Consider the following 70,358-nt stretch of genomic DNA (forward strand, 5'->3'; position numbering starts at 1 on the left):
TGGTTGTGTTTCTTTATTTAAAAGACAATCACCATGATAACCTAATTTTTTAAGGATGTATGAGTAGGTCCTTGACCTGTTGACACCCACATGTTATTTTCACAGCTGGGACTTGGGGTTTTACTCAAGATGCTAAAAGCAAACCTGCCCATGAGTCTGTCATGGCAAGAGCAGCTCTCGTGCTGCCAAACTCTCCCCTCAGTCACCACAGTCTGTTTTAACAGCACGAGGACAACACTGGTGTTGTGGCAGCATGGAGGAAACCCAGAGGGCTTGGAAAGATTATTTTTTTTTTCCAGAGCAGGCAATTAAAGAGTAGAAATCTCACTTCCAGTTTGAGCTGCACAAACGTGCACAGGCAGGTGCAGTTCATCAGCCAGGACTGGCTGAAGGCAGAGGAGAACAGACAGAAAATTCCTTTGCAGGAGGGGGAAAGTGGCTGGAAGTGCCTGGAAAGGGTTGGAAGGCACAGGGCTGCTTGGGAGCACCTCATTTTGAGTTCCAAGTGCTCAGAAACTGAAAAGTGAGGTTGATTGTCTTGTGGCACCCTCTACCAGTGAGGAAAAGGGTCAGAAACTCAGAATTGAGGTTGATTGTCTTGTGGCACCTTCCCCCAGGGAGGAAAAGGGTTTGGAAACCTAAAACTGGGGAAGGGAAGGGAAGGGAAGGGAAGGGAAGGGAAGGGAAGGGAAGGGAAGGGAAGGGAAGGGAAGGGAAGGGAAGGGAAGGGAAGGGAAGGGAAGGGAAGGGGGAAGGGAAGGGAAGGGAAGGGAAGGGAAGGGTGGATTTTTGGGGTAAAACGCTGGGCTCAGCTGAGCGCACTGAGCATCTCCTGGCTGAGCACGGCTTAAGGCCGCCACCTGCCGACAGGCTGCCGGGCATCCCGGGACTTCCATGGGTATCCCTGAGCATCCCGGAACTTCCGTGAGCATCCCAGAGTATCCCTGAGCTTCCCGGAATTTCCCTGAGCATCCCGGAACTTCCCTGAGCATCCCGGAATTTCCCTGAGCATCCCTCAGCATCCCTGAATTTCCATCTCTGCCGGCTGATGCTGAGAATGTGGTCAGATTTGAAGCTCGAATTGATTTTTACAAGTGGGTAAAATAAAGGGGAAAATCAAAGGAAGTGTAATTCCAAGCCTTGGCCACGGAGGACGGGTCAGGTCCTGCTCGGGGGTGTCACTGCTCTCCAGGGAGCTGTGCTGGAGCACAGGGCTGCTCAGGGAATTGTGGAATAAAGCTTTGGCTCTCGGCAGTGCTGAGCAATCCAGCAGGGTCACGGAGCTCACACGAGTTCAGAAAGGGAAAGGGACAGCCCAGGGGCTGGCACAGCTCCTGCCTGATAGCCCAGTGGCTGCAATAAAATGATATCAAATTCTTATCCCTCACTAAGGTCAATGTTTCCTCCCTTTAAAGCTTTTATCCCTTCACTGGACTGCATCAGGGATATCCATCCTTGCATCTCCACTCGGCAGGAATTTAGCAAATCATATTTGTCCAGGGAGAAGAATTGGCTGCAGCTGCCCTAATCCTGCAGTGGCCTGAGGAGGCTCTCCTGTGTTCCAGGGCAGCTGCAGGAATTCACAGCTGGAACTGCAGGGAGAGCTCTCCCAGGTGACCCCAGTGAGCAGGAAGCACCAGGACAAGGTGCCCGAGGCCATTGATGCCTTTTCTTGGGAGAAGTCCAAAGAAAACAGAAGAAAATTTGGATTTTTCCCACAGCCCGAAGCCACCAGGGTGAGGAAACAAAGGTGTCCCAGCAGCACCTGACAGAAGGGCAGGAGTGTGGCAGCAGGAACTGGCCAGGACAGACCTGGCTGGGGGCACTCTGCTATTCCCAGCTCTGCACATCCCACCAGAGCAGGCTCAGCCTTGTGCCTGGCCCCTCCTCAGCACAGGGGAACATCCTGGACCTGACCCACGTGGGCCAAACACGCCCCAAAAGCCATCACAAACACCCCTGCTGCAGGTCCATGCTCATGGGACCTCCTCGCTCAAGGCAAGAATTACATACAGGGTTTACAAGAAGACTTTTTTCACTTCTTTTTCTCTTTAGTAGCTGCAGCTCCTCACATTTTCCACATTTCAGGCTTGGGAAGGGGAAGCACTGACAGGAAAGCAGAGCCAGGGGGTCCAAGCAGAGCCTGCTGGGGAGGGTGGTGGCCCAGGCTGTGCAGAAGCTGCACGAAGGAAGTGAATATTTGACATAGCATTGTTATCATCACTGCATGTTTGATAGAGACCTAAAGTGCTCCTACAGGAGAGTAATTGTGGTTCAAATGCCTGTTCCACCCACTGAGGCACCACGTCTACAATAACTCTCTGTCTCAGCCCTGACACAGGAACCTTTTATCTGTTCTAGAAGCTCCCACGTGGAGAAATAGCTGGTGTAGAGTCTGGAATCCTCCCTCTTTAAAAACAGAAGAACAGTGGCTGCAGGAACCTGGGGGATTTTTGTGATGGGGGAAGAGGAGACAATCAGATCAGCAGCTCCCTTCCTACATCAACACTGTGACTCACAGTCTGCACAAACTCCAGGCTGAAATATCATTTAAAAACGCTGCTCAGGCATCTCTGGGAAGGAGAACGAGGGAACGTTTCCCACGGAGCTCCAGCTGGAGCGCGTGAGCTCCCAGCCCAGCGTGGATCTGCAGGGATTCCTCTGGGCTTGGGGCAGCTGCTGCAGGGCCAGAGCACAGGAGGGGCTGCAGCCTCAGCCAGGGCCTGCAGAGAGGCACGGGAGGCACGGTGATAATCAGGGATGGTGCTGCTTCCCAGGGCTCCTGCACTGCAGCAATCATGCTCTGCTTTTCACTGCCCACTCAGACCAACAGTGCTGAAACATGGGACAGACCCAGCATTAACAGGAACTCTGAGAGACAGCAGGGAAACCCAACTGGCTGAAACATCACCGGGGACACCCAGCAGAGCCACCAGCTGTGCAGGAGCCAGACCCAATCAAGCCTGGAACTCCAGCAGAACTTCAGCAGAACCAGTTTTCCCTGGAGCTCCAAGCCAGGCTTTTCAGGTTTGCAGGAGGTCAGGTGTGTTTTCCTTTTGCAGCTCACAGCAGCACCTGCTCCTCCAGGGAGGAGGATGTTTGTGGTGATGGGCATGACCTCTGCACCAGCTTCCAGCTCCTGTCTGTCCCAAGATCATGGATTTTGTAATGGATATCAGGAATTTCAGGGTGCCAGCACCTTGTTTTGGGGTCTGTCAGGTGTGGAAGCCCCAGCTGTGTGACAGCATCAGTCACTGCACTGCCTCAGGTTTTTGGGAACCTCCTCTAAGAAGGATGAACTGACAGTGTGGCCCTCAGAGGGTCTCAGGAATGCAGGCTCCAGGAGAACAAACCTGTGGGTCTCAGAGGCCCAGGGGCTGGGCTGGATCTGGATTCAGAAGGCTCCCCCAGCCCTCCCTGCCCGGGATCCAGGATCCATCAATCCATGCAAATGTTGGGCTCTGTCATCTGAAAGAATCCACGATTCACTCCCTCCATCCTCTTCTGAGAGAAACATCAGAGCTGAGTCAAAACCTCATTTACATTTTGCTCCAAACTGCCAGAATCCCACTGGAGCTATGCCTAATTTTGCTTTTTGCTCAGCTTTCTCCCGCAGGTTCCTTCTGCCCGTGCTGCCAGGGGGGGTTTTGCTGCTGATCCCCGGGGCTCTGCTGGATAAACCTTGGCAGCAGCAGCCAGGTGGGAACCCTCACCTCCAAGCCACCCCTCAGCCATCTCCAGAGCACGTGGGGCAGGAGCAGATGCAAACACAGACCAGGAGTCAGCTGCTCCTCCTGTCAATATTTGAATGCTCTTGGCTCTCCTCTGGACAGTAATAAAAGAAGCTGGTTAATCATTGATAATTGCTGGCAGCTCGGTGCCATTGATGAACAGGAAGTTTTATGCAGCTGTCAGATGCACCAGCTGAGCATTTCCTGCAGGGAAGGAAGATTTATTTGGTGGCAGCTTCATCGGAGATTTTTAGAAAGGGAAAAAATAGCATTTTGAGGGGTGAAAAATCGTGAAAGCAGCACAGTTTCCTGTGCTCTGCAGAAGATTTTCTGTGGCTGCCACCCAGCTAAATAATTCCCAATTTGGCAAAACAAAACTCACCGTGTGCCCCTCTGGTCTGTCCTTGAAGAAAACACGGGATGGCTTTGAAATTACTGGGAAAGAATATTAAAGAGCTGAAAGACACCTCAAAGAACGGATGGTTCAGTGTCCACACAACTGGGAAAAATTAATCAGGATAAAGGTCACTGTGATGGCTCAGTCCAAGGAAAAGCCTTTTTTTGATGAAAAGCAGCACTGTGATTCTCATATTCACAGGTGAAGGACATGAAAATCCAAATTACTTCCTTCATGATGAGTATTAAAGTTTTAAGGCTGAATTCGAAGACATTTTAGGAGCAAACAGATCCATGGAAGGCAAAATATGGTGCAAATTTGTAATGAATGTAATGACCTTGCCTTACAGAAATGAAGCATTTCCAGAATTAAACATTTACATCTTGCATTTCAAAACCACTTCACAATAACATTTTAACCAGGGGAGAAAGACCAGCAAACAGTCGTGCCAGTAAAAGAACTTTGGGTTTTCCCTGCCTTTGGGGGAAAGCCCGCGTTGGGAAGGGGTCTGTGACAATGTCACCATCCCCACAGCAGGCCAGGGAGGGGCTGCCCCAGGGACGGGGATCCACAAGTGCCTTGGAGCAGGTTTGGGTGGCCACAGAGCTGAGGGCAGAAAACACCTGGGGAGGGCTGGGGAGGGGCACGGCGCCGCTCCACCCCGGCTGTGTTTGCACCCAGTGTTTGTGGCTCTGGGGCACAGAAGGGACAGGGGCAAGGACAGGGGCACAGCGGGCAGGGCTGGGTGAGCAGCACATCACCTGGACCAGCTCCGGCTCCCAGAGGCTGTCCCAGGTAACTCCTTCAGATCCTTCATCTTCCTGTCCTTCCTTCCCTGATGTGCAGCTCTGCTCTGATGGTTTGGCTTTTCCTGGGTTTTGCTCTCACAAAAGCATGTTTTGCACTTGCTTTCCGCTGCTCTGCTCCAGCAGTCCTGCCCGAGGATCTTGGGAGCCCCTGCAAGTCTCCTTTTCTGTATTTGGGTTTAGAAGCACCTGCTCTGCCTTTCCCCAGCAGTGCCCTGGCTTTTCCTGCAGAGTGGGGGCACAGCTTTGTGGCAGAGCCCTTCCCCACCACACTGGGACTGCTTGCCAATGGTGGCATTTTGGAGCTGTCCCCTCCCCGAGAGCCCAGGGCGTGAATGTTTGAGCTATTTTGCTTTCCCCACTTGGCTCCAGCGTGGAGTGGCTGAAAGAATTGCACAGAGCTGTCCCAAGAGCCTTAAGGGCTGCGAGGCAGCATGTCCTGCGTGCCCAGCCCCTGCCAGGCGGGATCCCAGGTGCTGCTGGGTGTTCCTTGTTTGCTGTGGGTGACTCAGCCCAGCCCTCCCTCCTGCTGTCCCCGTGTGCCCACTGCTGCTGCCCAGCTCTGCCAGGGCTCGGAGCCACCTCTGACACCTCAGCAGTGTCCCAGGTGCCTCTCCCTGCAGGACAAGGCAGAGCTGCTCTCAAGGTAAGCAGGATTTCTGAACGCTGTGCTCTCAGCAGCCCTTTCTTCGCTCCACATCAATCAGAGCTGAAAATTCTGCTTTTCCGCCTGGACGTGGCCATGTCCTCTCCTCGAGGAGATGGAGCCTTTCCTGGGTCCCAAGGGCAGGGAAATTGATTGTTTTCTGTGCTGTTTAAATGCAACATATGGCAAGTTTTAGTGGGGAGTTAAATGTGGACTTTTGGCATTAATGGACACGGGTGATTGCAATATTCCAGGCTGCTCAGTACATCAGGGAGGGAGGCTTGGCTGCCTTTAGCAGCACCCAGCAGATCACAGATTTTGCAGTAATTTTCTCTCATATTTTCAAAGCTTTTACCATTCTGCCAGGACCAAACCAATGATTTTTGAGACAGAGAGAGTGAAAAAGGATTTTCCCAAGCCTTGAACTTGGCACACTGTGGTGCAAATAACATTAAAACCAATTAAAAATACATTTATTTTCCTTTTGAATTCTTTGCTGCATTACAATGGAAGCGGTGAGGCATAATTTGGGAAAGGGATTGTTCCAGAGCTGTAGAAGCTGGTAGTTCATGTTCCTTTTGGAACCAGTCAGGCTGGATTCCAGCTGGCCTGAGGGAAACCCCCACAAGGACAATATCCTTGGAACTTGGTGAAAACCTGTACCTGGAAAGGAAGCCTGAGGACAGGAGCTACTGCAGCTCCTCCTGACTTTTAAGGGCTTTCCTCTCATTTTGAAGAATGTTCTTGTATCAGAATCATCTCTTTTCCCCTCTCAGCCCTCCCAATCCATCTTCTCCCATAAAAGTTGTCCCATTTTCTCTCACAAAGTGAGGACGTTCTTCCCACAGAGCCGTGGCACAGCCCCTGGGAGGGTGGAGACACCCCAAACCCCCTGGCTGAGTTCCTGTGTCACCTGGCCCAGGTGGCCCTGCCTGGGCAGGGGTGGGGCTGGGTGATCTCCAGGGGCCCTTCCAACCAAACCCTGCTGCAATTCCATCATTATCTACCCCACAAACGCATCGTGGGAATCCTTAATTTGCCTTCACATCGAGTAACTCCAGCTTTAAGCCACATACCAAATGAGAGAAAAATGGATCTGAGCACTCTGGGAAAAGAAATCCATTCCAGGGGAATGCCAGGGCTGGAGCTGCTGCCCAGCTCGGGGGACAGGCAGCTGCAGGACTGACGGGAGCTGGGCTGGCACAGGGCACAGCTGTGGCACCAGCGTGATCCATTTGCTGTGTTTGGATCACCGCTGCTGCTGCTCGCGGTTGTCTGTAGGTGGCAGTGACCTGTCATTTTTTAAAATGAGGCAGAAGCACACACAGGGATGTTCGCTAAATCGTAGAGGGCTTTGGGGTGGAAGGGACCTTAAAGCCCATCCTGTCCCACCCCTGCCAGGGCAGGGACACCTCCCTCTGTCCCAGGCTGCTCCAGGCTGGCCCCGGGCACTGCCAGGGATCCAGGGGCAGCCCCAGCTCCACACTCTCCACGTGCACAGCAGAGAACAGAGTTTGGTGGTTTGGGATCACATTTGGGATTGTGTAGCAAGCTTTCCCATTTTTAGCAAAAATCCCCTCCTGTTCATCTCCGTCCTTCCTTGAGACAGCTCCTGTGAGTGAGAATGTTTTGAAATTCCACATGGCTGCTGTGTGTGTTTTATTTCAGCAAGAATTATAAACTGGATTTTAGGAAATGGCTGAGCTCCCCTGGAGCAAAACCTGCCAGAGATCAGAGCCTGTGGCCCCTGCTCTGCATCAGCTCCAGACAACTCACCTGGTGTGAGGAAATCTGCATCAGCAGGAAGCTGCAGGGTTGAGAATCAGCTACAAATCATTGATTTATTTTTTTTTTAAGAGGAATTTGCTTCTCTCTCTCACACACAGACTTTACAGCACGTGTGAGAAAGAAAGCAAACCTGCAAGTATTCCATCCTGTGCCTGGGCTGTGTCCTGGCACAAACCAGGCCTCGGGAGTGCAGGACAAAACAAATCCTGCAGATTCGAGCAGACACTGGATTTACCGTCAAGCCTGTGTTCAAACCTTGTTTTCTTCTCCTGCCGTGGGACAGCCCTGGAAGCTGCCAGGAAACAGTCACAGAGCAAGGGCAGGAGCTCTCTGTGCATCCACGGGGAGGCTCTGGCTGTTTCCCAGCCCAAATCGGGATTTCTGATTTATCCTGGGGATATCAGCTGAGGCACAAAACCCCTGTGAAACCCTCAGCAGTCAGAGCAGAGGTGGGGCTGAGAGCTGATCCTGCTCTCCCATTCCAATCGCAGGTAATGCCATCTACTAAAACTACTGCTTTCCTTCTTTTCCATGACAGATAAGGTGGTTCCATTAAAATTCAATCTGATTTATTTAAAGGAGGTGTTCTCCTCCGTTCTTGGCAGCTTCACTGATGCCCTCAGGCAGGAAGTGGAGCAATAATAACTTTGTTAGCCCTGGTGGCTGTGCAGGGCATCCCAAAGGTGAGCACAGCCCCAGCCTCCTCTCCTTGGGCACCTCCCTCTCTCCAGGTGTGGCTCAGGAGATTTTCTCCTCGTTGTTTATTTGGGTACTTTAACAGCAAACACACTTTTATATCCTGAGTCAACAGGAACTCCCCTCTCGACTCGGGTCTGCTTTGCTCTTCCACCCTTTTTCAGGGAGTGTTTGGCCCCAAAGAATTTACAGAGCAAGATCAGGGGGTACCTGTATTTTAAATTAAGGGCAAAATGTATATAAATGTATTTTAAATTAAGGGCAAAAGAAAAGGAGGGACAAGAAAAGAAAAGCCCTCAGATGTATTTGAAATTAAGAGGACAAGAAAACAAACCAAGCCCCCAGAAGATTTACGTGAATTAGTACACGGGCTGCAGTTCAGAGTTTCCATGTGTGATGCCTTTCCGTGCTGCCTCTTTTCCTTCTCCCCGCTCTTTCTTAAACAAAAACCAAACAGAAATACACAAGCTGCTGTAATTTCTGCTCAGGTTTGAGCCTTGTTTGGCTGCTGACTCCTGCTGCTCTCTCCTGAGCCCCGAGGAACGCTGCAGGTGGGGCTGCAGCCAGTTTGCCTCCACAAACAAGAAAAGTTTGTTGGCTTGTGCCATTGTGGGGAGCAGCTGCGAGCCCTGAGCACGATGGGCTCGGGGCAGACCGGCTGGGGCAGGTCCCTTGGGTGGGATTTTGGGGATTTTAGCACCTGCCCCCACTGGCTGTCTCTTAACTAGAATCGGCAGTGAATCCACATTGATGACAAAGAAGGGGTTATTTGGGTTTTTTCTCTCTTCCACCTCACAGGAGCTATGGGGAATAACCCGAGTGTGCCAGAGGAAGCTGAGGATGACAACACCTGCACAGTCAAGAGTTACCAGGTGAGCAACCCCACTCCCACCTCCCCGGGCTGCTGCCAGTGCAATTTTCACCCCTTTGATGCCCTAAAAACTCTGGTTTTTGTTATTTCAGCCTCTCTCCGACTCTCCCGACAGTATTTCAAATGGATCTGTGGTGTTTGCTCAGAACCCTCCCCTGGCGGTGAATGGTGAAGGTATGGGCTGGGAAGGGGGGTTGGGACTGAAGGAACAGTAAATATTCATGTGTGGCGTTGAATTGGGGGCTGAACCCAAGTTCCAGCTCTGACTTGGAAATGTGGCTCTGCAGAAGCTGCAAATTGTAAATACAACAAAAGGAAAAATAAGGAATTCTTTCCAAAGTTCTCTGCTTAATACTTCCGGGAATTTGGCTCTGCCCTGGCCGCAAAAAGTGGATTTACAGGGGAGGGCTTTGTGTGGAGCATCACAGGCAGGGTGCCCTGGTGCTGGTCCCTGCCAGGTTTGTCCCAAACTCTGCCCAGGCTCTGGGGGAATTCCTGGTGCAGTTCGTGCCTCCACCAAGCCCTGGGGGAATTGTTGCTGCAAGGAACCCAAATGTAGGCTCTTGGAAAGGTCAAAATGCAGCAGTGTAGGGGGGTTGTGGACTCTTGGATTAGCTTCTCTATTTTTTACTAAGTCAAGGAAAAAGTGTTGGTCTAATTTGCCAAATTGCAGGGAAGAAAAGTGTTCTTACAGAAGAGGGACTTCGTGTGGCCACAAAATTTCCTTTTTAACACACCCTGATGAAGGGAAGGTAAAGGGAGACAAATCTTCTGGAGTGTGACTGCCTTTTGTTAAAGAGTTGAAAGGCAAATGCTGGAGCAGGAGTAGTCTGAAATGCAGTCTGTAAATTGTGTATTGATTTTCATCTCAGAGCAGCTTTTAATCTCAGTCACAACGAGCAGCTTTGATCTGCTCAAAGACCTGGCCTAGAATTTGGGGGGTTTTGCTTATCTTTGCAATTCTGCCTCTGGATTGAGGAATAAATCTGGGGAAAAACCGACAGTTGTGTGTCTTTAAAAACAAAAATAACACATATTTTTACCCAAATACTGGAATTTCAAGGTTTTCTCCCTCGGTTTGCTGTGCCTGTTCAGCACAGCCCAGCCCAGCACTGGGATCTGCTCTGCCTCTGGCTGAGCAGAATTTCCTTGGAGCAGCTGGAGCTCTCCTGACACAACACACACAGAGCAGAGCCCGGGCAGTGACATTTGCCAGGGCTTCCATTCCTTCCATGATAATTTGAGATAAAAGGAGCTCCGTGGGTTCCTGAGCTGCTACTTGTTCAGCTGGTTTTCTCAGTGCTGAGCTTATATCCCTATTTTTGAGCCAAAGCCAGTTTTGCTGTGGTTCATTTGTTATCTGTTACATAAAGCAGAAGTTCAGCATCTCTTACAGTTATTTTCCTATGGATATTCTTTCTCCTTTCTTTAGCTGGGGAAGGGGTTTTGGTTTTTGCTTCCTTCCCAAGTTTCCAGCTATAATTAGAAGTTCTTTTTCAAACTTTACTACAGGAGGCTCAGGAAGCTGCAGCTGATCCTCAGTGGCCCCAGCTGAGTATCTAAATAGGTGCTGGAGCAGCTGTGATTTGCACTTCTGCTGTGCCTGTCAGGACATTAAAGCTGCAATTGGTGCTCATGAAATGCCACGGGAGGATATTGCTGCCCGAGGACTGGAGCCAGTGGAGCTGCTTCCTTACAGAACAGCAGAGGAAGAATGCAGGGGGGAAAAAAATCATGTATGCCCAGAAAGTGGAAACTCTCAGCCTGCCAGAACAGGCTGTGCTGGGGAGCTCTGGCCACTCTGCCCAAAACACCCAAAAAAGAGGCAGCAAAAGGCTCATTAAGAGTGATCCAAGGGGAGGAGTTGGGAGCAGGTCCTGGCAGCTGTGGGGTGCTGGGGGTGGCTGCTGGCACCACAGCCCTGAGCATGTCACCTGTGCCTCTGCTGCTGGCAGATGTTTGGGTAAAGTCCCTTGAGGTGATGCTGGCACATTCCAGCACTGCCCCACTGCACCCCCAGCACGGGCAGGAGCTGCTGGAGAGATCCAGAGGAGCACCAGGATGGGCAGAGGGATGGAGCAGCTCTGCTGGCACGGCTGGCATTGTTCACCCGGGCAGGAGAAGCTCTGGGGTGAGCTCAGGGTGGCCTGGAGGAGCCAAGAGCAAAAGTGGAGAGAGGATTTCCAAGGGATGGAGGGACAGCACACAGGGAATGGCTCCAAATGGACAGAGAATAGGTTTAAGTTGGATATTAGGAAAAAATCCTTCCCTGGGAGGGTGCTGAGCCCTGGCACAGGTGCCCAGAGCAGCTGGGGCTGCCCCTGGATCCCAAGGCCAGGCTGGATATTGGGGCTTGGAGCAGCCTGGGACAGTGGGAGGTGTTCCTGCCCTGGTCCCCAAAGTCCCTCCTGACCCAAAGCATTCCATGATCCTGGGGTTCATGGCAAACCCCACTTGCTGCTCAGCAGGACCAGCCTGGGCTGGTGCAGGCTCCTGAGGGGACACCCAGCCGTGGGATTAAAGCTGTGGGAAAAGGGAGCTCCAGGCTGGGCTCGGGCTCTGCTCCCCTGCTGGGAGTCCCCAGGGATGTGCCCAGGATCCCGGGGTGCTGCCAGGCAGGACAGAGTCTGAGGGATGCAGACACATCAGCCCAGGAGCTGCTGATGCTTTCTGGGATTCTCCAGAATTCCTGGGGAGGTGGGAAGCTTGGGGGAATGTTGCTGTGAAAAGCCAAGGGGTGGATTTGAAAGCTGGGATCTAAAATGGTTCTGTTTTCCTGATCTCAAAGAATTTCACACTGAAGATCTGTGCTGTGTGGAAGATGTTTCAGTCAGGTTTTTTTTGGTATCTGGGGTTTTCTTTCTCTTAAAGGAAAATGTGAAAGGCATAATATTGACTAGACTATTGCAATTATAATTTGAAATAATTTCAATTTTACATTGAAACTGACAATTTTCCTGCTCTAATTCAGCAAGTCGGTTTGAGCCTGTCAGTTTTCCACAGTTATAATTAAATACATCTAAATTCATCCTTGAAATGTGGTGATCACTGACAGGGAAATCAGATCCATATTCCAGTCCAAGCAGGGAAGAGAAGCTGAAGCTCAGGGGGAGCTGTGAAATTTACCTCTGACAAGACCCTTTTTTATTGGGGTTTCACACCCCATCATCCGTGCTTCTGCCTCCCAGCCCCAAAACAGATCCAAGCAAGATTATTTTTCTTTTGTCTCTTGTTTCTTTTGTCTTGGGTAAAGCAGGAGCTGCCTTTTCCTGCCTGTGAATCCCATACCAGGGATTTTCACCTCAACTGAGCTATCAAAGCATTACTGTTTTATAAAATCATAAAATACACTCTTAAATCAAAAGGGTTTTTGCATCTAAGGTGTGATGGCCACATGTGCACCCAGGGAATGATTTGTGTGAGTTTTGGGGGAGGAAATCTGACTCTGAGCCACAGTTTGTGAGAGAAGAAATGTAAAATGCAAAGAGAAATGTAAGGATAAGAAACCTGGCTGGGATGTGGTTTATCAGTATTCAAATCAGGCTCAAAATAACCCACGGGCAAAGGAGAGGTGCAGGTAGGAGCTGCACTGAGGAGAGCAGGCAGCAGGGCGAGGAAAAATGATTGAAATCGGTTCTGACGGCACAGAACTCCCTGCTGGGAGTTTGGCCAGCCAGGAAATGGGATCAGTCCTGGTGCTTCCCCTTCTTTTTGTGCCTTTAGCTTTGACAGAGGAGCAGGTGATATGTTGATATATACCTGTCTGGAGTTTTACTGGTTTTGGGGTTTTTTTTGAATGTCACTGATTTTAATTTGCTGTCCTCTGGGCTGAGGAGTGCCAAACAGGGCTGGGATCTGACTTTGGCACTGCAAGGGGGTTGTGCAGGGGGTAAATTCACACTGATTTCACTGAGGAGTTGCAGGGGGGCAGAAATCCGCTCTGGGGATGAGCAGAGGGTAAAATTCACACTGATTTCAGTGAGGGGTGGCAGAAATCCGCTCTGGGGATGAGTAGAGGGTAAAATTTGCATGGATTTCAGTGAGGGGTGGCAAAAATCCACTCTGGGGATGAGTAGAGGGTAAAATTCACACTGATATCAATGAGTGGGTGACAGGTAAGCAAAAATCAGCTCTGAGAATGAACAGAGGGTAAAATTCACACTGATTTCAGGGTGCAGGGCTGGCAGGGGAGCAAAAATCCACTCTGGGGATGAGCAGAGGGTGGAATTCACACTGATATCTGTGAGGGATGGCAAAAATCAGCTCTGGGGATGAGCAGAGGATAAATTCACACTGATATCTGTGAGGGATGGCAAAAATCAGCTCTGGGGATGAGCAGAGGGTGGAATTCACACTGATATCTGTGAGGGATGGCAAAAATCAGCTCTGGGGATGAGCAGAGGATAAATTCACACTGATATCTGTGAGGGATGGCAAAAATCAGCTCTGGGGATGAGCAGAGGATAAATTCACACTGATATCTGTGAGGGATGGCAAAAATCAGCTCTGGGGATGAGCAGAGGGTGGAATTCACACTGATTTCAGTGAGGGGAGGCAGAAATCTGCTGTGGGGATGCGCAGCAGCACAGGGTCCCCAGTGTGCCCTCAGACCCGGCTCGCCCCAGCCCGGGTGCCCGCGGTGCCCGTGCCCGTGGGTAATTCCCTATCTCCCTGTGTTGCAGCGGATGCCAGGGCTCCTGCAGGCCGGGATAACGCGGTTGTTCCTTCGGGCGGGAGCGCTGCCAGCAGGGCCCTGCCAGCTGCCAGGCCCCGCTCCCTGCTGCCCTTCCCCTGGGCTGTGCCAGCGCCTGCCGAGGAGCCGGCGGCCGCTGCGGCCCCCGCGGAGGCCACCCTTGATGCCACCCGCCTGAACAAAGCCCCCAGTGAGGGCACGGAGGCGCCCGGGGCAGCTGCGGCCCGGCAGGGAGGCCATAAAAACCTGGGCCAGGCCCCGCTGCAGGACGTGGAGCTCGCGGGGACACCTGAGGGACGCGATGTGGCCGCCCCGAAGGGCAGGCAAGTGACGCTCTTCGACAGGATCTTCAGGCTGGAGAAGGGCACGGCGAGGACACGAGGTGGCCCTGAGGAGGGAAGGCAGCGGCTGGACGTTCCCAACGGGAGCATCGCGGCCGGCGCGCCTCACGGGGAACCACCGGGCAAGGCAAGTGCTTCATAAAATACGTAAAATAGCCTTTAATTTCGCTTTTGCCGGTGGAACCTCTTGGGAATGTTGGCAGGGTGGGATAACTCCGTGTGGGGGTGGGAATGAATCAGTGTTGCACCGAAAATGACCACAGGTAACGCCAAGGACACAGGTGTGGAAGATGAACCTGTGGCCAAGGAATGAAGCTCTGTCTCAGAATACTAAATTACTAAATGTAGTATTATTTAGAATTACTAAATTTCGAATTTTTAGAATGACTAAATCCTGACCTCCAGTTTAATTCAATTTATAATTCCCTGAAATGTTTGGGCAACACGGCTCCAACTGCCAGGAGGAGCAGCTGCCAGCTGCAAATGAAAGCAAAAATACCTGAAACTAAACCAGTTTCTTGTGCCTTAGGACCTTGGAGTTGGACGCTGGATGGGTTTCTAAAAGTTCTTTGGTGTGTTTTGGGCCATTTTTAAATAGCCCTACTTCTCTAGCAACAGTGGCTGGATACCCTATTCAGCAAAATAAGGAACATTATGCAGCAACTGTTTTTGTACTCCAGCTTATTGTGATGTTTTTGTTAAGGAAAAGTGGTTCATTAGAAATGATTTTACAGCATGAGAGTATGATATAAGAAACTCTGATCTTAACTGAAAGAGCACTCTGGTCAAAGGAGCTGGAAGTTAATATGAGTTCAGATTTTGCACTTCCTGCCAGATCTGATGTCAGCAAAGGTATAATTTTCAGGTAATTAACTACAGGAAAAACCCATCCTCTGAAAGGGAATAATGCTGTAACTGCGAGTTCTGCTGGAGGGGTGGAATACAGGAATTGGCGATCCAATTGAAACCCTGTCTATTGTCAGGGACAGGAGGGAAAACCAATGTGTAAATACCCCATTAATAATTGCTTTTATTGGCCAGTTCAGGCTTACAAAGAAGATGGTGATCACTGATGCTCTGGGTAGTGGTGAACTTAACTCATGGGATACTCACTGCTTACACTGCCAGCATTGCAAGTTGCCCCAAAATCCTTTTATTTTTAATCTTTGTCTTCTCTGTCTTAGACCTTCTCAAATTTGAAGTTCACATTTCTTGTACAAATTTACACATTGTAATATTTTTCTGAGGGTTCATTTTTAAGAAAGAACCGTCACATTTTTCCCCCCTGCCCCTCAGGAGCGCTCCCATCTCTGGTGTTTCAGACAGCTCGGGATGCACATTTAAAGAACCCATAAAGGCATTCAGCACCTAAGCAGGACAGGGGGGATAATTTGCAATGAATCCTCTGTTCAGGGCACACTGGCACTTCTGTGTTCAGCCTCTTAGAATGGAGCTTTTCAACACCCAAATTCCTGCAGATATTTTTGACTATCGCACACAGCAAATCCTCCCTGTGGCTTGCAGGAATTGTCTCTTTTCCCACCAAATGCCAAATTCTCATTTCCTACTTTGCTGTCACTGCAGTGACACTGCTTTCATTTGCAGAGTGGGGAAGGTCACAGCTGGTGCTGCTGGAGGGGTGCTGTGAAAGTCCAAGGAAAGAACACTTGGGAGCAGTTTTAGCTAAAATTCAGAGTTCAACATTGCAGGGAGCAAACAGTCCTGTTGAAAGCTCAGGTGAGGCAGAGCATGATCAGGGACTGAAGAGAATCTAAATAATTCTCCCAGTTCAAGCAGGAAAGCACTGCTCATCCAGATCGAGCTTTATTACATCGATAACACCTGGATTTCTCATGAATTCCTACTGATGGGCAGTTCTGCCCCAGTCCCCTTGTCCCCATCCCCATCCTGATGGGAACAACCTGGAAATGCCAGGCACTGCTGAGCCCTGGGTGGTGCTGGGAGTGGCTGCAGGATCCCAGCAGCTTTCTGGAACATTCCTGAGGACAGGTCTGGTTGTCAAAAATGCCTCTACACCTCCCAGGTGTGTGCTTAAAGCTGCACCATGGACATCTTTGAGGAATCACCAAATTGGGGTTCACTGGGTAAATAAATGACAGGTCTGGATGACAGGGAGAGGAATTTTAAACTTATGCTTGAATTTCTGGGCTGTAATTTTGTCTTTGGTTCTTTCAGATATGAAAAGGAATGTATGGTGGGGGCAGAGAGGAGTTAAGCACCTTTTTTGGGGAAAATACATCAGCTAAACACTGCAATGTGTTGCCAAATTTAACCCAATCCCTAAAACAAAGGCTGGGGCTCTGCCTTGCAGCACAGTTGCCTTCTGTTCCCTCTGAAGTTCCAATTCTCCTGCTGGATGGGAGAATGACCAAGCCTAATTTAATTACTGTAACTGTAGTAACTACAAACTGTTACCAAATAATCATACCAAAAATCAAGATATCGCTGCCAGCAGCTCCTCTTTTTTCTCTCTCTCTCTTTTTTTTTTTCTTTGTGGATTATGACTTGTAGTATCTGTAAATGCTAAAAGCAAAGTTTCCCTGCGCTGAGTGCCAAGACAAAACAAACAGCGTTGCTGGTGAGTAAGAGAGAGGCTCCACAGTTGTAGCTTAAGAGCTGCACAAACATTCTGTGTTTGCTGAGCCACTCTTTATTTTTGTGGTCTACAAAACTACATTCAGAGCGCAGCATAATTAAAACAAGGGCAGAATTCATGAATTCATGAAGCATTTACTATGTAAGCCAAAGAAAAGATAAATTATATGCCTGAAATGTTTCACTGAGCCATGATTCATGCAAACAAAAGTGCTGGCAGGAATACATTCTTTTGATATGTTTGGGGTTTTTTTTTTCCTGATGACTGAACTGAAACTACAGTATATTTAAGGTGTTTATTACCCCCAAATTTAGCTTCTCAAAGACATGAATTGAACATTTACATAGCATCTATTAACTCCTAATACTGATCTTCTGTTATTCCTGGGGTTTCTTTCATTATTTACCCCCAGGGCTTTGAGCAGGGAGCTGCCACAGAGGCTTTTGTGGTGATCTTGTGGCTCTGCAAACGTGACCCTGCAGGGCTGTGTGTTCTCTGTGCCTGATTTCTGCGCTGATGGCCCCGGCCTGGGCTCCTCCTGCAGGAACATTCCCATGGGAGCACAGGATGGATCACAGCCCCTCTCCAAGGAGTGATTCTCTGTAGCCAAGGGCAGCCTCGGCTCGGGCGGGGTCATTTTTAGTGGGAAAAATGAGAATAAAAGCGTTCTAAAGAACCTTTCCCTGTGCTGGGTGATTAAAATAGCACAATAATTGTAAAATATGGATTTATTTATGTCACCAGCGGAAGGAATAGACCTGAAATGCTTTAAGACTTCAGAGGGATGAGGACAGCTGGGCGTGGGGTGGTCAGTGCCAGCAGGACACAGAGAGCTGAAATGGGCACATTGAATGGGGCACATCTGAGCTGTGAGTGGAGTTCAGGGATTTTGGGATGGCCCCAGTGCTCAGGATCTGCAGTGGCTTTCCTTCAGTGTGACGTTGTCAGGGAGATGTCCTGGATCAGCCAGGGGTGCTGGAAGCAGCTGTGTGCAGCTCTCTCCTGACGTGCATCCCAAGGGATGCACTGGGCTTGTCTGTCATTCCCAAAAGTTATTACATCTGTTTCTTTTTCTTGATAGCACCCAGCTCTAAAGAGTGTGATGGCACCAAGCGTGGTTTTTTAGGGTAGCTAGGATGAGGGAAGAGATGAGAATCTTGACTCCATGTTTTAGAAGGTTGGTTTATTATATTATGATATATATTATATCAAAAATGCTAAACTAAAACTATACTAAAAGGACAGAGAGAAAGGAATCTTCAGAAGGTGAGACAGGAACAGATTGAATGAATAACAAAGTCTTGTGACTGACCAGAGACACTTTGGACTGCTGGACTGCAACTGGCCATTAATTAGAAACAATCACACGAGACCAATCACAGACCACCTGCTGCATCCCACAGCAGCGGACAGTCATTGGTTACATTTTGTTTCTGAGGCCCCTCAACTTCTCAGGAGAAGAAAATCCTGGCTAAAGGATTTTCATAAAATGTATCTGTGACAACCAAGCACTTGGGCTGTGAAGCTGGTTTTGTTCGGCAGCACATCAGCCTCCTCCTCCTCCTCCTCCTGCCTCAGTTGTCCCTTGAACACCTGGAGCAGAGCCAGCATTTTCCATGGCTCCAGAGCTCTGTGTGTGCCACCCCGGGCTGGCGTGGCCACGCGTGTCCTGCATGGGACAGATTGTTCCTGGGGCCACTCTGGGGCTGGCAGCTGCACAAAGCGGTGTGTGAGACCCTTCAGTGGCCTGCTGAGCGTTCCAGCAGTGCCCTGCTGCTTCCCGGGCCAGCCTGCGAAGCTGGGTGGGTGGGGAATGGCACTGAGGCCCCTTCTGGCATTTCAGTGTATGCTTTAACTCTCTGTGTTCTGCTGGCACTGCCCACCCCACGCCCAGCTGTCCTTATCCCTCCAAAGTCTAAAAGCACTTCAAGTCTATTCCCTCCACTGGTGACATAAGGAAATCCATATTTTACAATTATTGTGCTATTTTAATCACCCAGCACAGGGAAAGGTTCTTTAGAACGCTTTTATTCTCATTTTTCCCACTAAAAAAAGCACTGAGCTGTAATGGGTGGTTAGGGAAAAATACCTTTGATGTCACTTAGGCATTCTTTGATGTCACTCTCTCCTGCACAACACTTGTTGAGCTTTCCTGTGCAGGTTCAAGGCAAAGGTGGCCAAAATGGAAGGTAAATTCAGTGTGAGAGCTGCCAAACTCTCCAAACTGGTTCAAGAAGTGGTTTTTTTTAGACCCTTGTCCAGGTGTCTAAACAGAAAACAAGTCCCTTAATATTACCACTATTGTGAGTGCTTGAGCACTGGAAAACATTTTGGGGCTCTGGGAGTTTTAATTCCATGAAGAGAAGAGGCAGCTCCGTCTGCCTAAGGGGAATTACTTTAATTTGTTGCCTTTTTCCTTCTTTTAATTCATGTCCCATTGGTGTTTGATAGATAGAAATGATTCCTGCCATGGCAAAATGGAGAATCAGAAGCCATCTCTGTATGGTGCACTCAGGCACGGAGCTGGCAGGGCCAAAATCTCAGCATTTGCTCCCCTTTTTCACAAGTTCAGCCTTGAAAAAAGACAAAAGTGGAGTTTGGGGCTCGCCCTGTGCTCGTTGCAGCTGAGAACAACGATCCCCCAAGCAGCAGCAGTGCTGAATGTCTGAGGAGAGAGGGGAAGGAGAGGATAAATGCTGGATTGTTCTGCCCGTGGGCTGGGCAGGAATGGTTGGAATTGCTGTTGTGACTCCCAGCAAGTCACAAAAGCCACTTCTGCATTCCACTGGGAATCAGGCAAGCTGGCACCGAGCAATCTGTGCCCCCTTTTATCTTTTAGGAGATAGATGAGTGCAGGCAAAAGGAGCTTGGGCAGGACTCTGCAGGTGAACAGGGTCCAGCTGCTGCAGCACCTGCGAGGGCACAGGCAGAGCAGGACAGTCCCCAGGCAGCTGCAGGACAGGGCTCAGTCATGAGCTTCCTCAAAACACTGGTAAGTTCTGCCTTTCCTTTCCATCTCTTTGGGTTTGAATTGCTTCCAAAAATCCCCCGTGGGATTGGAAAATTTGTATAAATACTGTAAAAATGTGTCAATAAATGTAAAATGTTCTCTGTGCCGGGGGGTGAGGAGGGGTGTGGGGGGGACACTGAAATGGTCAAGTGAGTGCCACCTGCTCTGCAAGCTTCCACCTCTGCACAGATACAGATCTTCAACTGCCTCAAAGACTTTCTGCTTGTATTCCTTTTGCACCACCTCTAAAAGTTCATTTTTATTAATTGATTAGAAGCTTGCATAGTAAATATTCCATCCAGGCATTTTTCACTGTAGCCATTACCTTGTTCTCAAGGAATATTTGCATTATCAATTTTCCCACTTCAGGGAAGCAATATTTGTATTTTCCCTTTGTGCAAATAAAACCTGCTGATTTCAATAGTATCTTTTTGATCCTTTGAAAGGCTGGGTTGAGTGACTGTTTTTTCTCACATTCCTTTAAGGTCTCCCCAAGCAAAGCTGAAGCCAAAAGTGATTCTGAAGACAAGGTAGGCAGTTCCTTGTCCACTGGTCATTAGGTGGTTTTCCTCTTCATTTTGTTGGATTTTTCCCCAACTGATGTCATCATTTTAAGAAATTTCAAATATTTTTCCCCTGGATAAATTGAAAAGGAAGAGACTAAACAGTGCAATTCTTGATATCATCTGTTACAGTCAAAAATCTGTCGTGTTTTCTGCAAGCTTGGTGATGATTGGTGATGATTTTGATTGTTTCTCTGACTTGTCTTTGATCTAAAATTTCAGTGAAAACTTTGAGTCCACAAAAAAAAATCCATTTGCTCATAGAACAGTTTTCCTTGTGACTTGAAAAAGCTTTATTAAGAAACAAGGAATAAAGCCCTAAAAATGGAAGTGCTTTTTCCATGCAGATATTAGCCAAAATCACAACATTTTTGAGTTTTCTCCTATTTTTTTTATTCTTTTGTCCTGTTCAATGTTCAGTCTTTGCAGCAAGCTTGGTGACTACATGGAGGATTTAATTCTGAATAACTCTGAAAATTATTCTCAATAATTCTGAACACCCTATCTGATGATTTTTAGGGTTAAAGCTTTTCCAAGCAATGCAGAAAATGCAGTTATTAAAGTGCCCTGGCTCAGCGAGACTGGCGGCTCTTCCCAGAGGTGGGGAACAACCCAGCTGGGATGGAAACAACCCCATTTCCTTCCCTGACTCTGTCACCTGTGCCAGGTGACTGCTGTCATTTGGACAGGGATATTCTGGGTGGGTTTGGTTTGCTGGCACACCTGGCAGGGCAAACAAACCCAGGTGACTTGCAGGATGTGCAAACTCCTTACAGGAGATTAGGTGGGAGTTCTCTTTTACTGGGAATTCCTTTATCTGATATGGCATTTGGACTTCAATAAAGGGGAAATATGTTTAAGGAGGTTCGTTTATCAGCTCCCAGGTGGAAAAGCTGCAGATTCTTTGGCTGATAGGAAATAATGTTGGTGGTTTTTTTGTCCAACAACTGAAGCGTGTTAAAGGTAAAGCTTTACTAAGTGCAGCTTTCCCGAGTGCCGTGGGGCTGTTGGGTGGCTGCTGTGCCTTCAAATGATAGAATCATGGAATATCCTGGAGCTGGAAGGGATCCAAAGGTTCATCCAGCCCTGGCCCTGCACAGACCCCCAGCAATCCCACCCAGAGCCTTGTCCAGGCGCTCCTGGAGCTCTGGAAGCTTTGGAGCCGGGAACGATCTCTGGGGAGCCCGGGCAGTGCCCCAGCACCCTCTGGGGGGAAAACCTTCTGCTTCTGTAGGGTCAGGCCCTTATCAGTGCTGGCTGCAGCTCTAATCAGCTGCTGGGCCACGTGTGCTGCCAGCAGCCGAGCACACCCTTGGTGGTGGCTGTCCCTCTGATGCCTTGAGAGGCTGAGCTAGAGCAGAGAGTGGACAGGGTTAAAGAATAAAGCAGGGATTTATGAAAAGGATCTCCTCAGTGGATCCACCTTGGGCAGCACAAGAGCCCAGCCAAGATGAACCCAAATGGTCCCAAAATGCACGAGCGCTCCCGAGGTCTCTCCCTTGGCTCAGCTCTGCTCCATTTGCACCTTGCAGTTCATTGTCCCGTTCCAGCTTTAGCCCAGGCACTCCCACCCTGCTTGTTTTTCTCTCTCCAGCCCACGCTGTTTGTGCTCCTGGGCTGAGGTTTGGATCATTTGTCCCTGGTGCCCAGCTGGAGCAGGAATTGTTTTGTGTCCCTGCTCTGTGCAGAGAGCTCAGCATCCCCTGATGAAGCTCAGCCCCGCACACTAAAGCAGCACAGAATGTGAAACACAGAAAAGCCAAACCCTGAGGCTTCCCCTCGGTGGCTGTCCCTCGGTGGCTGTCCCTCGGTGGCTGTCCCTCAGTGGCTGGTCACAGCTGCTCGGGCAGTTCCTACAAACCAAGAGGTTGTTTGGACCAGGTCTGTCCCAATCACTGACCTCACCCTCCTGCGGCAGACCCTGAGCTGATCCCATGCCACTCCGTGTTCAGGAATTGTAAGCATTTTGCAGGAATAAGGGTGAATTTTGCTGTGAGAATTAGTAAGGAATAATCCTTCATCCTCCTCCAGGCTGGGTAATCAAAGGCATCTTCCTGCTTTAAAGCCTGAGACCTCGAACAATTAATTAATTAATTAATTTAAAGGACATTAATGCAAGCTTGAAATATTTTAGGCAGTGTACATCATGAATATTCACGCTGCCCTTTTCCTAAATAATGCATTATATAAAATGTTTTAGTCCCTATTATGCTGCAATAAAAAGACTGATGGTTCCTCCAAAGATTTATATATTTGCCTGGTTTAAAAGTATAAATCCTAAATTGCTTCTTCATGACTTGAAAAGGCAGATGTTTGTGGGAGTCAGGTTTCAGTTTAGTGGAGATTTTAGAGGGAAAGTTGTGGTTTAATTTGGAATCAGGTGGATTGCCTTGGCTTTTATTTTGCTGCTCGTGTGAAAGAAACTCTGAGGAGAACTGAGAAATCACTCAGGAAAAAACCCCACAATTTATCCAGAGCTAAGAGGGAATATTTGCATTACTCCCACGTGTGTGATGATGGAATAATGTCTTTGATGAAGCAAATATCTGCAGCAAACACTCACCTGCACCTGCTGTTGTGCACAAGGGCTCCAAGGCAGAGAAGGGCCCTGGGGGACAGCCTGGCCCGAAGGCAGCAGCAGAATCCCACTCCAAAGGAGCCAAGAAAAAGAAGGCAGAGAGCCCCAAGCTGGGCCACAGCACCTTTAGCAAACTCTTTAGGCACAAGGTTGGTATGGAGCTCCAGGAGCAGCAGAACCCTGAGAAATCACAGCTGGCTGCTGGCACAGAGAGAGAGGAGTCCTTTCCCAACATCTGGCCAGATGTGCAGAGCTCTGGAGGTCCCTGGGGGAGCATTTCTGTGCCGGGGGAATGGGAACCATCCTGAGCTGCAGCTTCCTCTCATTGGGCCCTCTGTGAGCTCGGGGTTCTGCAGCAATTCCTGGAGCAATCCCTAATTCCTGCCAGTCACTAACACGGACTAAACCCCCCTGGCCACTGAAACCCAAAATCAGAGGTGCTGACAAACAATGAATTGTGTAGAGGCGACCAAAGCCTGAAACCAGAGAGGTTTGGGAGCTCAGCCCAGCCACAGGTCAGGTTTTATGTTGTTAATGTACACCAGAACTTGGCTGAAATTGGCATTTTGGGGCATCTGATACAGCACAGAGGAGGCTAGAACATGGAATTTCCTGCAGAAATGGGGATTTCTCCTTGCAAGCAAGAAAATTAATTTATTTTAGTCCTGCTTTAGTTTGGAGTAGAAAAGAAATCTGGGTTTGATGGGTACTTTAAAGGGCTTAAAATGCACAGTCAAGCAACTGGCTGTTTCAGAGGACACAAGCTTTTATGTTAAAAACCAGAAATTACAAAAAACTTTGGGTCTCAAGCTCTGTATTTGAAGATTTCTGCACTCTCTGAAGATAATCATGGCAGGCAAGCAGAGAATTGCAGCTTTTTAGCCCAGAGAATGCAGAAGCAGGGACCCTTCCAGTGGGGGAGGAACATAATTAATATTTAATTCTCCTTCCAGACACCCACGTGGAATTTCTGGTGAGTAGGGGGCTTTATAATCAAGGGCACAGGCCATTCTTTAATACATTTTAAAACCAAAAATGTTCTTTCCACTATCTCATTTTTGAGTAAAAAAAAAGTCATCTGCATATTACTGAAGTCATAATAGTATTCCAAATGAATTCAAGAGTGCAGTTCTTGCCAAAACCTTAAATTTGATATCTCATCTTCATTTCTTAATAAAATTAAAATACCAATTACTTGTTCATAATGAATTAAAGTTTCCTGGTAGAAGCCAAACCTGACTGGCATTTTTTAAGATTCCATTCCAATAATTAATCTTGCAATGAATTGTAGTGAGAAAATTCCCTGGAATATTTAATGGGAATTTAAAGAGTTTGTGAGTTAACAGAAACATTGTTTTTCAGGCTCCTGTGTTACAGAATCCTAACTCTAAAGCAGCTTGTGATGCTCTTTCCATCCATGCATGCTTGCCCTTCATTCCATGCTAATTTTGCGTATAACTGTGCTGATTTCTGGAATTTTCCCTTGGAAGAGCAGGGTCAATCCCTCACTTGCAGCACTAATGCTGAAGCCAGCCCGTGGCATCCTCACCCTTGTTCTCACCTCCCGTTCTGGATGTTGTTTGTCAGAGCTTACCACAAAAAAAAAAAAGTTCTTGGCTCCTGCAAAATAACTCCCCAGAAAAATATCTCACCTGCCCTGCAGAATGTCTCACCTGTTTGGGGAGACCTTCCCAAAGTGTGCCCAGGCTGCTGCAGCCTGGCCCCAGGCTGTGGCTGGAGGGTTTTGCACAGCTCAGGTTGTTCTTCAGTGTGAGGGGTAAGAGATGCAGGTACATCCCTGGCCAAGGAGGAATTTAACTGGCTCCTCCTGGCTTTGTGTATCCTGATGAAATCAGGAGCCCCATCACCGAATGTTTGTACTAAAGGAAATCACACCTCATGCCCAAAAATATGAGAGGCTGGGTGGAACCAGCCTCCAGCACCTGCAGAGCTGCAGCTCCTGCCCGAGTTCCAGAGCCAGGGCTGTTCCGTGCCCTGGCTTTCCAGCATTTTGTGTGCTTTGTGCCTGTGTTTTGGATCCCAGGCATCCCAGGCTGTGTTTTGGATCCCAGCTATCCCAGCTGTGTTTTGGATCCCAGGTATTCCAGCTGTGTTTTGGATCCCAGGTATTCCAGCTGTGTTTTGGATCCCAGGTATTCCAGCTGTTTTTTGGATCCCAGCTATCCCAGCCTGTTTTTTGGATTCCAGCTATCCCAGCCTGTTTTTTGGATTCCAGCTATCCCAGCCTGTTTTTTGGATCCCAGCTATCCCAGCTGTGTTTTGGATCCCAGCTATCCCAGCCTGTGTTTTGGATCCCAGCTATCCCAGCCTGTGTTTTGGATCCCAGCTATCCCAGCTGTGTTTCGGATCCCAGACATCCCAGCCTGTGTTTCGGATCCCAGACATCCCAGCCTGTGTTTTGGATCCCAGCTATCCCAGCTGTGTTTTGGATCCCAGACATCCCAGCCTGTTTTTTGGATCCCAGCTATCCCAGCCTGTTTTTTGGATCCCAGCTATCCCAGCCTGTTTTTTGGATCCCAGCTATCCCAGCTGTGTTTTGGATCCCAGCTATCCCAGCTGTGTTTTGGATCCCAGCTATCCCAGCTGTGTTTTGGATCCCAGCTATCCCAGCCTGTGTTTTGGATCCCAGCTATCCCAGCCTGTTTTTTGGATCCCAGCTATCCCAGCCTGTTTTTTGGATCCCAGCTATCCCAGCTGTGTTTTGGATCCCAGCTATCCCAGCCTGTTTTTTGGATCCCAGCTATCCCAGCCTGTTTTTTGGATCCCAGCTATCCCAGCTGTGTTTTGGATCCCAGGCATCCAAGCTTCCTGCTGGAAGTTGATGGGAGCACATCCCTGATGATGGTGTGGGATTCCCATGGAAAACACCCAGCTCTGTGTCCCTGAGCACTGGAAGCTGCAGACACAGAAAAATCTGTTAATACCTTTAAATTCTCTCTAGTGACTCACCTGAGCTGAATGGGAATGTGAATATGGGAATGCATTTATAAATATACATATTTTTAAAGAAAAAGTTGAGGACTACAAACACAAAGAATGCAGCACCAGGCCGGTGCAGGTACAAGGATGGGACCTGGCATTCCCTCCAGCTGTCTCCACTCTTCCAGGGATCAGTTCCCATGGCTGCAGGAGCCAGGACTTGCACACACATTCACTAAAAATGAAATAATTGGTGACACAGACAATTGCTGGCCTGTGGAACTGCAGTGCTGCCGTTGCCTCAGACAGACTCATCTTTGTGTTTTGTTTCCCTGCAGGCTGCGAAAGAAACCCAGCAGACAACCAACACCAAAGTGAGTAGGAGGGGTTGAATTATCTGTGGAAAAGGGAAATTCTCAGGAAAAGGGGAATTCTCACTGGCATGTTCAGTCTTTAAGTGTTTGAATTGCTTTATCTGTGTTCTGGCTGTGCCGTGTCTTTTGCTTCCTGTGCCCAAGGAAGCAGGGCTGGAATGGCGGGGGAGAACAGGGAGAGGTGGCGCTCACCTGTCCCAGGGGATGGCTGAGCGTGCTGGAGTTGTTCCCCACAGTCTCCGTGTCCTTTCATTCCCAGAGCCCTGAGCAGCCTGCTGTCCCCTGTGTCAAAGCAGACAGGAACGTCCCTCCGTGCCAGGAGGCGCCGGCCAAGCAGAACCCGAAAGCGCCGGAGGCCGCGGCCCCCGCGCAGGGCGTGAGCACAGAGCCCCCCCGGGAGGGCACCAGGGACAAGGGCTCGGCCACCCCTCTGCCCCTCAGCAAGCTCTTCTGGAAAAAGGTGAGGGGCTGGCACTGCAGGTCACTGCTGCCAAAGCCACCGCGGGCAGCAGCTCCCGCGCGTTCAACGGCAGGGACGTGAATTTATCCGTGGTGGTTTGTGGGATTTCACTCGCTCGGGGTCACCAAATGTGGGATTTGCAGGAGTCCCAGGACGAGGGAAGAGTTGAGAATTGTGACTCCATGTTTCAGAAGGCTGATTTAGTGTATTATGATAAAAATTATATTAAAATGCTCTATTAAAACTACACTAAAAGAACAGAGAGAAAGGATTCATCAGGAGGCTGGACAGGAACAGAAAGGAATGAATGACAAAGGCTGTGACTGAGCAGAGCCTGAGCCAGCTGCATCCTTGATTGGTCATTCATTAGAAACACCTCCCATGGACCAAGCAAGGCAGCAGCTGCTGCATCCCACAGCAGCAGACAGGCATTGGTTACATTTCTGTCCTGAGGCTCCTCAGCTTCTCAGGAGAAGGAAATCCTGGCCAAAGGATTTTCATAAAGTATGTCAGTGACAGTAGTTCTCTTGGTTTTATGGAATCAGGAGTGTTATCCTCTCTCAATTCAATGCTTCTGTTAAATATCCTCCAGAGATCACAGAGCTCTTTACTAAAATGTATCATTAATAGAGATAAAGCTCTAAAACCTCGTTTCATTTCTTTGCTTTAAATGTCTGAAGAGCTGGGATCAGGGGGGTCTATTCTTACTCAGCAGAAAATGTTCTGTGACAGAGCAGATCAGGCTTTAATTTGGGGTCTCAATTGCTTAGGAAGACACATTGTTCCTCAGGTTAAATAATGATTTTAACTAAATTTAGGGCTAACTCTGAAAACACAGCTCCTGTTTCCATGATCCTTATGGTTTATAAGCTGAAGTTTATTCATTCTTCATTTCATTTCATAGAAGAGCGGTATGAAACTTTAGTGAGTCACTGGATGTTAAATAACTGCTCTTCTGGGCTTCTGCTCAAGCTCAAATCCCAGAAATTTGCTGCTTCCAAACACCCAGATGCCCCTTGAGTGGCTGCTGCTCCTGCAGCTTCTTTAGCTGAGTTTTCCCACTGGAGATGCAGTTTGGATATTTTATTTATGTAAAAAAAACAAAAACAAACCAAAGATGATTAGATACTTATAGAGTACACATGCTTGAAAATAATCAAAGCTTCAAACATTTGCCACTTGGGACTGAATTTCCTGGGGAACTGAGGGAATCAGGTGCTTGGAATGAGAGGAAAGTTGGGAAGAAGAGAGAGGGGGAGGTTTTTCTGTAGTTGTTACTGCTACAGAAACCTCCTCCTCTGAGTAGTCTGGCTTATTTGAAAACAGAGAGGGAAGCAGGATGTGTGCTGAACATCGGGATGAAATAAGGGAGAGAAGAGGCCTTCTGGCAGGCTGCTGTGTGCAGTTTCAGTGTGAAACAGCAATAAATCCAGTCTGAGTTCAGCCGTTTCTTAATGAAGTATCAAGGATTTCAAAAAAGAAAAGAAAGAGGAGAGATGTACAAAAAAACCAAAAGACAACAGGTTTGAATTCAGCTTGGTGTGAAGACTCTGTGGGGTGTTCTGCAGTGAGTTTATCTTTTTCTGGCACATTTAATGCACTGTCCTCTTGCTAGGACAGAGAATCCAAGCTCAGATAGGTGGAGAATTCAGAGTCAGGAGCAGCTTTGCTTTTGAAGTCACAAACAGCAACCACAACACTCAATAGATGCAGGATTCAGCTCCAGCTTCTCTTTCCAGGCACTCTCTTAAATATCCATCTTCTGATGAGCTTTCACTTCAAAGTGCAGCTAATGAAGTGCCTGTCAACACGTGGCAGTTAATGCTGCTGCTCTGCCTGCAGATGAATAAATATGGAAAGGGAAAATGAAAAATTCCTTATTCAGCTTCTCAGCTGGGAGCCACTTTGTATTTGCCCCATTTCCTGATCAGTCTTCATAAGAATTTTCAGAACTGTTACTCAAATATTTGCTGTGCCAGCATTTCTTTTTTATTTTTTTCTTTTTTCAGAAGGAATACTAATAGGGAATTACAGCGGGCAATTTCCAATATTTGTGTTGGAAAGCTGCTTCCAAGGCCTGGTAGATATCTGATCAGGGCAGAGAAACATGATGCTTCACGTTTATCTGATCAAAGCAGGCCAGGCCAGGGTGGAAGGTGATCAAGGCAGCATTATTTACACTGCTCTGGGATCTGTCTTTAAAAGCAGATGTGTTTGCTTTAAAAACTTGAATTTTAAGCAACTCTTGCCCTGCAACTGCAGGGAAATCATGCTCTTTTTACTGATGTGCAAACAGCAAACTGGTTGATTGCTGGGTGAAGCAGAACATGGAATCCCAGAATGGTTTGGGTTGGAGGAACCTCAAAGCCCATCCAGTGCCACCCCTGCCATGGCAGGGACACCTCCCACTGTCCCAGGGGGCTCCAGCCTGCCCTTGGGCATGGCCAGGGATCCAGGGGCAGCCCCAGCTCTGGGCACCTGTGCCAGGGCTCAGCACCCTCACAAGGAGGAATTTCCTCTGTATATCCAACCTAAATTTCCCTTCTTTCAGTGTGAAGCCGTTCCCCCTTGTCCTGCAGAAGAATTTCCTGAGGAAATGTGCAAAAATCCTTGATACTCGGAACAACTCAATCCCAGAATAGCTGCCTAACCCTAATTTAACTGGGCAGTGCTTTTTGGAGGCTGGCATTAGCTCTCAGGGTGCTTTTGTTGGTTGTGCCACCAATTGCAGAGCCAGAGCTGCAGAGACAAAGCTCCTTTGGGGCACAGCAGAGTGATCCCAACCTGCCCCTCGGATGGAGAGATCCCAGGAGCTGAGCTCTGCTTTACTGAGCCACTGCTTCCACTCTGCTCCGAATCATTTCCTTCCAGCAAATAGATGGGGAATTGATGATATGGATGTGTGAATAGGCAGAGATCCAGAGTAAAATTACTACAGATTGATTATCTCAAAGCTGTTCATAAATACGAATTAAATCTACAATTCCACGGGGAAGTGGGATGTGCTGCAGCCCTCTCATGTAGCAGGGCATACGGAATATTTATTCCCTCGTCATTCTTCTCCCTGTTGCCCCACCCCCAAAATGTTGTTTCTTCCACAAAAGAGGAGTCAGGAACAAAGCAAAATCTCTCCTGCTGCTGTAGGAGTCCATGGTGAGTCCCCTTCCTGAATGTGGAGCTCCCTGCAACTTAAAAACATGACAGAACCAAAAGGTGTGATGGAATACTGAATAAATATATTGGATGGCTTCTGTATGAAGGACCAAATAAACTGGGATTTTATTTGCTCAGAAAGGGACATGACAACAGCACACAGAAAAACTGCTGTAAAGGGGACCAGGAAATATCCTTGTTCACAGTAAAAGTGGCAGAGTCCAAATAAAAGAATGTGGTGATAAATAAGAATAAACGAGTGACAGGACAGGGGGAATGGCTTCAAACTGGCACAGAGGAGGTTTGAATGGGATATTGGGAAGGAATTGTTCCCTGGGAGGGAGGTGAGGTTCTGACACAGATTCCCAGAGGGGCTGTGGCTGCCCCATCCCTGGAAGTGTCCAAGGCCAGGTTTCACCAATTAATAGTGTCCATGGTGTGTTTCAAATCATCTTAATTCTGCTTTTGAGTGCAAATTCCTGAGTGTGCTTTTTCTTGTATTTACTGCATTTACTTGAGCCTCATCTCCTCAGGACAGCATTGCTGTGTGTAATTTCATTTTCATTCTTTTTGCATTGTAATCAAAGCTGGGCTCTTGTGATTGGGAGCCAGCAACTCAAGGAAGGTTTTTCTATTTATGTAAACTGGTGGGATTTTAACACTCGTTTACTTATTTTCAATTGGGATTAATCAAATTCCTGCAGCAACACAAAGAGAACGGCGAAGCTGAGGATGTTTTATGCCGTTTGATTGTAAAATTTTAAGAAATCAACCAGCTCCTCATGGATTGAGTCAGAACGTTTCTCCACTTTATTCCCAACCCCAGAACTCCTCGGAAGAAGCAGAGGCCGTGAGCAATGAGAAGGCAGAGGTGGCTCTCGAGGCCCCCGTGGCTCCCGACAGGGACGAGAGCAAGAGCCCAGAGAGCGCCGAGGTGAAACCGCGAGGGGCGGAGAGCAAAACGCCCAAGGCAAACCTCAGGAAGTTCTTTAAGCTGGTAAGAGCAGCTTTGCCCTTCGGGGGCTCAGAGAGCTGGGGAGAGGCTTGGAAAACACCTTGCCTTTGTATGGGAGGGCGCGGGGATGCTCGGGGATGAAGGGTGCTCAGGGATGAGAGGTGCTCAGGGATGCTCAGGGATGCTCAGGGATGCTCAGGGATGAAGGTGCTCAGGGATGCTCAGGGATGAGGGGTGCTCAGGGATGAGTGATGCTTGGGGATGCTCAAGGATGCTCAGGGATGAGTGATGCTTGGGGATGCTCAAGGATGAGGGGTGCTCAGGGATGGGTGGTGCTCGGGGATGAGGGGTGTTAGGGGATGCTCAGGGATTGAGAGGTGCTTAGGGATGCTCAGGGATGAGGGATGATCAAGAATGAGGTATGCTCAGGGATGCTCAGAGATGAGGGATGCTCAGGGATGCTCAGGGATGAGGGATGCTCAAGGATGCTCAGGGATGAGGGATGCTCGGGGATGCTCAGGGATGAGGGATGCTCGGGGATGCGCAGCTGGGACTTCTTCCCGCATCCCCCCGCGCATTCCCCGTCCTGCATCTCCCTCTCGCGGCTCCTCCCGGAACGTCCCGAGTGCTCCGGTGGCCCTTTCCCCGCCGAGGCGGCCCAGGGAGCTCCAGGGGTGGCGACACCGAGGATGCTCCGCTTCACAATCCGCACCGTCCCGCGGTGGGAAGCTCCTGGAGGAGCCCATCTCCAAATCCATCTCCCGCTGGCCACGGCACTGTCAGTCCTCCTGTGCCGTGTCCTGTCCTGCTCTGGCTTTGGGGAGCTGTGTTTTTAGTGGCACGGCTGGTTTTGGCATTAATGTAGGTTCGGTACACTGGCACCTGACAGGAAAGGAGGCTGTCACTCCTGCAAGGTCCATCAGGTGGGGAAGAGGAAAGGCAGAAAGCAGAATCTAATCCTGCTTCCCAGAGGAAAACTGTTCCCAAACCATCTGCAGTCCCTGTGCTGGCCTGCTTTCCCAAATAATCAAACTTTCAGGCAATAAATAGCATTTAGAATTGAGGATAACTGTGTTGTCACAACTATTGATGAAAGTGTAGCAGGGTACTGGCTGTCCCCACCCTCCTCCCTTTGACAACATCCCGACCCACCCTGCTCCCTGCTGAAAACCTTGTGGGCAGCCTTGGCCAGCCCAAGTGACCACAGGCAAGGATGAGAGGTCAGCAGAGCTCTGGCAGAAATCCTTGGGATTGTTTCGTCCTCGTCTCACTGGCAGCAAGAGGGAGCTTTGTCTAGACCTCAAGGTCATTACTCTGTTTTTGGTTAAAAATAATCATAGCAATAAAAATACGAGGTGGGTTAGAGAGGTTGGCTAAAGCAGGGCTATTTTTACTGGGTTTGGGGTGTTTATAGGGGAAAAGGTAACACTGATTGCTGTTTAAGCAGGTTTTTTTTCCTAAAAGGCATTTGAGGACTTGCTAGAACACAAATGCAGAGCAGATCTTATCAGAGCCCATCCTCAGGCACTCTGGACAGGCTTTGTCCCCAGCACAGACCACACTGTGCCTCCTCCCCCGCAGCTCTGCAGCCTCCTGCACAGATCGAGCTCCCCGAGCACAAACCCGTGCCAGGCTGGGCAGTGGCACCTTCCAGGGACAGGGTTTCCTCCTCAAGAGCCATGAATTGTCACGGAGCAGTTTCATTTTCTCTCCTGCTGCTGCCACGCATTGATTTCTGCGGTTTTGCAGGAGAGGCAGGGTGGCAGTAACCCCATCTGAGGGCCCAGGCTGGTGCTGCTGTGCTCCACGTTACAAACGCAGAGCTGCAGCAAACCACAGTTCCGCCTGAGATAAATTTAGAACAAAAGTCACATCCTCTCATTGTTTTCATTGAACTTCTGCAATGAAAAATGACATTTAAGTTTGGGCACTCTGAAGTCCTGCAGTTTATTTTGCGCTTTGCTGCTGAGCTCTGTGGATTCTGTGGCACCCAGGAGAACACATTGAGCCCTCCAACACATTTTAAACACAAATGCTCATCCCTGTTGTCCCTTTTGTAGCACTAATTGTAACTTGAGCTTAACCTAATTCTCACAAAGCTTGTCCTATTTACTCAGTTTGGTCAAACGGGGGTTTCTCACTTTTAAATCTAGATGGAAATGGGTTTTTACCTTAAAAAGATACTTCAGAGTCAAGGTTTGCACTGAGTGACCTTCCAGTGCTGCAGCCTCAGGCTCTGCCTGGATCGGCCTGGCTGGGAAGTGTGGGAAGCAAGGAGGATTATTACTTAGAGGTTTAAGGGCTGCAGGAATAAACTGGAAAGCAAAAATCAGGATTAAATGGATGCTGATGACAAAGTATGGAAACATCTCTCTAAAGCTGAGTGGGCTTTAATTATTCACACGCACTTAGTAGGGTGGATAAACAGAGAGCAAGTCCCACTAGGTCTTGTAGGACAGATTTGCCTCTGGAAAGCAAGGAAAAGCTCTTTCCTAGAAAACTCCAGCAGCAGGGCTGACAGCAGGCTCTTGTTCAGCGGCTGAAATGATCCCTGCTCAGGCCTTGATGGGAAACCTGACTGGCAAGAGACAGACCCTCAGAACAGAGCCAGCAAAACCCCCCCTGGAGATGGGGATATTTCCAAAGTGGAGCTGCTGAAGTGCCTTCCAGCCTTGATCCCGGGCAGTTTCCAGCCTGAATGAAGGCCTCAAACAGGGCCCTTTGTTGTTTTAGTCAGTCAAGGGTGATGGAGGGACGCCCCGTTCACAAGAGGGAGATGGTCCCAGCCCCAGACACCACGTAAGTGGACTTTGTGTTCTTGGCCTGGACTTCTTCATCCCCTGGTGATGGGTTCTTGTCACCTCCTCCACACAGCTCTGCCTCTTGAGATGTAAAAGTCCCTGAAAGGAAAGTGCTACACTCACTGAGCTTCGTATATTGACACATAACTTCTCTGTTTCTTTTATCTGTTCATAATATTAAACAAGATTTTTAGAGTCAACATAATTTTTTTTTTAAAAGAAGCTTTTTCCGGGTGTGTTCCTTCTCTTAAAATAATCAGTGGGTTTGTGTTCAGTCTTCTTCCTCTCTCTTGCTGCTTTTTGACTTTCTGCAAGAACCTTGGCTCAGGCAGTGGAACTGAATACACACAGAATTATTTTTACTTTGTTGATTTACTTGTCTTCTGAGGAAAGAATCATTTAGGTGGAAACTCTACAAAAGAGAACTGAGAATGAGAATGAAAACTGTTCACTGCGATGTAACAAAACCCATGGAAATATTTGTTTCTTGTTCTGTTTTTGTTTCTTTCGCTCTGTGTTCATAAAATCTCAACCCAACCTTTGGGTGTGGTATTTTCATTCTATTCTTCACGGCTTTCAAAATGCTTCAGAAAAATCATATTTTCATTAGAAATACAAAGTCTGTTAATTTGAGAGTCAAACCCTCATCTGCTGCAAGTGAAGATATCCAGAAGAATTCATCTCTCAGTAATGGGAACTAAAACAAGGTTCTGTCTATAGACAGTTTCCTTTAAGAGGAAAACTGAAGTTGCATTCAAAACTGTCATTTCAGAATTTCCTTTTTTTAATAGCTGTAAAATTATATCTCTCTCTTCCTATTTTCACAATGTCTGATGACAGCAAGGTTAATTTTTATGAATTATGTCCCTAAAAGCATCCTAAATATAGAAGGGCCTTGTCTTGTGACACTTAATCCTTATTTCATACAAGAGCTTTGTGAAGTGATCTGGGTAAGACACCAAAAGTTCCAGCCCTGGATCTATTTTATTGTTTTAATGAGCAGCCAGCTTCCTTCCATTTCTGTAAATCAGTTTATTGTTCTTCCTCCTTCTCTCCCTTGCCCTGGTGTGAAGTAAAACAGTTTTATTCCTCAGAGGAGCCCATGGAAAACTGGATCTGTTGCTGACTTCTTCCTTTTTTGGGGATTTCTGTGAAAGGATTTCCTTAGATTATGCTGTAGTGTCTCTGGAACGCTGTTATTCTTCTCCCCTTCCCATCCCTGCCACTCTGCACCCTCCAGAAATTTCAGCACCGCTCCAAAACCACAGAAATCCTGGGCTCAAAAATCAGCCTTGGCCCAAGGTCTCCTCTAAGATAACGGGGAAAATGCTGTCCATTTTTGTTTTTTTTATTTCAGTGGCACTGCTAATGTTGGGGGAGGCAAAGCAAACTGCCAGGAGCAGCTCCCCTTTGGAATAAGGAGCATTAACATCTTTCATTATTCACTGGCCTCACTCCGCATTTCCTCAGCTGCTCCCATCAATAGCAAATCTGCCAATTTCCTGCCTTTCAAGGTTAATATGAAACACCTCAAAGAGATGATCTGATAGGGTTTGAGTTGGGTATTTTTTTTGCCTGGAAAATGTATTATGAATATTTTTTAAGAAGTGTTTAGTCTGCCTGACATCAAAGGCCCCACCTGCTCTCAGCCGTGGGGACGGTTCTGCTTTGGCTGCAGCGCTCTCAGGCACGTGTGGGGAGGGAAGCTCTAATTTTACACCCACAGAGCAAAGCCACAGATTTCACAGAGTGTTTCTGCGGGTTCCAGGCTCCTCTGGCCCCTCTGAACTCGGCTGTGTCTGGGCTCAGTCCCAGAGCTGTGCTTGTTGCTGCAGAGGAGGTGAACATTTGCAGTTTCACCTGAGAATCGTTTCGAAGGTGAGCTGAGGCCAGCTCCAGCGAGAAGGGTCTTGGGAAGCAACTGCTCAGAGCTGCCAGAGTTAACTGAGCCAGGGACAACTTTCAATCTGCTTTGTGCCCATCCTCGTGCTGGGAGAGCTCCTGCATCCCCTGGGCACTGCAGTGTCACTTCCCAGCTGAGGTGACACAGGTGGGGTGTGAGTGGTGTCTGTGAGCCCAGACCACGGCTCTGCTCTCCCCTGACCCCACTGAACCTGCTTTAAAAATGTATAAACCTGCTGATCCCCCCCCTTCACGTTCTCCTGCACAAAGACTGGATTTTTTAAGTCTAAGAGCAGAGCAATCCAGGTATGAGGAAATATTTACCACATATACCAATCTCTGGAAAAAGAAATCATTCCAAAAGCTCACATTGAGTCTCCTGGTCAAGCCTGACTGTGTTCAATGGGATCTGTGATTTAAACATGGAACTTTTTAAAGATTGGGTAGCGAGAAAAGCTGAATTGAGTGAAAAAGGCAAAGCAGCAGGATTGTTGTCCCCTCTCATTCTTGTTCCCCCAGAATCAGATAGGCTTGAACGTTTTTTATTTTTAAATACAAGAGGTGCATTTGCATTCTGTTTCTCTAATGTTTCTGCTTTCAGGGTTTTCTCTGAAATCATGGTATCTAAAAATGTTTTTGTTTTGAATGAAAGCTAAGCCTGGCGTGTGAGCACATAACCCCAGGCCTTCAGAAGAACACCAAATATTTCAAGACTAATGGTAAAATTCCCAAAGCTGGAAAAATACACAGCATTAAGCTTGGGCCATGGCCTGGGGGCAGATGTGAGATTTCCAGCTTTTCAACATGGCAAATTTGTGCTGTTTTAATGATGGCAATAAATAAAGCCATATGGGTTTGGGGTTTGTTTTTGGGTTTTGTTTTTTTCCATGAAAAAAGAAGAAAATCCTATTTGCAAACAGATTTCCTGCCTAAAACACCCTCATTTACTACTTTCCAAGCAGTGACGATGTCATGGTCTGATCCTTTGGTTGCCAGATATGATTTTTCTTGTGTGAACTTCAAATATATCCTGAACTTCTCTGAGTTCCAGGATCTCCCCTTTGCTCTAGACAGGTCCTTTGTGATTGTGGTTTTTTTTGGAAGATCTCCTGTCTCTTCTTTTGCACTTGTACATGAAATTTTCTATTATATTCTGGCTTTCCACAGCCAAACCCTGTGTTGATAATTTTTGGGTGGAGTGCTGCTCCTTCACAGGGAATGGCTTTTCATCCTTTGCTTTATGGGGTATTTTGATTTTTGTCCTCTCTCAGATCACTCCCTTGCACTTTCTGGGTGCTTTCCCTGCTCGGGGTGCAAACTCTGGGGGTACTTCAGTGGGCAGTGGCTCTCAGTGATGTTCCCTGCCTCCTCGAGCAGCTCCAGCAGACACTTCAGGGAAGTTGTTCAGGCAGGGATGGTCTGATCCTGCAGTCTTTGCTCATGGAATTCCATCAGCTCCCTGTGAGCCCTTCCCTGAGCCAACACTGCAGGAGTTCCTCCCACCCTCTGGAAATGCAACCCTGCTGGGCAGCAGGACTCCTCCTGCCAGGTGGCTTTTCATTTTTTTAATTATTTTTTTTCCCTAACATATTTATGGCTTTCCTTCTGAACTCCTTCTGTTCCCCACTAAAAATAACCTGTTTGAAACCGCTGCAGACTTTGAACGCCACGGAGAAGCCTCTCGCCCCATCTGAGAGCGACCCTGGGGGCCCAAGGAGCAAAGAGGGCTCCAAAGACAAGAAGTCCACGGTGGAGCTGGGCAAGCAGAAGGGCAGGGAGCAGCCAGAGCCCCGGGAGCAGCCAGCAGCTGAGCCTGACTCCATCCACAACGGTGGGGACGCCAAGGAGCCCTCCTACAAGAAGACAGAGAAGAGGCAGTCCCTGGGAGGGTTTTTTAAAGGCCTTGTATGTTCACTTCTCTTCCTTTTTTTGCTGTTTTCCAGCTGGTTTGGGCACAATCCACGTGGGATTTGTGCTTCAATTTCACCAGCAGGGCTTGGACCGAAGAACAGCAAGGTTTTGGGAAAGGGAGGAAAATTCGGGCCTCGGGGTGCTGATTGAAGCAGGGATGGTTTGGTTTGCCCTGGGGGTGCTGGTTGAGGCAGGGATGGTTTGGTTTGTCCTCGGGGTGCTGATTGAGGCAGGGATGGTTTGGTGATTGGTCCTGGGGGTGCTGATTGAAGCAGGGATGGTTTGCCCTCTTGAAGCAGGGGTGGTTTGGTGGTTTGCCCTGGGGGTGTTGATTGAGGCAGGGGTGGTTTGGTGGTTTGCCCTCTTGAGGCAGGGGTGGTTTGGTGATTTGCCCTCTTGAGACAGGGATGCTTTGCCCAGGAGGATCTGGAATTGCTGGCACAGCGCTGGGTTTGGGGTTCATGCCTTGGCTATGGGATGACTCAACGTTCTCACAAACTGCAAGGCGTTCATGAAGGGAACGTGGAGGTGGGGCTTTTTGTGGGTAAAATGGGAGCAGGAGATGTTGAAGAGGGGAGCCAGCAGCTCACCCTGCCTGTGCTCACCCAACAGCTCCTATTCTGGATTTGAACACCACCCTCTCCTGGATCTGAGTCCCCTGGCAGTGGCACAGAGCAGGAATGCAGATTCAACACTGCAGCTCCAGCCTCTGCTCCCAGCTGGGCTAAATGCTGGAGTTTTGGCTACAAATGCTGGAATTTTGGCTAAAAATGCTGGAATTTTGGCTACAACTAGAGCCATTTATGCAAGCAAACAGCATCAGTGCCCAGCAGCAGGGTTTGAGCACAGATAAGGCTGTTCCTATGGTAAAAGAGATTAATTTATAAGCTGTAGCAAATGTATTTAGGGAGTCTTTGGAAGATTAGATTAGAAAGGAAAAGAAAGGGGGGAAAAGATTAATAACATTGTTTCCTGAGCTGGAATAACTCATAGTCCAGTTGTCAGGAGCTGGGAATGCTCAGCACGTGGAAAGTATTCGGATTTTTTCTGATCAGAGTATGTGCTGCACTAACCCAGGCTTCTCCTGAGCAAAATCTGGGGAAAAAAAAATACTCCAGCACCACGATTTTGCTGTGTGTGCCCCTTCAAATGCTCTGCCCAAATGTTCCAACCTTGCTGTCACAAAGCCACAAGCTGGTGGGAGCTGAGCTCCAGAATCCCAGGGCAGAGCTGGAGTTTGTCCCTTAAAAAAGGCAGAACAAAGTTCTTTCTTTCACAAGAAAGAAGGGCTTGGAAATTCCAGTTCAACAGGAATCATCAGCCAGCCTGATCTTCCTGCTTTAAGCAGCAACCACCTTGAAAACGGGTGCAGCAGGAGACTGCAGCGAGCAAAGAAGTGACCTCTGCAAAATGGGCGCTAAATGAGGAAAATGGGGATTATCTCCAAGGAGAATCCTCCTCTCCTGGCTCCTCCCTCCACCCTTTTATAGGAAGACAGGCGAATCGTGTCATCTCATTCCCTGATCAGTTTAGGAGTGACTTCATGGTGCTCAGACAGGAGCTGGAGCTGGCAGACCCCATTGCTCCTGTCACGTGGGGAATCCTTACCTGGTGTGGGGGTTTTTAGGGTTTCTGGGTAAATTTGGAATGAGTAGCACACGTAGTATTGGTTGGTGGAGAAAAGATGGATTTGCTGCTACCTGTTAATGGCCAAACCCTTTCATTCTGCTCTAGAGCATCCTCCAAACTCACCATCAGGGCAAGCAGAAGCAGAGCCACTGCTGCCAGCTGAGCTGCACAAGGTTACAATCAGTTTCCGATGGGATTTTTCAGTCCATTGTGATTTTTGGCTGCTCTTTCTCATACTTAGATCCTCCAAGGTGAAACATTAGAGGAGGATCAGTGAGGTGGAGCCTTATCAGGGTAAAAACCTGGCTGGTTTTACTCCCCTGAAGGGCATGAGGAAGTCGAGACCTTTCACTCTCCATGTGTAACTCAGAATCCTCCCGCAGTGGTGACTCAGGTTTCCAGGGAGGGACAGTTCACGCATTATTCTGCCTGGTTCCTATCCTAGGGAAAGCACAGAGGCACCTTTAGCTTTGTCATGCTGGAATTTCTGCTTAGCAAGGCATGATTTGGGTTACAGGCAGCACTGACACCCCACAGCAGGAACAGTGACCTCAAACACTGAGTGTGGGTCCGTTTTGCTCAAGTTTTGGCAGCTTCAAGGCCAGCAAAATTAGGTCAAGCACCTTAAACCAGAGCCAAGTTTTTATCAGTTAGTGAAAAATGTAGTTGGTATAGTCAGAGCTATACATTTCCTTCATCTAAGCTGGATTAGTGTCTTGGAGTGGTTCCAAACCCAGAATTATGTTTGCAGTGTAAAAAAAGCTTTATCACTCGAACATTGTCGAATACCTGTCATGCATAAAAGTATTTAATGTTCCTTTAACCTGGAGCAGAGCAGGGCTGGCTATAATACACCATTCATCATGCCTGAAGGACTCTTAGCAGGGCTGCAGGGAAGCATTTAGGGCAGGGGAATGTTAAAGTTATACCAAAACTCCAGCACTGCACACACACAGCAGCCTGGCTCTGCTGTGAGCCCAGCTCCTGACTACAATTGTTCCATGCCACTTGAGAGACAATGATATTAAAATAAACCCCACATTTAGGCAGGACCTTTGTGTGCTTCTCATGATGCAGATGGTGCTCATATATTTGTGCATACTCAATGAAGAAAAGCGGGGAGATTAAATCAGGGGAAACATCTGGCAGCAAAAGTCTCGGACACAATTCCAGACTTGACCGTTCAGAAACACTTGGAAACGTTTCTAAAGGTGCCTCTCTTGTTCCACAGGGCTCCAAAAGGATGTCGGATGCAGAAGTGCAGACAGACCCCGTGTCCATCCTCCCTGCTGGGAAATCCAAGTAGTGCCCAGCCGTGGCTGCTGCAGGGAGGCTCAGCAGCTCTCGGGAGCTCCAGGAACGACTCCTTTCTGGCAGCAGGAACGACTCCTTTCTGGCAGCAGAAATGACCTTTCTGGCAGCAGGAATGACTCCTTTCTGGCAGCAGAAATGACCTTTCTGGCAGCAGGAATGACTCCTTTCTGGCAGCAGAAATGACCTTTCTGGCAGCAGGAATGACCCCTTTTCCTTCCCACGGCTGCCACAAGCGCCCGAGGCTGAAGCAAGCTCCGGGTGCCATTGCAGGTTGTCACTGGCAGGGTTTGTTCCTCACCTGTAGGAAGCAGCTCTCCAGAACCCATGAGGTGTGTGCAAGGTAAGGTGCTGGGGATGGTCTGAGGTGTGCAGAGGGGAGGGTAAGTCAGGTACGAGGGTGGCAGAGAATTCAGTAAATTGAAAAAGATGCAGAAAAAGCAAGCACATGACAGAGGAGGGCAGCGAGGCACGGGCAGAGAATCCTCTTGAAAGCAGCCAGGAAAACACAAATCCCCCGGAGAAATGTCCTGCTTCAACAACGAGTCACTTCTGCTGGGGTTTCGACAGAGCTGGAATTAGAGCTGAGCCCTTCAGCCTGGCAGAACCCGTGGTGATCAAGTCCTGCTTCCTCTTGGTTATTAATGGAAATTAAAACGCTAAAATGCAAAGGCTTGGCGGGACTGGGACAGCTCCTGTCTCGGCCGGGCGGGGTGGGATAACAAATTAAAAGCTATTTAAGGTTCTAATAGGACACAAGAGGGCAGCCCCGTCCCCTAACGCCGGGCTGTGCCTGCCAGCCCGGAATTAATGTTCCTTAGATCATAGGAAAAACCTAGTTGTTCATCCTGATGTTTGTTTATATCCATACTTGTAATTAATCCTAATAAAAACCAAAATCAAAGCTGCCCAGGCAGCTCTCTGCTTCACAAGACTCCTGTAATAACTGTAGTTAATAAATTTTACAGAAAATTAAGATTTCTGTTCGTTCAATCCTAGCCTGTACAGGGAACCAGGGGCCTGATGCTGTAATCCACACTGATCTTAATGCTGCAATACTGTATATTTTGACATCCTTATCTTTAAATAAACTAATACTTACCCTTTGAAACAAAAATCAGCTGCTGCTTCAATTTTCAAGCCAAGTTTGTTGTTTACATCCCCGTGGTCTGATGATTGATGTGACATTAAGGCACAAACCAGCACAGACAAACCTTGCTGTGGAGGGAACAGTTGTTGTGTTATCTGTATTTGAGTGAAGACTGCACCTGGAAAGCGAGGGAGAATTCTGTAAATTCTGCACAGTTATGTTTCTAATCAGAGAGGACAGAGGTGCAGAGCCCCAGCAGTTCAGTGGCATTTTGGCTCTGGGTTCTGCAAACCTGCAGGTGTGGGGTGCCCAGCCAAGACTTGCAGCTGGTTCTGTGCACAGAGAGCACACACCAAGGGTTCTGTAGTTATAAAGGCACTTTCTGCTCCCTCCCTGGCACTTGGATGCCCTGGAAAGGGATGTCAGTCCATGGTGATTGCTCCCAGGTTTCCAGCCTGACCCACAGCTCCTCCTTGTTTGGTTCCTCCTCTGGTTCTGTTTGATTCCTCCTCTGGTTCTGTTTGATTCCTGATTCCCCCTCTGGTTCTGTTTGATTCCCCCTCTGGTTCTGTTTGATTCCTCTGGTTCTATTTGATTCCTCTGGTTCTGTTTGATTCCTCTGGTTCTGTTTGATTCCTCTGGTTCTGTTTGATTTCCCCTCTGGTTCTGTTTGATTCCTCTGGTTCTGTTTGATTCCTCTGGTTCTGTTTGATTCCTCCTCTGGTTCTGTTTGATTCCTCTGGTTCTGTTTGATTCCTCCTCTGGTTCTGTTTGATTTTTCCTCTGGTTCTGTTTGATTCCTGTGGTTCTGTTTGATTCCTCCTCTGGTTCTGACTCCCCCTGCCAAGAGCAGCTTTGCAGAAGCCACTCAGCCACACGTGGAAGGAGAGGAAGAAAGGTCTTAGGAGAAGCATCCCCAGCTCGGGGAGTTTCCGCATTCCACCCGGATCTAAGGAACATTAAATGCAGCTTTCATGTCCAGGAAAGCTTACCAAGTCATTTGGAAATCAAAGCTTTGGAAGGGCTGCAGCCCAGGACAAAGGAGAAGAGCAGCCAAGGCCATACATTGCATTTGGAGCCCGTTGTCAACAAACAGGCTCTGGTTTAATGCTTTGGAGCACAACTGGAGCAGATCACACTGATCAAGGGTCTCAGGGTGTGTTTCATGGGGGCATTTTGGAAGGGTTTTAAGCATCTGATAAATAGAAAACAGAACGGATCAAACCTGCACGTTTTAATGCAAGAAATGCTGGCTTACAGCACACAGAGGTTTATTTGCCCCTCAGGAGGAGCAGTTCCCAGCGGGGTTCTCGGTGTCCACCCCAGGAGCTGAGCTCAGCTCCCACTCTTCATTCCCGGGAGGGCTGCAGAGCCATAAACTCCTCCAGCTCCCTCCCTGCTGGCCGTGCCAGGGCAGGGGATCTGACCAGGACCTTGCCCTTGGAAGCTGAAGGTCCTTCACTGCAGGGGCTGAGTCTGCCCACACTGAGCCAGGCCCTGACTCGCAGGTTTGTGTTTCACAGCTCTGCACCCTCAACGTGTTCTGAGAGCACCTGGACACCTTTTGGGATGTGAATGGTCACAGCTGGCTTTAAGGCCACTCATGCAACACAAGCCATGGTTTCCTGCGTGGACGGGTGGTGTGACAGGAGATACACACAGAGGGGTCCTGGCTGTGGGACTGAGCCCGTGGAGGCTGGAGTGGCTCTGAATTCTGTGCAGACACACAATCTGAGAAAATCAGTGAGAAATCTGGATTTGTTACAGACTCCACCTCTTCTGGATAACACGCCCTGGGCTTTACTGGCAATTTCAGCAGCTCAGCACTTCTGAGAACACAAAAACAGGAAATTCTGCAGCAGCCCTGACGAGGCTGAAGATGCTTACGAATTCCTTAAAGAAGTGTCGTTTTCTGGAAACAAATTATCAAAAGCCTCGAAGAAGAATAAACCTCTTATCAGCACTCTTTGCTTTGACTTCATCATTTCCTATTAAATCTGTCACCTGCTGAAGGGCAGAGGAAAGAACCTCCTGCACAGGAAGCACCAGAGATTTGACTTTAAACCGGAAAGGGACAAAGTCCAAATTCCTTCTTTATCACATCCCAGAGTGAGCAGGTGATGCAGAGCCCGGCAGTGCCCCTTCACCTGCCTTTGCACACAGCAAGGGCCTTTATTCTGATCACAGTCCCTTATTCTGATCACAGTCCCTTATTCTGATCACAGACCTTTATTCTGATCACAGACCTTTATTCTGATCACGGGGATGGTAAGGACAGCCCTCAACAATGGCATTTAAAACACAATTAGAATTTTGCAGACTCATCTCTGTGCACCACTTTCAGGGATGTTTGTGATCACTTCCTTGGAGTTGGTTGGAAAACAGAAGGGAAGTGGGGATTAAGCTGCAGAGGTTTCACTTTTTTTTTTTGCTGTCAGCAGTTTCGAGTCCATTGGAGAAATAGATTCTGAGCTGGTACAGGCTGCAGTTTTATTCCTTCAGTAAGTGAATCTGAGGTAGCCCAGAATGCTGGGACTCCACCATCACAGGAAGCTTTTCTCTCTGCAGCTTTTGAGCCCTGGCAGTGGCTGCCATGAGAGAAGGAAAAGGATTGCTTGTGAAAAATTTGCTTGTAAAATTGAGCTGAAGCAATCTTTTTTTCCTGTTTTTAAAAATTTTTAATTTTTTTTTTTTTACCCACTGCTTCACTTATTGAAAAGCCACATAATTATCAAATGCCCCGTTCAGGAACCCTTCATCAAATTCAGTAATCAGGGCCAGATAACTTTATTACTCCCTGCTTATTGCCACAAAATGCTCTATCAACATTCACAACCCCAGCCACGGAGCAGAACCAGTCTTAGATGTTAGAGAAAAAACTCTCTTTACCCCAAGAACCCAGGACTGGGCCACAGCAGCAGGATTTTGGTGCTTCCAGCAGTGAGTGGAGCAGCCCTGCCAGAGACACAACCACACAAATTTCATGCCAGTGAGACTAAATCCATGCAAAGGCTTTTACTGCCGTTGTGACTACACTCAGAAATATTTTTTTTTGCTCTCTTCTCCCACTTTGTTGCCTCCACACAAGTAAAACAGCCAGGTAAAAATCAGATTTTGCCTGTGCCAATCTGCTGAGGGGGCCCGCCGGTGCCGTGGGGCACAGAAGGGGTTAAGGGCTGCACTGATCAGCCCAGTTGGGCTCATTCGGGAGGTGATGGGAAGGTTTAATCCCCGAAGGGATGGGGAAGGGAGGCAGAGCTCCAGGAGCTGCTGGAGGGAGGGCTGGCTGTCCCCAGGAGCAGGTAAGAGCTGTGCCCAGCCCGCTCTGGGGGTTTTGTGTGTTTTGGTGCCTTTGCAGTCTTTTTGTGGCTTCCCAAGGAGACAGCAGGGTTTTATGGTTCCAGCTTTTTGTGGAGTGGCTCTCCTGTGGTTTGTGGGGTGCTTCCCCCATGGTTTGGGCTGATTCCCCTGGAGTTTGTGGGGTGGTTCCCCTGGACTGATTCCCTGTGGTTTGTGGGGTGGTTCCCTTGTGGTTTGGGCTGATTCTCCTGGAGTTTGTGGGGTGGTTCCCCTGGACTGATTCCCTGGAGTTTGTGGGGTGGTTCCCCCTGCAGTTTGTGGGGTGATTCCCCCATGGTTTGGGGTGGTTTTTGCCTGGAGTTTGTGGGGCGGCTCCCCCATGGTTTGGGCTGATTCTCCTGCAGTTTGTGGGGTGATTCCCCTGGACTGATTCCCTGTGGTTTGTGGGGTGATTCCCCCATGGTTTGGGGTGGTTTTTGCCTGGAGTTTGTGGGGTGATTCCCCTGGATTGTTTGGGGTGGTTCCCTCTGGAGTTTGTGAGGTGATTCCCCTGTATTTTCTGGGGTGGTTCACCCATGCTTTGGGCTGATTCCCTGGAGTTTGTGGGGTGGTTCCCTCTGGAGTTTGTGGGGTGGTTCCCCGGGACTGATTCCTTGTGGTTTGTGGGGTGATTCCCCCATGGTTTGGGCTGATTCTCCTGGAGTTTGTGGGGTGGTTCCCCCTGGATTGTTTGGGGTGATTCCCCCTGGAGTTTGTGGGGTGCTTCCCCTGGACTGATTCCCCTGGAGTTTGTGGGGTGCTTCCCCTGGACTGAGTCCCTGGAGTTTGTGGGGTGATTTCCCTGGACTGATTCCCCTGGGTTTTGTAGGGTGGTTCCCCCATGGTTTGTGGGGTGGCTCCCCTGGCAGTGCTGTGCAGCTCCTTGGCTCCATCCCCACCAAACCCCACTGTTTGGGAAGTGCTGCCCACCTGTACCCCAGCACATCCCTCTGCTCTCCCACCTTTTTGCTGCAAGCCAAAATGTGGCCTCGGCCACCTCATTCAACCCTGAGAGCATAAATAACTCCGAGCTCCTTAAATATCTATTTGAAGGTGAATGGCAATGCTAAAATGTGAATTTAGCGGTGCCTGGAAGTACAGGGGAACATTTGTCACGGAAATAACCACTTTTTAAAGTTGCCTTTCCCTGTAAAACGTGCTGGGAAGGAGGGGATGTGACACTAAAGCCTCTGAGAGAGCCAAACAGGGCTGGAATTAGAGTTTTGATGTGAAAAGATGATGGATTTTGGTGCATCAGCATCAGAAAAGCTTTCTTGGTGAAGGAAATTGTGAAATGCTCTTCCTTGGGTTAATCTTGGTGGGGGTTTTTTTTCTGTTTTATCAATTCTCAGCAAACAAAATTCTCAGCATCACTTAAGTTTGTAACTTGATTAGTGCAGGGAGATTGAGAAATGGTGTAAAAGGAACCTGAATTCCAGCATCAGAAAAGCTTTCTTGGCGAAGGAAATTGTGAAATACTCTTCCTTGGGTTAATCTTGGTGGGAAATCGTGTCTGTTGTATTCATTCTCAAAAAAAAAAAAAAAAAAAAAAGAATTCTCAGCATCTCTTAAGTCTGTAACTGCCTTGATTCGTGTAAAGAGATTAAGAAATGGTGTAAAAGGAACCTGAATTCTGCCCTCAGAGCACTCAGGGGCTGTGGTAAGGTGAGGGTTAAGGGAAATCTCCTTTTTCCCCTGGCCCTGGGTGTCAGTCACAGAGCTGACCTGCAGTGATGTAACACAATATGGACACGAGGCTTTTACCAAATGTCACTTTGAAACAAAGCATGTGCTTTTAGAGAAAGTTGTTTGTTTTAACTGAGCCCAAAATGAAGCATTCATCATCTTGTCTCCTGTACAGCACATTGTTCTAGCCTGGAAACAACTGAAACTAAACCATATGCTGAAAGGGGAAGAATTCACCAAAATTTCCTCACTTTCCATCCAGTCTGTGCCTCGTTTTTTGAGCTTCAAGGGGAGCAGAAATGTGATTGCTGTAGACAGGGTAAAGATGGTAGTTGCTGTTCCCAGTCCTGTACACAGGGTAGGTGCTTTCAAGAACTTGGAAACAAACACTGCACTAAAATTACTGCTGGTTACGGGCAGAATTGCTTGTCAATGTCTGTACTGGAGGCTGGGAATAGAATTTTGGGGTTTGCAGAACGTGTTCCTCGGGCTTGTCGTTCACAGATGTAGCTTTGTTCTTACGGGCACACGGCTGCCAAGAATTTCCTGAGCAGCTACTGATCATGCAGACTTCAAATCTGGGGGGTGCTGCTTGTAATTGCTCCAAGAAATGGAGATTTTATAAACGCTGATTCTTTGGCAGTGAGGTGTTGTGGAGGACACCCCAAAATGGCATTGTCAGCTCGTTTGCAACTTCTCCTTTACCTTGAATTTACTCCGAATTGACTCTTCATAAGATGGTGCTGTTAGTTCCTGTAAAAGATGACAAATATGATGTTGGTTTGGAACTGGATTTGGAAGTTTGGGGATAAATCACTGATTTTGTGGAATATTGTCTATTTTCAATGTATTGTTGGACTCCACATATCGACCACGTTTATCTGAGTGCTTCTTTCTATCTGACTTCTTAACACATTTAGTTGATCTCTGCCCTGCCAGCCCGAGAACACAAAGTGCTCCTGCAAGATCTCAATCTGCAATCTGAGATAGTTCAAACTAATGCAGCAGCCTAGCTCTTATCACCAACAGCCATCTCAGATATTTCAAGTGAGATTTTTATTCCAGTTCTTAGCCTGAATTTAGATTTTGCTGTTAACTGTCCGTAGAAAAAAATAAATTAAAATTAACCATCAGTTTTTGCAAGGGAATGCAGTGTTACCTCAATCAGACACCTCCAGGAGGAGAATGCCTTCTTCTTCCTACATTTGTTTACACTTCTTGGATGTCTTTAGGGTTTTTTTACACTCAAGGCAGAGATGCAGAGCACACACAGTAAGAGAGCTCCATTAAATGAAGTTTAATTTCCCTTTTCCCAGCGTTTATTACACCTGGGCTGTTTCTGCACCAGCCAGCTTTGGTACCCCGTTCACACTTAGGCAAGACAGGCTTTGCTTTTTTGCTTCTTCTTTGTTTTTTCTTGCTGCACATCTCACTTCCATCATCAGAAGCAGTCCTGAGCTGGTTCTGGTTTAAAATCCAGCCCACGAGGAGGTTTAGGCTGGGCCCAGTGACGAGCAGAGGAATCACAGAATTTCTAGGCTGGAAGAGACCTTGAAGATCATCGAGTCCAAGCCATGTTCTAACACCTCAACCAGATCATGGCACCCAGTGCCACATCCAGTCTGTTTTTAAACACATCCAGGGATGGTGACTCCACCACATCCCTGGGCAGATGATTCCAGGATTTGACCACTCTTTCTGTGAAAAACTTCCCCCTCAATTCCAGCCTGGATCTCCCTTGGCGCAGCTCGAGACCGCGTCCTCTTGTTCTGTCTGTAAAAACAAAAGCTGAAAGCTGAAGGTGCTGCCCTCAGCAAAGCTCAGCTCGGGTGGGACGGTGCCAAAAGGGAGGTGCCCACCCTGGGCTGGCCGCAGGAGCTGTTGAAATATTCTGGATTGGGCAGAGCAAGCAGTCCTGGCTGTTGCACAGGCTGCTGCAGGGCACCCTGCACGGGGGCTCTGCCAGAGGCAGAACCAAACCCCGCCTGTGCCCGCAGAAACAGCCTGGGCTCTGCTGGGAGGGCAGCTCCTGCTTCGGCCTTCAGGCCACAAAGGGGAGCAAGAGCTGGAGCTTTTATGGGCTGCTCCAGGGCTGGTTTCCTGGAATCCTGTGTGAGTCCCACGAATCCCAGTCTCACAAATGTAAAATATCTACCTGGAATTCTGTGTGATTCTCACAAATGCAAAATATTTACCTGGAATTCTGTGTGATTCTCACAAATGCAAAATATTTACCTGGAATTCTGTGTGATTCCCACAAATCCCAGTCTCACAAATGTAAAATATTTACCTGTAATTCTGTGTGAGTCCCACAAATCCCAATCTCACAAATGCAAAAGATTTACCTGGAATTCTGTGTGAGTCCCACAAATCCCAATCTCGCAAATGCAAAAGATTTACCTGGAATTCTGTGTGAGTCCCACAAATCCCAATCTAACAAGTGCCAAATATTTACCTGGAATTCTGTGTGAGTCTCACAAATGTAAAATATTTACCTGGAATTCTGTGTGAGTCCCACAAATGCAAAAGATTTATCTGGAATTCTGTGTGATTCCCACAAATTCCAATCTCACAAATGTAAAATATTTACCTGGAATTCTGCGTGAATCCCACAAATTCCAGTCTCACAAATGCAAAATACAGCTGTCCTTTTTTTTTCTTTTTTTTTTTTTTTTTTGGATGAAAAAGTCTAATGCATGAGCCTGGGCTCACTCAGAGTCTTGTCGCCCCTTCAGGCAGGTTTCAGTGTGTGGCAGGATAATTTCGATGTCAAGAAGTGCCTGGCTTTTACTGTCACTCAATGGGTGTACATGAGAATTCCTGAGCTGGATTCAGCAGAATCCCAGAGTGCAGAACAGCAGCAGTGCTGCTGGCAAATATTGCAGGTACTCCCTGAATGACCTGGGATGTGACAATTCTGGGCACAAACTCCCAAAAACATCACTGCTGTTATTACACAGTTGGGAAATTATTCCCCTAGGATTATAGATATTCTAACCACCAGTTTGTCAAAGTTTGCAGCTTTATTTTTTTTTTTTTACTTTTTTTTAAAAATTTTTTCTTGCCTGGGATATGACAATTCTGGGCACAAACATCACTGCTGTTACTACACAGTTGGGAAATTATTCCCCTAGAATTATAGGTATTTTAACCACCTGTTTGTCAAAGTTTGCTGCTTTATTTTATTATTATTTTTTAAATTTTTTAATTTATTTTATTTTATTTTTTTTTATTTTAATTTCTTTCTTGCCATAGCCCTGCTGTTGGCACTGCAGTCAGTGTGTAGCCATGTCGGTTTGGTTTAAGTTTTCAGAAGGCACCTGAGAGCACCCCGTGCATTACTGAGCTCGGTAAACTCCCAGCGCCCTCCACTCCTGTCTGACACGGACCTTCCCCATCCTGCAGCTCAGTGTCAGCAATAAAATCGTAGCTGGGGCAGGGATGAGTCGTTCTGTGCAGAAATGTCTGCCTGAACAGATTTTCCATGCAGAGTCCTGCCGGTGCGTGCACGCACTCACCAGCCCGGCATTCCCGGAGCTCCGGGATGAGGTTCCCGTGAGCAGGGATGATCGAATTCCTTCCAGGACCGCATTCGTGTGGTAACGTCACACACCGTGACACAACTCGGCTTTCAAATAACGACACCAAGTGCTAAATAATCAAAAAGGTTTCTTCTTCCTTGCCTCCACCACTAATTTTTCCAACGAGAAACTGAAAATACGATTTTTTATTTTAATGTGAAAAAATAGAGTGATATTCTGTCCTAACACAGACATGACATCAAAAAGAATTTTGTTATCTCCCCTTCCCTGCCCCTGACCAGAAGCAATTTCCTCACCCTGCCTGGCCCTGCTCTCACACAGAAAAATGTTTTGGGGCGTGTTTTGGGGCATGTCCTTTGCCATGTCCTTTGCCATGTTCTCTGGCATGTCCTGAGCCTGGCAGCAGCAGCCCAGCCCCTCACAGCCCCGCTGGGTTTTCAGCCCTGCCCCCGTTCCTGCCCCGTTTCTGTGAATATTTGAATATTTGAACACTGCCTCCATCACTCCCCTCCTCTCTGCGCCCTCCTCCTCTCCCTGCTCAGCCCCATCTCTCTCGCCAGTGCCAGCAGAGGGCACTTGCATTTAATTTCTTGCGCGGTTCAGGCTCTAAAACTGTTCAGCAGGAGCACTTACAGGTTTTTTTGGGTTTTTTTTCCCCTGAGAAACCCCAAAGAAGCCCGTAATCCCAGTTTAGGATCCCAAAGAAGCCCATAATCCCAGTTCAGGATCCCAAACAAACCCATGATCCCAGTTTAGGATCCCGGATCCCAAAGAAGCCCATGATCCCAGTTTAGGATCCCAAAGAAGCCCGTAATCCCAGTTCAGGATCCCAAAGAAGCCCATGATCCCAGTTTAGGATCCCAAAGAAGCCCGTAATCCCAGTTTAGGGTCCCAAAGAAGCCCGTAATCCCAGTTTAGGGTCCCAAAGAAGCCCGTGATCCCAGTTCAGGATCCCAAAGAAGCCCGTAATCCCAGTTCAGGATCCCAAAGAAGCCCGTAATCCCAGTTTAGGGTCCCAAAGAAGCCCGTAATCCCAGTTTAGGATCCCAAAGAAGCCCATAATGCCAGATTAGGATCCCAAAGAAGCCCATAATGCCAGATTAGGATCCCAAAGAAGCCCGTAATCCCAGTTTAGGATCCCAAAGAGCCCGTGATCCCAGTTTAGGATCCCAAACAAGCCCATAATGCCAGTTCAGGACCCCAGGAGCCATCAGGAGCCCGGGCAGGAGCTGGGGTGGCGCTGAGGGTTCCCCTGTGCAGGGTTCCAGCTCCTCTGCTCTTGGGGAGGGTTTTTCTCCTCCTGGGGGGAGGATGAGGAGCAGCTCCTCCGAGCTGTTTTCGGAGCAGTTCCTGCCCAGCTCTGGGTAAATAAACTCCTGCAGCCTCAGCAAAGCCAGGGCTCATCCCAGCCGAGCTCAGCACCCCCCGAGCCTCCCTGCTCGTCTCTCTCTGCCCTTTTGGGGTGTGTTGATGTTTCCCAGGATCTGCAGCTCAGGCTGGAGGCCGTGGCTGGCGATTGTGCTCAGCTGTCCTGCCGTGCTCCCCTCCCTGGTGCAGAGCAAAGCAAAGCCCCTGCGTGGTTCAATCCCAGCTCCTGGCCCGGAGAGCTCCTGCCTTGTGGGAACCCAGGACATCCCTCTGGGTGCCCTGGATGGCCCGAGCCGCTGGCAGGGGGCTCTGAGACCCTGGCAGCAGCCAAAGACACACGTGGTGTTTGGATCTTAGCCCATGGAGCAAATCACCAACTCTGTATGAAGAATTACAAGCCACACACACAAGTTTAGGTATTGCAGCAGAAGCAGTCACGCAGTGAAAGGAAGGGTTTTTGAGTGCTGTACAGGGGGGTTTTAGCCAAGGGGTCCAAGTTTTGTCCATGGGGGTCAGGGGTTCTAAGATGGAGGGATTTGGGTGTGCCCTGTCCTCCTTCTTTCTCCTTCCCAGCCTCCATGTCTTTGGTGATGTTGGCACTCACAGATTGGTTTAGAGTAGAAAGTCACCATTCAATATAGATGATGGGCATTGGGGAAAAAGTGTAAACATGTAACACGGAATGTGTGATATCAAAGATGGCAGCAGCCCCTGGGAGGGCAGTGTGCCTCTGTCTGACCTGCTGAACGGGCCACAGCAGTTCAGGAGAAGAATCTTTTAGATAACCAACAATAAACAACCTTGAGACTGGACAACAGAGGACTGCTGAGTCTTTCTTTAAAAATACAAGTTAGAGCAGAAACTTTTCCATCTTTCGGGGTCACCCCAACCCAGGGCACGAGACCCCACCCTGTCTGGCCGTGCTGGGGCCTCACTGGGCTCTCCTTTGGTGCCTTTGCTGGGATCCCACTGGGTGAAAGCTGATGTGGGGGCAAACAAAAGCCAAGGGGTGATGATAAAGGGGAAACGAGAGACTGATCCTGGCAGAAACTGATGTGCTTAGGGCAGGAAAAAGAAATAATGCAACTAAAATTAAAAATGTAACTGCACGGTGTGATGAGGATGCTAAACAAGCACCACAGAAGGGCCTTTAAATTAAAAAGAGAGAGGATAAATGAGAATAAGTGCTTGATGTATATGAAAAGATATATTCCCTGCTCCATTCTCCCTTCGCCTTTCAAATGCAGAAGAAACAAAAAGGTCAGGAGAGATTTGGTCGTGCCATAACACGGAAGTCACTTTTTGTGCTGCTGTGAATGTGGCATTGTTCTTCCCTCGGTGTCCCCCTCAGAGGCAGAATGAAATTAAAACAATGCTGCCGAGGAAGGGACAAAGCCCGTGCTGGGAGGAAACCAGCTTACCTGAGAGCCTCACCGCAGAGCTTTGAAGGAAAGCTGCAGCTTGCTCTCTGCTCAGGAAGCAGCTTGCACGCTGCCCTGAGCTCTGGGCGTGAGGTTCCCCAGCACCCCCGGGAAAGCTGGAACCCCTGGAATTCACTCAAGGGTGCTCGGTGCAGAATGGAAACAAAACGGTGCTGGTGGCTGGCGACGGCCCAGGGGGAAGCTGTTTGTGAAGTGATTTACAGGCCATAAATGTATTTATTTCCTCCTGTAGGCTCAGGTGTGTGCTTTCGGCTCAGGCAGCACTCGGGGAGCTGCGTGGCTGCTGTGAGAGAGCCAGACCTGCCTGCTCACGGCCACAGCTGATGAGGGACTGGTGCCACCAGCTGCCTCAGCAAAGCTGGGCTGCAAGCTGGAAATGTGGGGTACAGCTGGGAGCCTTGAGCCCCTACTGTGGGGTAAACTGGGGTAACTGGGAGCCTGGAGTCATTAATGGGGGATAAACTGGGATAACTGGGAGCCTTAAGTCATTGATTTGGGGTAAACTGGGATCCTTGAGTGGTTAATGTGAGATAAACTGGGATCCTTGAGTGGTTAATGTGGGGTAAACTGGGGTAACTGGGAGCCCTGAGTCATTAATGAGGGATAAACTGGGGTAACTGGGGTCCTTCTGTTATTAATTTGAGGTAACTGGGAGCCTTGAGTCATTAATGAGGGATAAACTGGGATAACTGGGAGCCTTAAGTTGTCAATGTGGGGATAACTGGGATTCTTGAGTTATCAATATGGGGTACAGTGGGGGGATAACTGGGAGCCTTGAGTCATTAATTTGGGGTAACTGGGAGCCTTGAGTTGTTAATGTGGGGTACAACTGGGATCCTTTTTAAAGTCAGCGAGAGTCAGCTTTGGGTTTGGAATGAGCAGACTGGGCTGAGTAAAATAAGAGACCCAAATCTGAACTGCAAGAGGCTCAAAACTTCCTTCTTCTCCACTTTAAATCTCACTCGGTGTGTCTCATCATTTAATACTTACACGAGTTTAACTGAGGCACTGGGGAGTTGGGATGAAAAATAATATTTCATGGAATAAGACAAGATAAAGCACTTAGAATTGAGCAGTCATCATGGATAATCCAATTTAACCCTCTTTCATTTAAAATCACCTGATTCAAAGTGATTTATTCACAACGATTGGTGCAATCAAGCCCTGTCCTGTGATTTTTCCGTAGATGCTCCAGGAGCAGCCTCACGTTGTTCAGTTTTTGTCACATGATCAGCCACAAGTCACAGTCTGTTATTTCTGTTTCCTGTTTGATGACAGAAATAAGAGATTTGCAGGTCTTGCATATTATCTGATCTATTATGGAAATAAACCCCAGCTTCTGAGAACGGACCCGAGAGCGCTTTCCCTGCTGACTCTTGCACCCAAACCCAGTTTGGCTCATGAGCTGCTGCTTCATGGAGCCGCTCTTCCTCAGCGTGCTGGGGAACTGCAATGCACAAATCCTCCTCCTTTGTATTTCTACACTTTTGCTTTCCAGCCCCATCAGAGCAGAGGTTTATTTGATTTACCACGTTCATTTCATGCACCGCGGGCTGGTATCGCCGTGGGTCTTCTGGGCAGTCAGGACTTGGTGAAGGGGAGATCTTGACTCTGTTTTAGAGAGCTGGTTTATTATATTACGATATATATTATATTAAAAAAGACTATACTATAACTGTATTACAAAGAACAGAGAGAAAGATTCATCAGAAGGCGAGACAGGAATAGAAAGGAATGAATAACAAAGTTCTGTGACTCCAGAGAGTCCGAGAGCTGCTGCCCCCTGGATTGGCCACCAAGCAGAAACATCCCACACTGAGCAATGGAGGAAGCACCTGCTGCATCCCACAGCAGCAGATCACAAATTGTTCACACTTGAAGCTGAAATTTTCTCAACTTCTCAAGAGAAGAAAATCCTAGCAAAGGGATTTTCATAAAATATTACAACTACAGGCCGGTCTCTTGTCTCCCTGAGCAGAAGCAGTTTGAGGTGTCCATGGAAAGCAGCTCCATGTGCATTTGGGGGAGTTTTGGCACTGAATTCCCACGCCAGTGTGGAACCATGGGATGGGACGGCTTGGGAGGGACCTTGAAGGTCTTCTCATGGCAGGGACACCTCACACCATCCCAGGCTGCTCCAATTCCTGTCCTGGGCACTGCCAGGGATCCAGAACAGCCTCAGCTGCTCTGGGAATTCCATCCCAGCCTGCCAGGGAAGGTTCCAGCAGGGACTGGATGCAGGATTCCAGGTGGGGCCAGTTGGGCAGGGAGCAGCCCCAGGGCCATCTCACACCAAGCGGCACCGTCCGTTCACAGGCTGCGCGGCCCTGCCGTGGCCGTCCATCAGTAACTGAGCTAAAATGAGACAAAATACCACAAATGGGAGATGGCTGAGGGAGAGGTTCATCCCCTGGAGCTCCCAGAAGCCTGCTTGAACGAGCTCAGCCACAGCATCTGCCATCGCCTCAAGCTGAGGGGAAAGAGCAGAGATCACGCTGGAAAGGAAGGGCACTGAACTAACTCAGTGCCAGCTCATCAAAGACGTTTTAATAAAAAATGTTTAGCAAAAAGCCAGTGTTCAAGCAGGGTCTGACATCTGACCAAACTGCACTTGCTGATCATTTAATTTTTTTTTAATTTTAATTTTTTTTCTTGCCATAGCCCTGCTGCTGGTACTGCAGTTAATCCATAATAATGTCTGTTTGGTTTAAGTTTTATGGAGGCAGTTGAGAGCATCCTGTGGATTACTGAGCTGACTGAAATCTGAGTGAAATCTGAGTGAAATCTGACTGAAATCTGACTGAAATCTGACTGAAATCTCAGGCCCTCTTTCAGGTGCCTCTGGAAATTCAGGGGGTGGGGGAGACACGAAGCAAAACCCACCATGGAGAAGAGATGGAGTTCATATAGGAATATTAGAAGTATTTTAAATTGAAAGTATTAAGACTGGGGGGTGTTAATTCTGTCTTAAGATTGCAATGGTTGTGCAAATTAATCCTGGGAGGGTTTTTGTGTGATTTTGTTTGTTAAAAAACCACAAAACAATCTTCTCCTGAGCTGCTGAAAGGTTCTAAAATGACTCAGTGACTTGTGTTAATTTTTCTCCGGGCTCCCTGATGTGATTGAATTTGAGCACACCTATGACTGGTGGGACACAATAAACTGCCCCTTCCAAACACCAGCCTGGCTCTGGGAGAGGAGCTGGGGCTGGCAGAGGAGGGGCAGGTAACGCTGGAGACTGATATCCAGAGGGGAAAACACATCAGTTGTAAGCTCCAGGACCTCAAATTACATTTTTCCCTAAATTTCCTGGAATTTTCCCCGACGCTGGGATGGTTTTGGGGGCAGGGAGGGAGGCTGCCCTGCGTTTCCTCCCGTGGAACACCAAGCGTCAGGGGGCAGCGATGGGGTTTCCTGTGGCTGGGAATTGTTCGGCAGCTGATCACTCCAGAAATAGCCGGGAATAGGAAATTCCTGCCGCAGGGAGAGGCAAAAGGCTCCGGGCCTGCAAGCGAGGGAGACGGAGCTGCTGGAGGTGGCTGCTGTCACCCTGCAGGGCTCTGGGCTCGCTGGCAGGGATGCGGGTCCCGCTCCCCATCACACGTCCAGCACCAAAAAAACTAAAAAAAAACCTGATTCATCCTTTCTCCAACAAAATCTGCCCTTCCTCCCCCTTCCCATCTCTGTTTCCAACATCCAATTGTCATTTACAGACGGCAGGTTTCTCCCAGGGCTGGGGAAATGCTGCTTTCCAGGGGGGCAGGTTTCTCCTGGATTTGGGGAAATGCTGCTTTCCAGGGGGGCAGGTTTCTCCAGGCTTGGGGAAATGCTGCTTTCCAGGGGGGCAGGTTTCTCCCAGGGTTGGGGAAATGCTGCTTTCCAGAGGGGCAGGTTTCTCCTGGATTTGGGGAAATGCTGCTTTCCAGGGGGCAGGTTTCTCCTGGATTTGGGGAAATGCTGCTTTCCAGGGGGGCAGGTTTCTCCTGGATTTGGGGAAATGCTGCTTTCCAGGGGGATGCGAGAGGCAAACTTTCCAGGCTGGGGGAAGGGAGCAACAACAAAGCATTTATTCTTCCCCTCCCCTCCCCCAGGAGAGGGAGGAAGCAGAGGAGTGGTGGCAGAAGTAGGAAGAAGAAAGGAATTAAAAAGTAAAGACAACTTGAAAGTGGAGTAAGGAAAGGAATTTAAAGGGGAACGGTAGAGTTTCAGCGAGAGGGCTGAATTCCGGGAGACGATTTAGCGAGCCAGTGACTTTAATTTGAATTTAATTTATTGTGCATTGTCCTGCTGACAGCAGCCGGGTTTCCATTGATTCTTGGCAAGGTGTGGCCCGAAGGTTTGGGATGGAGCAGGGATGTTTGTGTAACATCCCCTGCTGCTCACACACGGCAGTTTCACCCCAGCTTTCATAACCTCTAAGCTGGGTGTGTGCTGATTGCAGGAGCAGAGGCAGAGCCAGCCTGCCTTTGTGTGTGTGCCGAGGATTAACCCAACCACCTGTTACTAAAGCATGAAACTCCAAAAACAAAACATCCCCAGCCTTCCCAGAGGCTCCTCGGGGGAAGGATGGAGGAATGGTTCTGTCAGGGAGCAAAACTTCTGGTTTTCAAACTCTTCCACCGCTGTGCCCAGGTGCCAGCTCTGTGATTCTTGTGCCCTGCCTTGGTGCACACACGTGTGAGGACACAGGAGCACACGCACCGGGGCTGAGCCCAGCCCTGGCTGCTCCTGCATCCTCTGTCGGAGCCCATTTGTGCTGCTCGAGCTGTTCTAAGCAAAGTTTACGTTCCACACTTGAAATCACGTGCTGTTCCAGCTGTGCATGTAAGTGCAGCTCAAGAAAAATATATATAATATTGCCCAGTGTGCTCACCTGGGCAGAATCTCTCCTGATTTTCCTCTTAAATCCTGGTTTTAAACACAGAGCCCTTGTTTTGTTTGGTTGTAATTACCCCTGAGCACAGCTGCCTTGAAGAGCAGGGTTTGCAATCCACAAGGTTTCCTTTTCCTTCTCTTGTTTGCTTGCTCACTTCCAGCTTGCTTTGGGTCCCGGGAAGTTTTTTAATTTGGCAGAAATTGAAGTTTTTTTAATTTGGCTGCAAAGCAGCCCCACAGCCCTCCAGGAATATTGACAAGGACAGCAGGGAAAAGGCAGGAGCTGAGGCGGCCCAGCAGCTGCCCCAGCCCTGGGCTGGTCCTGCCCCAGCCTCGCTGCCTGTTTGTCAAAGCCAGGATGTTTTAAATAACACATCCATGGCGAGTGCCCAACAAAACCTCGCTTTGTCAGAAGCCCTCTGCCCAGCTTTACTCGTGAGTTACTGCTCCGTCTCACCCCAGAGAGTGAAATCCTCTTTCTTGGGGCAGGGGGTGCATGAATAACCGGTAACGCACGCCCAAAGCTCTCCCGCTGGGATCAACAGCACTCCGTGAGTGTTTCCCTGAATGAGATCTGGGGCCATCATCCAGTTTTGACTGGGATCAAACCTGCTTCCACCGTGTTTGTGTTTGGGCCTGAATTGCTGTTCAGAGGCTCAGTGAGAGCACTGCAGCAAACTGAAGCCAGGAGGGCTCCTCATCCCTGGCTGCTTCCTGCAGGGCAGAACACCTCCTTTTGACAGTGCCAGCCTGTTTACTAGCTGTTGGAAACCGGTTGTAGAGCCTTTGTACGTGGACTTAGCAGCTGTAACAAGAGCTAGGGGTGTGTGGAAGCTCGGCCTCCTCTTCCTCATTCCCTGGCAAAGCTGTGCCAGGACACGCTTGGCAGCACTGAGTTGTCACTGCCTGTGCAGCCTCAGGTTGGCTTTTCCCCATTTCCTTACCAGTGAGGTTTTGGGGTTAAAAGAGGAAATAAAAATGTGCAGCTATTCCTGTCCGAAAACCAGACCTTAGCTCCCGGTGGTTCTTTTCCTTTCAAAACACGAGCCAGATTAAAAATAAAGAAGTGTCAGTGTGCTAATGTTTCAGTTTCTAATCAGTTCACAAATGGCAGGAAATTAACTGGCTTTTCATGAACATCTGTTCCACTTCTGGCTTGAAAGGTTGGAGGCAAATGCTATCTGTCAAATCTCGTAGTGAGAATCAGCAATAAATACACTTTTCATTTCCCACCCCCATTTCTCTATCAGCCATTCCAAACAGCTCATTGTAGCCAAATGCACTGGTTTCTTTTCCCCTTGTGTTTTTTGGTAATGGAGAGGATGATGAGCTGCCTCAGGGAGAAGGAGGTGATTGCAGCCCTGCAGGGCTGTACACCTGCTGGACGTGTTCAACACCCATCCCGATTCGTCCTCAGGTGAAATGTGCTTTTTCTGAACACTTCACAAGGGCTTGGGAAGCAGAATCTCTTTTTCCTGGCATTATTTATCTTGAAGTGACTTGAGGAACGAAAGGTCTTGTTGCTGCAGCAACAGTCTCTATGGGGATGTCACATCCAGGTGACTTTATTTAATCACCTTTCCATGCCTCCTGTGCCCAGGTTCTCCAGGCTCCACAGGACAGGTGGAGCTCACTTTGTGCTGAGCTTATTTTCTTCAGGTTCTGAGCAATTAATGAACGTCCAACCACTCTGGGAGTGGCTTTGTCCCCCAGGAGAGCCACTGCTGCCGCACTGGGACTGGAATGCTGGCACATTGTGCTCCTTTCTGTGCTGTGCACTGGGTGCTGTCTCCTCCTTTTAAAACTGGGCAAGCATTTGAGATTTCCTGTTCACTGCTACGAGGCTGACAGGGAATTCACAAGCCCAGATTATCTGGAGTTTGTAGCAGCTGTGCTTTTCTTGGTTCCCTGCACACGCAGGGCTTGAAATCCTTGGCTGAAGAGACACTGGGATATCTCCATTAAACTCTTCTAACAGCTGATTATTCCTGAAATTGGTTTCAGTAGCAATTCAAAGAAAAGCTGCTCTGGAGAACAGAGAAGCTGAGCAAAACCTTAAGCAATGCACAGACCACTGGGTTTTGAGCAATCCAGAGCTGAAATAGAGAATGACAGCCCACACAATGCAACAAATGGCCTAAAAAGCACCAAAAGCTTCCCAGATTCCCTCGTGGGGTCCGGAGAGGAGGACATTAATCAGGCCAGACAGAGGAATCTGTAACCAAACAGGTTTGGCCATTACACAAGAATAGCAGGCAAACATGAAACTGGAGGAAAAGATCTTTATCAGCCCCTCGAATGCAAAGCCATAGAGGGGAAACTCAGAGTGTTCTGGGCTCTGATCAGCTGCACAGGGAGGTGGGACCTTGTTTTCTCTCCTTCCTGGCAGCAAATCCTGCTCCCACGTGGAGCACCCAGTAAGAGTTCCCCTGTTTTCCTGCCCAGCATCAGCTCTGCTCTTCCCACCCTTCTGGTGGCTTGAACTGAAGGAGGACTGGGGCAGACAGGCTCAAAGGGCTTCAGAGGTGTAAATTTGTCTTAAGTGGAATGATAAGGTTTTAGTAAAATTTGTGCACGCTGTCTTTAATCACAGGAGGAAGCTCCTGCTGATCTGCAGAGCTCAGCCACGGGCCAGGCTGGTTTGGTGTTCCAGCTGAGCTCCCTCTGCAGCTGAGGCTGTGTCTGTTTCCCACAGGAGCACCTCCCTGCTTTGCCCTTTCCCTTTTTTTACCTGGCCTCACCCAGCAGGAGTGTGGCTGCAGTGGGGTGAGACATGTCCCTGGTGCTTCCATCCACCAAATCCATGCAGGAGCTGCTGCTCTCCAGCTGAAAGGCCTCTCGAAGAAGAAGCCCTTGCTCACGTTCAGCAGGAGGATTAGGAGTCTCAAAGGAGTGGTGGAAAGGGGTGCCACTGGCTGAAGACACCCAAAATGATGGTCACTGCCACAGCTCTTCCCCTCCTGGGACCACAAACCTCTGGGGCAGCAGAGGCACCCGTCCCTGTGTCCCTCTGGCCTTATCACCGTGTCTTATCACTGCTCCCTGCTGCCTGGCAGGGTTTAAAAAGAGTATTAGTAATTTATCATTGCTCAGCCCTAAACTCTCAGAGCTCCCTGCAAGGAATTGTCCTTGCCTGGCCGGTGGGAAAGCGAAGTGGAGCAGATGTGCTGAGAGATAGAGGTTTGCTCACGCCACCAGGGTCAGGTTTCCTCGATTTACTGAAGAGTGCCAGGCTCACATTGTTCTTCCCTTGCCCGTTAAATAATGATATCCACTTTGTGCTGCATGGCTGCTGATTTATGTATTCTTATTCCAACAGATGCACAGATCTGGTTTAATGAAAGGACAAGAAATATTGTCTGTTAATGAAATCTGAATAATGATATCATGCTCTAAGCATTGAGTACAACAGTGCTCACTAGGGGAGGAAGAATCACTGGGCCAGGAAAATAATTGTCTCACTAGCAATTACCATTAAAGTATTAAAGAAACTGATGTACTTCTCATTAAATAATCTCTCTGGAAGCTTTTGTTCCCTAATAAAGTGCTCATCTCATGAAGTGCCACCAGGAGCACAGTAATTTGATTTGATGATGAGCCTTTACCTGCTTACAGGAGAATTGCTTGTAAATATTAATAATGGATTCTCACCAGGGGAAAAGAAGGTACAAGCGACATTCTGGAATTAGGAAAATAAATATTTAGGTGCCCTCCTCATCCTCTGTTCTTGATGTCTTCACAACATTAAAATCACAGTTGTTACATCACAGTTTTTCCTTCACTGCACAGTTTACCCCTCTGAAATGGTGCTTTTTGATCTGCTTTTTCCAATCGAGATGGACTGTCTGCAGTTCAGTGCTCACACTGGGTTTTCCCACCCTCCCATTACTTGGAGTATTTAACCTGCGGGTGGAGAATCTCCCCCTGTGCCACCCAGAGCCTCCCAAACACACTGGGTGGATGGGGAAGAAAGAGGTTTGCTCTGGCCAAAAATGCATCACAAATCTGCCATTCCCACCGTTTCAGAAATCCTGAAGCACTTGGAGCCAGGGAACAAACGCATTTATGCAAATTGAAATGCCAGGAGGTTTCTACAGCTGCTCTCCAAAATGCCAAGGCTCTTGCTCCACTTTCTGAAGGTACCACAGGCTCCTGTGAACACCACCTGAGAAACCCAGAGCTCTGCAGGGTCGGTCTCCAGTTTCTGCTGCGTCCCACAAGAAGCTGTGAGTTCTTGAAAAACAGCCCCAAAAATAGCATGAATCTTGTAGTTTCATTTTTCAGCGTTGTAGATCTGCCTCAAACAGGAAGCCTCAGAAGGAGAATTAAAGTTTGGGTGGTTTTTTTTAATATTAAGTGGTTTTAATGTATTAAAAGCCCTGTCTAGAAGGCAGATGACACATCCCTGTCCCTGCACTCCCCGGGCTGAGCTTTCTTTGGACTCTGCTTTCTTCGGACTCTATCTAACACTCAGGTGTTGATATGATCAGCTCCACCAGGAGCCTTTCATCCCTCCCATTTATCTTCATTTTATTGCAGTTGGCGGCAATAAATGTGGGATAAGATGCTACATTTGTCCCTAAATGATATCAATTTATGATTTCATGCTGTGGGGTCAAAGTTTCCTGCCTGGCTCTGTACTGAGTGTGGCCTTGTGGGGCCCTGAATGGCCCCTTTGTGCTGCAGTGGGAAAACTTCACCTGGGACCTCATGGAACAGCAATCAAAGAGACACTCCTGGGTGCTGCTGCTGATTATTCTTATTTCAGCCATTTAAACAGATCTTTACAGAGGAAAAAAAAAAAAATCATTGAAAAATAGGCAAAAAAAACCAGGAATGTTTGTCTGCTTTTGTGTGGGTGAGGATTTCTAATGAAAGTTCCAGGAATTTTTCATGTGTCTTTTCTGTCCATTTCATTTCCTCATCGCTCACAGGTATTTTTTGTTTTGCCTATTAACACTAACCTTTGTGTCACCCACATCCTGGTATGCATCACCACATTTTGTGTGTGAAACACAAGAGAATCTTTATTATTATCAGAAAACAATCATTTCTATTTGCTTCGTTTATTTCCACTGAAAAGGTGGGAGGGTGAGAGACCTGCCCTGGAGAAGTCCGACACAAAACTTCTCTGAACAAGAGCTGTCTGTGCCACGTGGGATGTTCCTCAGCCCATTTAGTGTCGGGGGCCTCTTCAGATCAAACTCTTCTCTAAAAACTGCCTTTCTCAGCAGGGTTGGTGCCCTCTGCTCAGCTGGAAGATTTTGGGAATACTGGGAATTATGGAATGGTTTGAGTTGGGAGGGACCTTAGATCCCACCCAGTGCCACCCCTGCCATGGCAGGGACACCTCCCACTGTCCCAGGCTGCTCCAGCCCTGGCCTTGGGCGCTGCCAGGGATCCAGAACAGCCACAGCTGCTCTGGGAATTCCAGCCCAGCCCCTCCCCACCCTCCCAGCCAGGAATTCTTTCCCAAAATCCCACCCAAAGCTCCCCTCTTTCCGTCTGAACCCGTCCCCCTTCCCCTGCTGCCACAACCCCTGGAAACAGGAACAGATCATTTCTTGAGGCTTCTTCACTGACCTCTGGGCTTTGTCCTGTTTGGATTGCTTTGGGCCCAGATAGTCAGGATTTTAACCACAAACTCAATCTGCATTTACACCAGAGTGAGGGAAGAATAGTATTATGGGATATAGCAGCTGCTGCTGGGTTGAGTTCCGGTGGCACAGGTAAAATGATATTAATGTGAAGAGTCAGCAGGAAGGAAATCCTCAGCGTTCAGGGTGTTCTAAGGCATTGCTCTTCTCCTTTACACCTCTTCTCCACCCTGGGAGTTCTGCCCCCAGCCCCAGGTGAGGCAGGAGGATGGGCTGAGCTCGGGGAGGCTTTCCTGACCACTCCAGCACACAGCTGGGCTGCAGCTGGGAAGATGAATGTCCAGGTGCCCTGCAGGGGCTGTGCTGAAGATTTCCAGCTGTAAAAGGAAGGCTGTGGCACTGATTTAGCAGTAACCCTTATGCAGAAGAGGTGTGCAATCACTTCATGGAATTCCACTTCTGTAATTACAGCTACTCCGTAAATAGCATTGAAAAAAATTAAATATGTAAAAACCCGCAGTTACTAAACATGAGCCTTCTACAGAATGTTACAACCCACCATGGAATTTCAGAAATTTCATTTTATCCAGAAAACAAACAGAGGAGGGAGTGGAGCAAAAAAAGCACACAATTTTTATCTCCACGCTGCTCATTTCTGCAAGGGGGAGGCGTGCAGCAAAAACAAACCAGGCCCTTCACCCTTCAAATGAGAACCCTAAACTCTCGTTTGTAAAGCTCTGAATGGCTGGGAAGGGTGTCCCAGCAGGGTTTTCACTCTGAAGCCTGGGTCTGAGCACAAAGCAGATGCACACCAAGAGCACCCGGGATAGTTCATGAAGTCACTCTGGAGCTGGAGAAATCCCCGGGGTGTTGCAGCTCTCCTGAGAACCCCAAAGCTTTTTGTCAGGAATTCAGCACATACCTGACCCAAAAAAAAAAAAAAAAAAAGAAAAAAAAAAAAAAAAGAAAGAAAGAAAGAAAAGAAAAGTTGCCTGACTGGTTTTGTTGTTTCAGCTGTGCTGAAGGGGGAAGCAAACAAAGCTTCAGCATTTCAATTAACTTTCTACTCTGATGATATTTTCAAGTAAATATTTATCAGTGTCGATGCCCCCCCCCCCCCCCCCCAGTAGCTCAGCTTCAGCATTTTGTATTTAACAAATTCTTTGCTGCTGTCAGAGATAAGGATTTCTCTCCAGGAGGAAACATGTCACTCCATCCTCCCCAGCTCTGGATTTCTTGTCTCCTCTGCTGGAATTTGTCCAGCAGGGGAGGGCTCTCATCTCTTTTCTAGCACTTGACCAGATGAATGAGTGGTGGTATCAGAGCTCCCCCGTCTCAGTACAACCTGCAGAAAATGTAGGTTATTTTTTGTGCTCTCAGGAAGTGGCTGCCAGCCCCTGAGCTCCTTTCTGCTCCAGTGGCAGCAACAAACACCAAAGGATGTCAAACTCTCATCTCTCCCTTTCTACTCCACGCTGGCCTTAAGAATAAAGTTTTGCTTTGCTGCTCCCAGCTGATTTTAGCAGAAATCCATCCCAGTCCATCTTGGTGTTTTCAGTATTTTTGAAAGACCTCCCAATTAAGTGGTAATAACCCAAATGCAGCACTCAGAGCTGTGGGGTTTATTGGGACTTGGCAACTTCAAAGCAGCAGCAGCAGCAGCCCCGAGATTATCCAATTGCAGCTCCTGGCAGCAGCTGTTAAATCTTAAATTGCTGAAACATTATCTCCTGTGCAGGGTGATAGAGCCAGGAAAACCGTCTGGAAGTGTACAGGGACAAATCTGAAACTTGCATCCTTTCCTGCTTCAGGGAAACGAAAAGTTGAGGGGGGAAAGGCCTTAGGAAAGTGATCAGCAGACAGCGTGGAGACAGCTTATCTCTGTGATCAGAAGATCCTGGTTTTGAATCACAGGTAAACAGGCTTTTGAAGTAGTGCGGACTATTTAATCTCTAACCACCAACATAAATTATTTTTTTGTACCCGTTTTAATCAGGAAAAGTGACTATTTCAGCTCGGAGGGAAAGTGTCTTTAGCAAGGTGACCTGGTTATGCTGCAGGGTGAGTGTTTTACCCCACCCACAGCAGCCAGGCACTGAACACTGGGAAATTACTCCAAAAACACTGGGAAATGACTCCAAAACACTGGGAAATGACTCCAAAAACACTGGGAAATGACTCCAAAAACACTGGGAAATGACTCCAAAACCATGGGAAATGACTCCAAAACCATGGGAAATGACTCAAAAAACACTGGGAAATGACTCCAAAACACTGGGAAATGACTCCAAAACACTGGGAAATGACTCCAAAAACACTGGGAAATGACTCCAAAACCATGGGAAATGACTCCAAAAACCCTGGGAAATGACTCCAAAAACACTGGGAAATGACTCCAAAAACACTGGGAAATGTCTCAAAAACACTGGGAAATAACTCAAAACCACTGGGAGATGACTCCAAAACACTGGGAAATGATGCCAAGAACACTGGGAAATGACTCCAAAACACTGGGAAATGATGCCAAGAACACTGGGAAATGACTCCAAAAACACTGGGAAATGACTCCGAAACCCTGGGAAATGTCTCAAAAACACTGGGAAATGACTCCAAAACACTGGGAAATGACTCCAAAAACCCTGGCTCTAGAGAAGACCTTTTCTAGATGTGCCTGCAAGAGCTAGGAGTGCCTTTATTGGTATTTGTTCAGCCCAGCTATGCAGTTGCTGTGATTAAAACATGTGCTCGTGTTTCTGTATTTCCCCACGCCAGTTTAAAATCTGCTTTTCTGGCGGTGAAAGACCGGCCTTGCAGAATTCGGGGTCAATGTGTGATCTTTCCTAGCTCTTGGAGTAAATCTGCCTCTTGATATCCCTCGAGCATTCTTTTCCAGAGTGTGATTGCTGAAATCAGGGAGCGATCGCTGGAGGAAAGAAAAGCTAAATGAGATTAAAGTTTGAGCTGGCCTTTGATTTGCATGCAGATAGCACCATTGAAACCTCTCTTTCTTACAGATTTTTTTTTTCTGTTTCCTGCTCTAAATCTGTGTCTCTCGAAGTTCTAACAGCCCAGGGGAGGTGCAGTTGATTTATTGGAGGCTGAGGGCTGTTACAAATGCAGTTCTCTCATTCAGTCTCTGGGGCTTGAGGTCAGATCGGATGGGCTGCAGTTACAATTTGTCTGCAGTGATGAACTTTCATTATCTGAATATCCCAAGCAAGGTACCTGCTAGCAACAAAACCACTTCCTTCGTATCACTGAGTAAAAAAAACCAACCCTGGGTCTGTGTATTATTATCTGCAGGAGCTTGAAATCTGCACTTCCTGAAGAAAAAGTACCAGAAAATGAGCTCGGTGCTCAGCCGGGCATGGGGCTGAATGTTTGGCAGGTTAAGCTCACATTCTATTTGGTAAAACTCTCAAAACTTAAATAATTTCCTTCCTTTTGTGTGGCTTTAGTGGGCAAAACTTCAGCAGGTGGAGGGAAAGAGCAAAAAAAGTAAAATACAAGAAATTGTCAGGCAGCAGCTTGAGCTGGAGATTGCTCTGATGTGAGAAGTTCTTTGGGGAAGAAGTTCAGGTCTGTAATCATTGCAAAACCTCTTTTTTCTCACAGTGAATTGAAATAATTTGATCCAAACCTTCTAAATTCAAAAGGGTTTTTGTTTTGGTTTTTTTTTTTGCCTCAGGACATTTTTGCATCCCTAAAAACACTCTTTGATTCGTTCAAGGACATTTTATGACTTAGATGCTGAGGTAAGAGGAGGAACAACAGCCATTCTTTTGGCTCTCTGTTAAGATCTTTGTGGTTCTGTTTTGACTACAGCAATTACATACAGCTCAGGCTGAAAATGTTATTTAGGATAAGAACTGGGGAGAAAGTGAGAGATTTTTCAAGGTTAACCATAAAAGCTCTATCTAAAGGCATAACACAGTGACATTCCTCCAGCCAGCCCGTCTGGAATATCTGATTCCCTGCTCAGCTCTGCAAGGGCTGAGCGGCAGAAGGAGAATTGGGAGGTAAAAAACAAGAGCTGAGCACTTCAGGTGTGTGTGAGAGCAGAAAGAGCCACGGAGCTGGCGGGGCCCAGGGCTGCTCCTGCCCGCAGACGCGGTGGGCACTGCCAAGTCATCTGTGAAGCAATTAAAAGCTTTTTGTTGCAGCTGAGAGCGAGGACGTTTCCCCGTGTATTTTTAATGTGGGAATGGATCCATGACATCCCCGATGCGGACGGGCACTGACATCCAGGGCTGTCTGTGTATTGATGAAATACCAGAGCAGTTATCATTGATGAAATACCAGAGCAGTTATCCTTTGTGGCTGATCTCACTCCAGGAGCACCAAACATTTTGGCGAGGCAGCTCTCCAGAGTGAGGTTTCAATGGATAAAGATGCCAGTACGGCGTGTGTGCCATGGGAGGCTGTAACACAAACATCTCCCGAGGATTTCCATCCCGATTACAAACACCACCCCCTTGGAGCCGCACCGTTCCTTTTCCTTCTGAGCTGCGCAAATGCAGAAGTGAAATAACAGCTTGGGAAACACGTGCCTGCACTTCTGCAAACGCTGCAGCTCAGGGAGCTGCGCGCACAGGGGTGTCTGATGCGTTTTATTCCATTTATGCACGCGTGGCTTTCATGGAGCTGGGATTTAAAGGGGGGAAAGAGTGGAAATCTTCAAACGGGGCCGTGGTGGCGTCTGAAAGGAGAGTCAGTGTCTTGCGAGGCTTCACTGTGCAGTCACTCATCTCTTTCACGGCATCTTTTGGATTATTTTGACTAGAGGAGCTCGCACGATGTCATGAAAAGCACCGAGCCGAGAGTTGTTTTCCTGCTTTTCCCTCCTCCTCCTCCTCCTCCTCCTCTCCTGGCCCCGCGTGTCCCAGCCAGGGGAAGAAGCAAGGGGGCACGGCAGAGCTTCATCAGGCTGCTGAATTAAACCCTTGCTACGCTTTTAGAGAAGGAAAAAATAAAAATTTTTTTTAAAAAAATTAAAATAATTTTTAAAATAGTTTTTTAATTTTTTTAAAAAAGTGTATATTTATGTATGTATATATGTGTATATATGTATATATATGTATACATATATGTATATAAATATAAATATATACAAATAAATAAGAATTAAATGTAAAAATATAAAAATAAAAAATTATATAAAATTATATAAATAAAATAGAAATAGAAATAGAAATAGAAATAGAAATAGAAATAATATGTACTTATATATAAAAATATAGATTTTTTTAAATATTAAATATTTTAATATATGCGTATATTAAAAAATGAATTAATTCAAGCAGGATCCTTATTTCAGGGCCCATTCCACACTGGAGGTTTCACTTTATCCTTCCAGGGGATGCTCAGCATCTCTCCTCCTCACATGTAAGCATTTCAAGGGTATGGAAAATTAGGGAGTTTCTAAATACCCCACTTGTAGGGCAGGTTGTAAAGACTGCATTCAGCACCCCACGGTCCCGAGGGAGGTCAGAGCAGGGAGGGAAATCCCAAATGGGGCCCAGAGTGGTTTGGGATGGAAGGAGCTCATCCCATCCCATCCCATCCCATCCCATCCCATCCCATCCCATCCCATCCCATCCCATCCCATCCCATCCCATCCCATCCCACCCCCTGCAGGGACACCTTTCACTATCCCAGCTCGTTCAGTGCTCAGAGAGAGAAGTGCCAGACACCTCTGGCAGACAGTGACAGTCCAGATGTTTATTGGTTTTTTAATTACAAACTCTCCTTGCTAATAACAAGAAGATCTTACGAAGAGCTGTCCCCGAGGTCACTCAGAACTGGCTCGTTAGCTGAGTAATTCCAAATCAAATCATTGTTCTTCTCATGAAACAAGGCTGTCACTCGGGTCTACATCTCAAACTTTTCAATCTAAAATCATAACTGGAGAGAAGGGACAAAGTTTCTCTCCCTCGCCAACACCAGCTCAGTCTCAAATGCTCAGGACAAGGAGAATAAAGCAGCTGGACCAACTCAGCTGGACGCTGAAGAGGAATGGCTGCAGTGCAGACAGGTCCTCGGCTCTGTAGAAAAACAAGAAATGACCCCAAATTTGAGCTGTGAACAGCTTTGCACCTGGAGAATTTGATAAACCCTGAGTGCAGGTAGATGCAGGTGCCACAATCCAGGTGTGCCAGTGCTCAGGTGGGCACCTGCAGGGACCTGCCCATCCTCACCTGTGCCCCCCGCTCCCCTGGAAGCTGGAAAGTGCTGCTGGGTGTGGGCTGCCTTGGATGCCTCCCTGTGCCCCAGGTTTTGATCTGTAAACACAGGAAAAAATACAACTTTCTAGTCATGAAGCACCGCCTGAAAATGGTGCTTACTGGTGAATTCGGAATAACAAAGATATTTTGAGTAATTTGGATTTTTTTTGCGATGAACTGGAGCGGACAGGAAGATAAACCATGTGCCTGGAGTTGTTCAGCTCTGACAATTGCCATTGTATCGATAAAATATAAATGTTACCTGTGTGATTAAGATAGAATTCATTTTCAGCAATCAATCAACTGTAACTAAAACAAAAAGCAACAAAACAACCCCCAAACCCCCCAAATGCTGGGCCGTTTTTGTTGTACTTCTAGTTGGCTGCCGTTGTTGATAATGGAATATTACCCATTTTATTAAAGAAAATAAATTATTTTTAATGAAGAAGAGCACAGAAGACCCAAAAAGGAGCAATTTCAACTCTGATCTCTAATCCTGCTCTTTGCTGCTTTGTCTTTTATCACTAAAAATTGAACTAAACCATGAGAAGCCAAGTTCAATGTGTTTTGTAGGTTATCTGGGCGATTCATTTGCTCACTCTGTGCGTTTGCAGTGTTTGGTCACTGCTGGCCCTGCCCATCTCCCTCTCCCTGCAGGATCAGACACTTTTTATCTGCCCTGCTGTCTCCGAGTTCCCAAGCTCCAGCTCCACGATAATTTTACAGCTCTGGCACTTTCAGACCTGCTCAAGCAAAGAACACAATCTTTAAATCCAGCTGAATTCAACACTTGTATTTATTAACAAAGTGGCACCCGGCCAGAATTCCCAGCACAGAACCTGTTTGCTCATAATGCTGCCTTTGTGAGGAAATCTGAATTTCTGGAATTCAGACCCACCAATTTGCTCAATGAACCAGAAAGCATTTCTATTTCGTGGCAGGAGGAATCAGGAAAAATTACCAGCCTTGCATTTTTTTTTTCCCTGAGTTCTGTAATAAAATTGTTTTTGAACTTTATTCTT

General features: G+C 48.0%; 1 protein-coding gene across 4 annotated transcripts; it reads left to right on the forward strand.

Annotated features, from left to right (window-relative positions):
* Positions 1 to 4,788: 4,788 nt before the first annotated feature.
* BCAS1 (brain enriched myelin associated protein 1) lies at positions 4,789 to 41,290 on the forward strand. Of its 4 annotated transcripts, none has more exons than XM_038159323.1 (13): positions 4,789 to 4,923; positions 8,863 to 8,936; positions 9,028 to 9,109; positions 13,618 to 14,096; positions 19,426 to 19,578; positions 20,082 to 20,126; positions 22,746 to 22,886; positions 26,016 to 26,051; positions 26,311 to 26,511; positions 30,491 to 30,661; positions 33,353 to 33,418; positions 36,979 to 37,227; positions 40,094 to 41,290. In XM_038159323.1, exons 2-13 carry the CDS (start codon positions 8,868 to 8,870, stop codon positions 40,166 to 40,168), a joined length of 1,767 nt encoding a protein of 588 aa, XP_038015251.1. In that variant the 5' UTR covers positions 4,789 to 4,923; positions 8,863 to 8,867; the 3' UTR covers positions 40,169 to 41,290. The 4 variants fall into 4 exon arrangements, with proteins under 4 accessions (XP_038015251.1, XP_038015253.1, XP_038015254.1 ...); XM_038159324.1 differs by lacking the exon at positions 4,789 to 4,923 and adding an exon at positions 5,438 to 5,580; XM_038159325.1 differs by lacking the exon at positions 33,353 to 33,418.
* The last annotated feature ends 29,068 nt before the right edge of the window (positions 41,291 to 70,358 follow it).

The sequence above is a fragment of the Motacilla alba genome, chromosome 20, assembly GCF_015832195.1.
Source record: "Motacilla alba alba isolate MOTALB_02 chromosome 20, Motacilla_alba_V1.0_pri, whole genome shotgun sequence".
NCBI classification, from domain to species: Eukaryota; Metazoa; Chordata; class Aves; order Passeriformes; family Motacillidae; genus Motacilla; species Motacilla alba.

Excerpts from the sequence above, each read along its gene's own strand:
- BCAS1 (XM_038159323.1), top strand. The coding sequence starts at position 8,868 with ATGGGGAATAACCCGAGTGTGCCAGAGGAAGCTGAGGATGACAACACC. Across the intron at positions 8,937-9,027 it reads GCACAGTCAAGAGTTACCAG|CCTCTCTCCGACTCTCCCGA; the intron begins GTGAGCAACCCC and ends TTGTTATTTCAG. Across the intron at positions 14,097-19,425 it reads ACGGGGAACCACCGGGCAAG|GAGATAGATGAGTGCAGGCA; the intron begins GCAAGTGCTTCA and ends TTTATCTTTTAG.